We start from the raw sequence: 72089 nt of genomic DNA, 5'->3' as shown, positions 1-72089 counted from the left end.
AGTGTTGAAACCACATGTGAAGATGGTGGTAGCTAACTTGGACAGAGTGTGGTGTGTGGTAGTGGCCATTGTGACATCACCTGTGGCAAGTGTTTTTGTCCAATAAATTGACAGAAGTCCCGGAATTGATAATAATCATTTTCACATGAGTATTATCGATTTTGACCGTTTTGGTGTCCATCCCCAGTGGGCGATCATGCAATTATAGACATAATATCCCCCATGAAGCTGTGCTCATAAGTCGTACGGAATGATCTTGGGAGTTTGAGGTATCCGAATGATTTGCCCGTTTCTTGCCATGCAAACTTGGCTGAAATGGTTGTTTGTGACAGTCATTGCTGGATTTCCCATCTGCTGGGCAGCGGTCACCACCGTATGTGACCTGTTGTTCCACAGCCGTTGCAACATTGAGATGTGCTGAAACTTCTTGTGATGTCACCAGATATTTTATTCCGTGGTTCCCACACAGGCGGCTCATTTGAAGTTTGCCGAGAATGAGTTTTGCCTCTCATATTAACAAGCCTCCATGTTGGGGCTTGAGCATCAAGCTTCCATAGCCCAAGTTATTTGTAGCATGGTGTTGATGTTCAAATCAGTTCGCAAAGATATCTGCGCAAACATGGTGATGCACACTCATCTATTCATCTATTCATCCATCCATCCATCCATCCATCCATCCATCCATTGGGACCATACACTCTGCAGAGCGTTGGTGCTGCCTAAGCAGTCTCCTTAGCGATTCGGCACAATCCTGGATGGGTCGCCACTCCGACACAGGATACCAGGAAGCTGGCACTCATTTTGCCGACCTCAGAGTCAACCCCACCTGGTATTAATTCATCAGCCAAAGGGCATTTGAACTCAGGATCCTAGGATCCCAAGCCCACCACCCGAACCATTAAGGCAACACCAGGCATACTTACATATGATTTGATGTTTCATTGCATTGGCATCATCATGCTCAAAATTTCACGTTTACACAAACTTCCGAAGTCAGGTCATGTAATTAGTAATGAAAAATGCAAAACCGTTTCCTATATCGGTGGAAGTCTCAAGATGGTTTGTACCTGATCGCTGGAGATGTGTAGCAAGGCAGCACATTTTTGTTCCTTATCTGTAATGTTTGCAGGGACCACTGGTACTCCGTGTTCTGTCGCCATTTCGTCCATCATTGTGTGGTATTATATTGTTCGCCATTTTCTCCATCATTGTGTGGTGTTGTATTCGTCACCATTTTCTCCATTGTTGTGCGGTATTGTATTCGTCACCATTTTCTCCATTGTTGTGTGGAATTGTATTTGTCGTCATTTTCTCCATTGTTGTGCGGTATTGTATTCGTCGCCATTTTCTCCATTGTTGTGTGGTATTGTATTCGTCGCCATTTTCTCCATTGTGGTGCAGTTTTGCATTCATTGCCATTTTCTCCATTGTTGTGTGGTATTGTATTCATCACAATTTTCTCCATCATTGTGCGGTATTGTATTCATCACAATTTTCTCCATTGTTGTGCACTGTTGTATTTGTCACCATTTTCTCCATTATTGTGCAGTATTGTATTGGTCACCAATTTCTCCATTAATGTGTGATGTTGTATTCGTCGCCATTTTCTCCATTGTTGTGCGGTATTGTATTGGTCGCCATTTTGTCCAATAATGTGTGTATTGTATTCGTCGCCATTTTCTCCATTGTTGTGTGGAATTGTATTCGTCGTCATTTTCTCCATCGTTGTGTGGTATTGTATTCGTCGCCATTTTCTCCATCATTGTGCGGTGTTGTATTCGTCGCCATTTCTCCATCATTGTGCGGTATTATATTCGTCGCCATTTTCTCCATCATTGTGCGGTATTGTATTCATCGCCATTTTGTCCATTGTTGTGTGATTTTGCATTCATCACAATTTTCTCCATTGTTGTGCGGTCTTGTATTCGTCGCCATTTTCTTCATTGTTGTGTGGAATTGTATTCGTCGCCATTTTCTCCATTGTTGTGTGGAATTGTATTCGTCGTCATTTTCTCCATCGTTGTGTGGTATTGTATTCGTCGCCATTTTCTCCATCATTGTGCGGTATTTTATTCGTCGCCATTTCTCCATCATTGTGCGGTATTATATTCGTCGCCATTTTCTCCATCATTGTGCGGTATTGTATTCATCGCCATTTTGTCCATTGTTGTGTGGTTTTGCATTCATCACAATTTTCTCCATTGTTGTGCGGTCTTGTATTCGTTGCCATTTTCTCCATTGTTGTGTGGAATTGTATTCGTCGCCATTCTCTCCATTTTTGTGCGGTATTGTATTTGTCGCCATTTTCTCCATTGTTGTGCGGTGTCGTATTCATTGCCATTTTCTCCATTTTTGTGCGGTGTTGTATTCGTCGCCATTTTCTCCATTGTTGTGTGGAGTTGTATTCGTCGCCATTTTCTCCATTGTTGTGTGGAATTGTATTCGTCGCCATTTTCTCCATTGTTGTGTGGTATAGTATTCGTCGCCATTTTCTCCATTGTTGTGCGGTATTGTATTCGTCGCCATTTTCTCCATCATTGTGCGGTATTGTATTCGTCGCCATTTTCTCCATTGTTGTGCGGTATTGTATTCGTCACCATTTTCTCCATTGTGGTGTGGTTTTGCATTCATTGCCATTTTCTCCATCGTTGTGTGGTATTGTATTCATCGCCATTTTTCCATCGTTGTGAAGTATTGTATTCATTGCCATTTTCTCCATCATTGTGCGGTATTGTATTCATCACAATTTTCTCCATTGTTGTGTGGTGTTGTATTCATCACAATTTTCTCCATTGTTGTGTGGTATTGTGTTTGTCACCATTTTCTTCATCATTGTGCTGTATTGTATTCGTTGCCATTGAATATCAAATGGTTGTGGAGCCGGTAAGTCCAACATGTGGGCCATTGTTTTCCTCATCACCAATATAATGTTCTTCCACATCAGGAAACCGTTGTTCGTTTCAGACAGGCTTTCATCAAACTGGACACCGCCACAGAACGTCAACCCACCATTTATCTTTCTCCTTCTCCCTTCATTCCCTCTCTCCATTCATTCCTTCAAACATCAATCCTTCAAACAATCTCCCTAACACGAGAGCAACATCATTGTGAAACTTCCCCAGGCAAGACCGGTAGTCCTTCATGGCACAATACATTCTGGGATGCAATAAAATGGTTCATCAAATGTGAAGGCCATATAATGACTTGGTCTGTTTTAACATTTCGATATTAATTTATGGCTTATAGTGCTCAGATACAGCTTGTTTACCTCCACCCACCGAACGTGTATGAAGGTATATGTTTTCACCTCTGTCTGTTTGTGTGTGTGTGTGTAGGATATCTCAAAAAGTTGTGGATGGATTCGGACCAAACTTGGGAGATCGGTTGGGTGTGTGACAAGAATTGATTACATTTTGTGAAGATCTGAATCCGGATACTCGAATTTCAAAGTCATTCTTCACCAATGAGAGATAGGGTTAAAAACGATATATAGCACTATATCTTGAAAAAATTGTGGACGGATTCAGAAGAAACTCGGTGGACAGGTTAGGTGTGTGACAAGGAGGAATTGATTCGATTTTGGTGAAGATTTGGATCCGGATATGAAAATCAAAAAAATTTTAAAGTGATTTTTCACCATTGAGAGATGGGACCAAAAACTATATATAGCACAATATCTTTTAAAGTTATGATGAAACAAGATGGATGAGTTGGGGAGGTGACAAGAACAAGCAGATTAGATTTTGGTTCAGGTCCGAATCCAGATCCAGCGTATTATAGTACACTGATGTTTACCAGACCTGCATCTGAGTTACGTACAAACTTCTCCAAGAGCCTGAGATCAGTCATAAAATGAAATGGAAAAAATATGTGTGTGGAGTAGGAAATATCTTCAACACAAAGGATCGTATTCGGATATGAAGATTTTTGAACAGTTATGACCTTTCTACTCCCAGATCGAGCACTGTTGTCCTGGAAGGGATTCCGGATGGAACTGATGTTAGGCTTTTTTGTGGGGCAGATAACAGCAATTTTTGAGAGGAATCGTGCAAATGATGATACAAGCATCAGATTTGGCACATTTGTTCTCCAGGGGATTCTAATCAAATCTGCCCAATTGGCCATTTGAAAATCCAACTTTTGAAAAATTTGAAAAAAAAAAAAAAACTTCAAAAAAGTCAAGATCATGAATCAATGTTGGATGCTGGCTGAGATTGGTGAATGTTTCAGAAACATCGTCAAAGACGTTCCAAGTCTGCCATGCAGTTGTCTTCCCTTTACCGCGGAAGGCAGACACGACGTCACGTCCAGTGAACGCATGGAAGTATTGGATCCCTCTGGCTTTCTCAGGCCCTATTGCAGAAACTACCTCATGGACTGGAATCCATCGCACCTTGGCTCCTTGGCCAAAGGCAATCCACATGTTCTCAAGACCTAGTTCCTGTAAGGTTGGCAGTACAGATATTGCTATGACTAGTATGTCCGTGTCATTAGCCTTAATGATAATGGACTTGCTACCATCCGTCGTTGCATCCCTGGCGTGTACAAATATTCGAGTGTCAGCTTCTTCATGACAACATGGAGACACAGCATCCAGTGACTTCCTTGTGTTGCCAATGGCATCTTCTCCTTTTGTGACAATGACTGTGCTTGTCATCTGTGCTTCACACATCTTTTCCGCAAGGAAGTGAAACAGCTCAGTCTTGTTGCTGTCATCTCGAAGAAAGCTTCTCCAGTTACTTGGGGTCTTACTGGTTCCTGTCACTCTTCTTCTGATTCCTTGTCCCCTTTTCGACCTTGCCTCGGACTTCAGACTTGACTTCTTGTACACATCAAACACTACGTCCACCCTCTCGTACCGGGCACCATAGGATTCCACCTTTGGGATGATGTCTTCTTTAGCATAGTCATCAAATATCTTTGAAGTGCATGGAGGTAGGGCATTGATAAGTGCTGAGCCATCAATGATGACTGCATCTCCCCTTGGTTCTCTGTCTGGGATGTTCACTTGCGCTTCAAGAATTTCAGCCAGCTGTAACTTCAAATTTTTTTGAAGTTTTTTTTTTCTTTCAAATTTTTCAAAATTTGGATTTTCAAATGACCAAGCGGGCAGATTTGATCAGAAAGCCCTGCAGAACAGAAATGCCAAATTTGATGCTTGTATCATAATTTCCCTGATTTTTCTACTATCGACTACACTATTTGGAGAAGCAGCCAACTTCTGTCCCACTGCAGGAACACCGAGAATAAACGATCATTCATAGTTCCTGATTTCACACCATGGGATATAAAACATGCTTGGTGTTGGCTTAATGGATAGGGTGATGGGTTTGGGATCTTAGGATCTTAGGGTCCTGAGTTCAAATCCTGCTTGGTTATTGACTCTGCCTGTCATCCTTCTGAGGTCGGCAAAATGAGTGCCAGCTTGCTGGTATTCTGTGTCGGAGTGGTGACCTGTCCAGGATTGTACCCAATAGCCAAGGAGACTGCTGAAGCAGCACCACCGCTTGGGTGTTGGGAGTCCCAATGGATGGATGGGATATAAAACTAATCTTTTCTTCCAATTGATTTGTTTCATTTTTAAAGCTGTTTGTCCAAATAAATATTGTAATGCGACATTGGAAAGCCATGAGGCACTCTTTTCTATTTTTTGAGAATGGTCCTGCTTCGAAGTATTTGTCACAAAGGCTCAAGTTGACCATTTCATCTTAACTTGGAACTGTTGAAAAGACCACTGTGGGGAATATTAAATAAATTAATTTTGCAAAATCAATTTGCTCTGTCGCTGCCTCTTGGGTTTTTGATTCTTTTCCACTTTATATGGTTTGATCGTTTTCCATTGGACCTATAGAGGAAATGAACTGAAAATCCTTTTCTCATGACCTTCACCACCAAAGGTGGGCAGAGGTTATGTTTTCACTCCTGTTTGTCTGTTTGTCTATCTCTGTCTGCATGTCGCATTTTTTTCTCTGGCATGACCAAACGGATGTTCATCAAATTTTGATAGGTCCATAAGTGAGTGTTGGGGAGTGTTTTAGGCAAATATAATTTTTTTGAAAATCTTTTTAAAAACTTGGATGATTTTGGAACTTTTTTGTTTTTGAAATCGCTCGATCATACCTCAAAGTGGCCTTTATATCGATGTGAACGATAATATTAAATGACTCCCCACCCCATTCCTTAGCCGGTGAAAAGAGGTGTTTTCGGCCTCAACAAATATTTAAAAAAAACAACAAATTTTCTTCGAAATGCCAACAGGATTAGAACAGCATAGGGCAACACCAGTACCCCTGCTGGTGGTTAATAAGGGAAGAGATTTGAAAATTGACGACCCTCCTTAAGACCACGATAGTGAATCTGGAAAGCACTTCCAGCATGAATAGGAAACGGGAATCGATGAAGGAAAGATAGAGGCTTCAATTGGTCCTCTTGAGGTTTGGAGAAACAGGAAGGGGGAAGGAAATCGAAGATCAATATGGTGCCATTTAATTACTAGGACTTCCTCTTTCTGACATGAGACTTCAACACAGTAGGAGACCTTTAGACCCACCAAAACTACATTTGTAATTGCTGCCAACCTATGGTCGTTTGTCTGTGCTCTATCCTTTTTGAATGCTGAATATCAAGCAAGGAAGCAGCACGTACCATTTAAAAATGCATTTGGGGGGATTCAGCCAGGATTCGAACCGTTGTCCTCCCTGAATCAGAAGGGACACTCCAAGCATTACACACCAAGTCTGGTTTCTGATTCTTCCTTCACTTTGTGCCTCTTCATTGGGAAGTGTTTACACCCAGGAAGAACTCCAATGCTGTATTTGGTGTCCGTTTGTTTATGTTTCTACCATATCCTGATGCTGTGTGGACTGTGCTTCCCCGCTGATGGAACTCTGGTTGCTTGTACCTGTTGCTGTGTTTGAGCATGGGGAGTAATTGCTGAACTCTATCTTTCCGGGTTCGTTCCGACATCTTTGTTCTTTGTTCCTTTCACATTTCTTTCTACTTTTTCACAATTATCTTTATCCTTACTGCAATTCACGGATTGGTGCTTGTTTGATTGTGTGTTTACGGGTGTGTTTGTTTGTCATGCTACTCCTCCTACAGTTCTGGGCTGATTACATCCAGACTTGCTGCATTGGATCAGCATGACCCCAATTGATGTATCGGGGTGTTTTATCTTTGACGGTGGTTTTTGTCAAATCCTCTAAGTGAATGTGTCGTGTAGCGCCGTCTCCAGGTGGAGGGAGGGTATTACAAGTCTCCACCATTTACAGTACAGTATTCCTGTCCCTGCATTTTATAGTGCAGTGAGGTGTTTTAAATTATAAGCAGTAGGTATGTTTTTTTTCTTCACGCATGTAACCCGGGTTATTTTTTTGTGTGTGTATACAGAGTTGTCAGTTGTTATACACCACCCAAATAAAGGTATGCATCAAAAGAACATGGTGCATGCTTGGAACAAGATTGCCCATAGGGTGGGTACTCCACTAGTTCATTCTAAATCTTGCTCTTTCTTGATTTCTCTCTTTCTTCATCTATCCATATAGGGAGAAGTGAATTCTTGCAGAAATTTTTCTGTTCGGCTCACTTAGCTGTGCCTGGATTACTTTGAGGGTAGTGGAGTAGCAGCTAAAACCTGAATCCTGTCCAGGTTCCTTCTCATGACTCCAATGCAGTATTTGGTCTTCCGTTTGATTTTTGTTTAGACTTGAGACCTGTTTAAAACATCTACTTATTTGTTGTATCATGTGCTGGTTTTTAGCTCACCTGGAACATAGTTCCGTGAAGCTTATGGGATGGCCAGGAAGTTCCTGAAAGTCCATCCGTCAGTTTTTTCCATCCATCTATAAGCACTTACAACTTGTTCTCTAAAACTACACACACAATTTCGATGAAACCTGACTATATCCTTCATTACCCATGATGTACCAAAGTTTGTTCACACCATTAACAAAAATCTGTATCTAAGGGGGTGTTCAACCAGTTTGGGTCTAAGGGGTCTGCTGTTGCCCCCCCTGCCAAATAGGTATTTGCTCTCTTCTCTAAAACTACACACACAATTCCGATGAAACTTGACGACAACTTTCATCACCCGTGATGTACCAAAGTTTGTTCACGACGTTTAAAAAATTCGAAGCCATAACTTTGGTTAATTTTGCTGATTGTGTCAAACGTTGACTTTCCACTCAGTATCATTCATTATTCTACCAGGTGAGTGCCCATGGGTATTGCCTCTATTTTGTTTTATCTTTAGTTTCCTTAATCAGGGATCATTTATCACAAGATGACTGCTTCAGAGGTTTATGGGAAGGAGAAGAAAAGTTTTGATTGAAACAAGATTTAATTTTTAATCATTCTATTTATTTATATTAAAATAATTAGACCACTTCACAATGTACACACATTTCCCAATTATTCACAACATAGGAGTGTTTTTTTTTTTTTTACAATAACATGAATCAAGACGATGTGGATACAAATTTAATGTAACGAAAAGTAATTAAAATGTACATAAAGCTATTTGGCGAGAGGAAGTTCGATCAGACCGGTCATTACCGGAAGAAGAAACCAGTCACAAAGAAAGAGTTTTGTTTAAGATTCCATGAAATAAGCATAACTCCAAAAGTAGGTTTGATAACGAGGACAGGGTGGTGAATTTTGTGACCTCTGTGTGTAAACGAGTGAAGCAACATTCAGAGCCGAGTGTCCACACACAAGACAAGACCATCACACATTTGATTTTTTTTGTAGTGGATTTTAAAAACATAAACCAGTTGTTTCTATCCAGGAAGTCCTTTATGACACCTTGCATTCTGTAATATGAGAAAATTAATTGATTGCAGGACTCAACAACTTGAACCAACACTCGTTCTCAAATGGATGGAACTGATGTTAGGCTTTTCCAGTTACAGTTAACTGTTGTTCCACTGCAGGAACACCAAAAATAAACAATCATTCATAGTTCCTCATTTCACACCATGGGACATAAAACTTGTCTTTTCTTCCAATTCATCCAAATTAATCAGAAAATACAATTAAGTTCAGTTGGTTTTCATATAAACAAGTTCTTATTGCATTGCATTTGATATAATAATAATGAATTAATTGTTTTAGTGAGTTAAATTCTTTACTTCATATTAATGATTAAAAATACATCTATTTGGAGATGGTATTAAATAATGGAGGTATTTAGATGAAAATACAATAAATAAATATCATTTATAAAATACATTATAAATATGCATTAAAATAGTTTATTGGTGGTTGCCGGGATATGCAGTGCAGCATGTTAAAATCGGTTGTTGATGACAGTTTGAATATTTGAATGACAGTTTGAGTCTCTGATTCGATGGAGGTACTGTGTAATGGACATGTCTATAAGGTAAAGTGTTTATCGCTTAATATATCATCTTATAAAGTGGTACATGATTAAAGTTATTCAAATATAGTAATACTTTAAATAAATGTAATAATTAAATAAGTTTAAATAAGGATAGTGCATTGCTGTGTTGACTGACTGTCTGGACACAACTTAAAGGTTGTGGGTCCATTGATGTTGTGTAATCTACTGACGTGGACCTGTGACAGGGGTTTGTGGATCCGCCATTTTGGAGAGGTCCTGCACTGAAAGGATCAAAACCTCGATGAAAAACAGTGCCCAGCTGATGATCCGGACAGTTGGGAAATCAGTAAATTGCTTATGTGTTAAGGTTATAACTTCAAATAAAATAGCTTTTGTAAGTACTTACCAGTGCATAATATATCTGTGTTTGTGTGTGTGTGGTGTGTGGTGTATGTGTGTGTGTGTGTGTGTGTGTGTGTGTGTGTGTGTGTGTGTGTGTGTGTGTGTGTGTGTGTGTGTGTGTGTGTGTGTGTGTGTGTGTATGTATGTATATATGTGTATTGTTGTATCTGGCTTTCTTCTTGGGATTACGGTGCAGTAATTGGCCTTTATTTTGATTTTGACCCTCATGCTCAAGAGGAAAAAAGACAAGTTAACAGAGTGATAATTCAATCTAATCATGGACACTTCATCATCCTCACCCTTCTCATTCACGCAGAGGTCAAGTGAGAAAAACCTCAGGTGATCAAAAAAGACACCTGTTGAAAAAAACAGGAGGAACATGGATTTGTCACTTGGATAGATGCAATATTTGGGATTGTACGTGCTGCTTGAAGGAGACAATCATGTAAAGATGGTACGTACGTGCTGCTTGAAAGAGACAATCGTGTAAAGATGGTATATGCTGTTTCCTTCCTGAACGCTCAGTATATAAGAATACAGCACGGACAAACCACCATAGGATGGCAACCATTGTGCTGGTTTGATGGGTCGAATCACCTCCTCCGAGAAAGAGGAAGTCCTTGTAATAAAATGGAACCACTATCTTTTCTTCATCGATTCCTGATTCCTATCATGGTGGAAGTACTTCTCAGCTTCACCAATCATGTTCAGATTATTTAATTTGGATGGGCATCCCATTGATTAAACGACAGTAAACCCATGCACTGGTGTTTCACAGGTTGGGTGGTTCATCAATGTGTGTGCCTTCGGATGGATCTTAAACGGGGAACACCGTCTGCTGGCATGACAATTGGTGGACATTTAAGATCCCATGGTGTCCTTCACGAAGAGTAGGTGAGCTATCTCCGGCATCGTGGTGAAATTACAAATTCCTGCCCTAACTAATGCTGGGAGAGGGATGACAAACCGCCTTGCATGCCTCTTGCCAAGAAACTGATTTGGCAGAACCAAGTAACCAATGCTCCATAGTACAGAACCATTATGGGTACCCAAGTTGTTCTGAAGTGGGAATGATTGCATGGTCTACATTTGTGTTATCTCCAGTGAAATATGCTCTAAAAATAAAAACCACATTATTTAGCTCAGGGATCTGAAACACAAGCATACTTATGACTGAGGTTCTGCTAACTTATCACTTTGGAGTTGTTTGTGAAGGCTCCATGTATTGAGGTTGATTTGAAAGCATCATGATATAAGTTCAGGTGAAAGGGTGAATTGTTTTGCAGGCCACGGTATATCCATGTCAAGATAGCTAACCATGACATTTTTCCAAGGCCGCTTCCAATAACAAAATTACCAAGTAAAAATGACATAAAACATCATAGCCACCATTATTTTACTAATTTTGCTGTACAGAGTTAAAGGGCAACCAATATTTATATATAACTAAAATGTCCACCAGTCTACCATCATTGATGAGATCGCAAAATAAGGTGAAGTGCACATGTCTGCCATCATATTGTTGTGGGCTGGGTATCGGCGATGAGCACGATCGTTAGATGGAGCAGTGGAGTCGGCTCCACCAAACACCCGGAATCTCGATCGTACCTTCCCGATAACTCCGAAGGTACGGGTCCCTTACAGGACCGTGAATCATCAATAATTCAGCAGCGTGGGACAGGGATATTTGCCAAACTTCAAAATACCTAGAGGCCCACGTGGCGATCTACCGAGGAATTCACACCCTCGACGGAGCTCGAACGGGACGAGCCGTTGTCGTGCTCGACCCGTGCGTAACCCGAGCGGATGGTTACTGAGGTCCCGTCGGTCCAAATGCACAACTCACGGCAGCAACGGCCTTTTTAATCCACCAACATGCACCGTGCTAAACCAATGAAGAAAACACAGAAACGAGCTGATACATTTAACAGGGGGTGTATTTATAATGAGGGGGAAGGGAACACACAAGGAGCAGAGTTAAACCGACGAAAAGAAATGCAAGTATGTACAAGGCACTTAAACAATTCAACTTGAAGACGGGCCCACACACACACACACACACACACACACACACACACACACACACACACACACACACACACACACACACACACACACACACACACACACCCAAAAGAAGAAATGATGGCCGCAGCCTTTACTGATGCCCCCAGCTCGGAGGGAAGGTGAGCTGGAGGTAAGGAGAACGTGCTGGCTATTTGGCCGCGAGCACGCGGCTCGACGTCCACACCTTCCCGGGGTTCCGGTCGCCAAAAGCATGGACCAGGGTAGCCGAACCCATAGGAGGCGAGATGAGGTGGTCTCCCGGGATGAGATGGTCGACCTCTTCTATTTCTGCTCCTCTTCGAGACCTCATTCTGAGTGAATCATTCACTCACTGCAGAGATGCTTTTTCCGCTCCATCATTCTGAGCGAGTTGTTCCTGCTCCGTCATTCTGAAAAAGTTGTTCCTGCTCCGTCATTCTGAACGAGTTGTTCCTGCTCCGTCATTCTGAGCGAGTTGTTCCTGCTCCGTCATTCTGAGCGAGTTGTTCCTGCTCCGTCATTCTGAACGAGTTGTTAAAAGTTTTAAATGGTTGCAAATGGTTGCTAAAGTTTGCTAGGGCGTTTCACCTGGCACAGACCGATCACACACCATGACAAGAGATGCATTACACGCCGATTCCTCTTGGGTCAGCACAGATGCCAACCTTGTTATCATTTTCCCACACTCAGGGGGCTCACTTCTCCCATCACTCCAACTACCGCTTCCCCCATTTGGGTTGATGCTCACCCCACACTCTCGTTCATTCATCCACTCCATTCCCCCTGTTCCTGGCACACACTCCGGCACACACTCCGGCACACTCGCTCTTTGCACATACTTCATGCCTCTCACCCCTCAAGAAACCCCGGGACCTTGATTCCACCCAAGCTCGGCATGCAACCTTTCGCACCATCCATTCCTTCTGGCTCACACAGCCTCACCTTTTCTGGATTCGCCTCATCATGGTTTGCTTCGAGGGCCCGTATCCTCTCCACCTGTCCCGCAAAGCATTATCGCGATCTTTACACATCGTTTCCACACACTCTATGATCTCCTTAATTTTCTTTACCCTATTTACCCAGTCTCTATTTGTTCCTCCTTCACCTTATCCATTTAATCCTTTTCCTCTGTTGTATCCCACTTTGCTCCTGTGAGTTCCCCTTTAACAATGACCTCCGTGGCTTCTATCCGTTCTTCATGTGTCGCTCTTTTGTTTCCGTTGGCTGTCCCATCTCTTTTACTTTCTTTGTCACCTCATGTCTCGTCTTGCACTGCTTTATCGCCACGAGTTCACCCTTTGTTTCCTTCTGGGCTATTCTTGACTTTTATTGCGTCACTGTTACTATTGGTTCACGAGTCAGTAAGTGACCACTATATTCGTTATGGGTGTGTGTCTGTCTGTCTGTCTGTCCCGAGCATAGCTCCGTGGGTTTTGATCCGATCGTGATAAAATTTGGGTGCGAGGTTTGTATCATGATCTAGTTGTGTTTTCCGGAGAATGGGCGTGTGGGCAGAGCCACGCCCCAAAAACATGTGTTTTTAAGGGGGTAGCCGGTTTCAAGTTACATCTTCTCCGAGGGGGGTTGTCGAATCTGGCAGGGGTTTCGGTATTTGGTTAGCCCAATGGCACCTGCATAGCCCCACGGAGCTCGATTTTTCATTTTCGTCCCAAGGTCAAGGTCACAAGGTCACGAACTTAGAAAATGTCAAAAAATTAATAAATTGGGCATCGAGCTCCTCGGGTTTTCAACTGTTTCGAATGAAAGTTGGTATGCAAGTCGTGCTCTTCGAGTACTACAACTTTCATCATTTACGTTTTTCCCGATTCCCACCAGTTTGCCCGTGGCGTCCCCTCGAAGGTCAAAAATAAAAAAAGGCGAACCGGGTACATTGCTCGTGAACCATCGCCGTCTCCATACTTGTTAAAATCTATTTTCAATTGTCCCCGTCTTATCGTCAGTCCCTTTATCTCAGTCTGCACGCTGTTAATTTAATCCATCAATTTGACCTGACCCACTTGAGTTTCCTCTCGGACACCATCCATGCACCTCCTTCCCTTGTTCACCTCTCCACGAGCAGCCTGCCCAGCCTTTTCCTCTGCTCACCTCCCGTCCATCTTTGCCTCCATGCCAGCCAGTCCTGTTGTTTTTTTATGCCTTTTTATTTTTTTTATGCCACACCCTTGGTGCGGAGGCATTCTGTTTCCGGGTTGTCCGTCCGTCCGTCCGTCCGTCCGTCCGTCCGTCCGTCCGGATTTTCGGTTACGCGATAACTCAAGAAGCAAATTGTAGAATTTCATCAAAGTTGGTAAAAAGGTAAAGTAAGACAGGGCAATTAACTGATTAGATTTTGCGCCAGATGTGATAAAGGTCAATGTCAAACTTTGAAATTTTACTGTTTACGCGATAACTCAAGAAATATTGGACAGAATTTCATCAAACTTGGTACAAAGGTAAAGTTAGATGGGGTAATTAACTGATTAGATTTTGGGCCAGATATGATAAAGGTCAAGGGTCAAATATGTCAATAATCAAGTGTTTGTGCGGGAGGGCGGAGGCATACCCGTCGAATGCGTACAGTCGAATTACTCTCGTGTTTTTTGTATACCTTGTCGAGGCTCATATGAGAGCTAACACACAATGCACAGCAAGGGAGGCATGAGACAAGAGGGGCGGGAGTGGGAAGGACAAAACAGTGGGGAACAGAGACATTAAGAGATCTGTGGAAGGGAGAGGGATGGGGCGGGGAACATGGGGTACACAAGGTGGACATTACAGGGACTTTCTGGAAGGAAAGCAGGGAATTTGAAGGAGGTGGGTTTGGGGTGCATTAATGGTTCAAAAGATCGTGGCTTTGGATGGGGGAAGATAAGAGATGGTGGTGAACAGCTGTTTTGAAGACCTGGAAGAGTGATGGTGAGCACTAATTCTAGATTTTGGTAGTTTTACCTCCAACTTGTCAAGAGAAAAGGGCACAGAGTCCAGGAACAGTTGGGTGTGACTGGGTAAGGTGGGTACAGAAAGCAATGGGTTTGGGACACAAGATTTAGAAGCAAACATGGAGTTTTGGCATTCAGCCTTTTCACTTGCTGTGTCAGCTCTGTGGCCATTTTTGGTAAGGGAGGGGATGGAGGGGGACCATACACCAGAAGCAGACTTAACTAGATGCCAACAGGATTTGGAGGGAGAGAGGTTTGAGATTTCAGACTTGAGCTTTGAAAGATGTTGTTTCCTGGCTCTCCTTAGGATAGACACACACTTGGTACAAGCTTTGTGGAAGGAACCAAGATTGCCTTCAGTTGGATAAGTCTTCCATGAGGCAAAGGAAAGTTGTTTCAGGACAGCTGCCTTGTCACAAGCTTCAGTGAACCAAGGGTGGGAGGAAGGGTAGGACAACTGAAGACAAGATGGGATAAATCTGTGCATGAGAGAGGGCAAATTTCTATTTTAAAAAAATTCCCAGGACGAGTTGATGTCGGAGGAAGTAGAGATGGGAGACCAGTGTTGAAGTTTGAGGGCTGCTTGATGTCCCTGCCAGTTGGCCTGAGTGAAATGCCAGACTCGACGGCGGTGAGCTGGTTCTCTAATAACAGCCAGAGAGATGTCTACTTTGACAAGCACATGGTCAGATGAACCGATTGGAGCAAAGGAAGAACAGCAGATATTTTCAGGGAAATTGGTCAAAATCAGATGCAGAAGAGATGGAGTACCATTGGTTGAGATCCGAGTCAGGAAGTTGACAGATTTTGTCAGTCCCAGTGAGTCACGAAGTATTTTGCTGAAGTACCATGGCAGGTGAGAGAGGTACCTACATCCAGCCAACTGGCATGATGACAGTTGAAGTCACCACACATGAGGAAGAGAGTGTTGGGATGAGAGAATAGAAGTTGCTCCATGTTTTCAGAGAGCGAGATGCAAATGGAGGCATCATTGTTTGGTGGACGGTACAACACACATATGAACATGAGGTGGGAGTGGAGGGGAAGCCATAGCCAGAGGTATTCCTGGGGATGTGAGGGAGAGAGGGCAGTGCATGGTGAGTGAGGAATAGAGTCTATGATGAAGAGAGAAACTCCACCGCCAGAACTCGGATCAGGTCTGTCATACCGGAGGAGAGAGTAAACAGGGAGAGATACTTGGGAGTCAGACACGTCTTGAAGGAACAAAGTGTCTGTGAGGAAGATGATTATATGTCTGGTTTGTCAGTGGCAACCTGTATGGAAAGATCTGTCAGGTTTGAGAGAAGGCCCCGGATGTTTGAGGAACACACTGTGAAGGAAGAGGGAGGGGAAGAGGTTTTGGGTGCAGGGGAGGGGAGAGGTAGGACGAGGGAGTCGGGAGGGAGGTAAGGAGAGTTATTGAAAGAGTGTGGGGGATTTCAAAAAAGCTTGGAGAGAGTGCCAGATGAGGAGGAGAAAAGGCTCGGTGGTGATGGGTTGAGGTACAGTGGGGAGTAATAAGAGAGTGGGCAGAGGGCAGTTGAAGATTGAAGGAGGTGGAGTGATGAGGTGGAAGAGAGGATAGGGGAAGGAGGCACCTTTGTGGATGTAAGTGGGGGCAACTTAGAGAAGGGAGAGTAAGGGGGAGATTGGAGGGATAAGGGTGAGAGGGGAGGGTTGGGGGAGGAGGGAGAAGGGTGAGGTGGGATGAGTTGAGGGAGAAGGGTGAGAGGGGAGAGTTGAGGGAGAAGGGTGAGAGGGGAGAGTTGAGGGAGAAGGGTGAGAGGGGAGAGTTGAAGGAGAAGGGTGAGGAGGGAGAGTTGAGGGAAAAGGGTGAGGGGGGTAGTTTTTGAGAAAGGTGAGATGGAAGGTTGGAGGGAGAAGTGTCTGAAGGTTGCTTTGTGAGGGAGGGTTGAGAGGGAAGCTTTGAGAGGGAGAGGAGACGATGAGAGAAGGCACGGCCGAGGTACAAGAGGGCGATAGGAGAGTTGGGAAGAGGGGAAGAATGAGACTTGGTCGTGGTATGTCGAAGAAGGGAGCGGGCAGGGGGAGATACAGGATTTGAGGGGTTGGGGAGAGGAGAGTTGTGCTGCAAAGAAGGAAGCAGCATGATTGTGGTGATGTTGAGTCAGTGTCCTGATTGAGAGAGTGATATCTGTTTGGTTAGGATGGAGCCCACAGATGTTAGAACACCACACACTTTTGGACAACAGAGGAGGAGCTGATACAGAAGCAGAAGACAGCGAAGAGGTGCCAAGAGCGGAGGTACGATGAGGAGGAAGATGGGAGGGGTAAGGAGGAGGTAGATTTAAGGAGGTGGGGGTGAATTGGCACTGAAGTTGTAAAAAAAAAGGACGATTGATGGAACACGAACATGAATTGAGAGCTATGATTTTTTTTCATTTTTAAGTCAGATATACGATTAAAGACATTACTTGAAGGATGCAATAAAGTGTAATTAAGAGAATGGATTAAAGAAACTTTGTAACATTGGGACGTTTGAGACAAGGGATGAAGGGAAGGTCAAATTAAAAACAGTCTTTTGAAGAAGAAGATTCGTGAAGTGTGACGCGATAGTGAGAACCACACGTGTGGAGGTCGTTTTTTTTTTTTTTGATAGGTTAGTAACACTAGGTAAAGGAAAGGATGAGGAAAAATCGTGAAAGTTGTATGGTGAATGTGGGTTGACAAAAGTTGAAGATGGGAGATCGGCAGGAGGAGGAAGAAGAGTCTGTACCAAAAGTTGAAGATGGGGTACAACGTGAGGTAAAAGGTTTAAAAAAATTTTTATTTATTTTAAGACATGAATCAGAGGGTGGAGGGAAAAATGGAGAAAATAAAAACTGATGGTAATCTATCTATAATTCCAGCAGTGTGCGTGTGTGTGTATGTGTGTGTGTGTGTGTGTGTGTGTGTGTGTGTGTGTGTGTGTGTGTGTGTGTGTGTGTGTGTGTGTGTGTGTGTGTGTGTGTGTGTGTGTGTGTGTGTGTGTGTGTGTGTGTGTGACCGCTGTTTCTCGACAACCACCGGTCCGATCTAATTGAAACTTGCCAGGTATATTGCTGGGGCCCTGAGGATGTGATATTAATTGGACAAGTGCTTCCCAAGTTATGGCCATTTATTTACCAAACCAATGACAAGACACGTTGTTGCATGGGCGTGGCCGATGGGAAAGGGAAGCTCAGCCGCGTTCGCCATTACGGGTTACAACGTACGGACCTCCGGAGAGTGATGACTGCGTGTATTCTAATCATTTCTCGATTTCTTATGCGCATTTATAGATAAACACAATGCCGCAAGTTATGATCGTTTTCATCTTAGACGGTGCATAAATTTCGGTAACATCAGAGTGCTGGTGTGCTCCGAACCAGGAAGTAAATTTTTTTTTCTCTCTTCTCTTCATCCATAGTATAAAGGATTCAAACACTAAACACAGAAATCATAGAACACGACGCAAACACAAGTCATGTCGGACCCAGAAAAGGGGAAGTGTTTTGGGTGTTGGTGTGTTGTGTTTTAAGTTGTCTCGTTGTTTGACAAGGTGTGTGAATTCAATAGGGAGGGAAACACAGAGCAGACTTAATCACGAATATAGATGTAGGCAAATGTACAATGGCAATCACTTAACAGTTCTACTTACAGACTGGCGCCACACACTGATACACACACCCAAAAATAAATAGAGCCGGCTGGCCTTTATTGGACCCTCCAGCTGTGGAGGATCGACAAGCTGGGGGTCAGAGTCTGGTTGGGTACCTGGCCGCCTCATGCAGTTTTACCAACTCGCACTTGTGGAGCTCGGAGTCCGTGGACGGGAATCCCCAGCTCGAGCGCTCCAACACAACCCACCACGGTGGGACTCGAACCCACAAACCAGGATCCAACGAGCGCAGCCAGGATTCTACGAACGACCCGTCCAGCCACGAATGATGACCGAAGACCAGGAGAGCCCAGCAGACCAAAAGCAAGGAATGACCTCGAAGGAACCAAGGAACAAGACCCATGGATACAGCTCGCGATCCTTCGTATCCCTCCCCTGTTTGGGGTGGAGGGATCTGCTCTCCTGTAACTTGCCTCTGGATTGGATGGGGAGTTTTGGGGTGTTGTGGTGGCCAGCCCCGATTGGAGGAGGGGGGCATGTCGGCGTCTCGGTGCTCCTCCCCCGAGAGAGGCTCTTTTGTTGTCTTCCCCAGTGTCGAGAGGGGAGACATTCTTCTATGATGGGGCGGAGTCAGAGCTGAGGTGATCTCACCCCTGATTGGACGGGAGGAACATTCCATCTTGCTGGGGCAGAGTCGGCTCTGAGGCGAGGCGAGGGGGGGGTGGGGGCTCCACCCACGTCCGTAGTCAGAAACACGTGCGTTATGGTGCCGTGGTGTGAAGTGAAAGCTGCGTGGGTGAAGCGCTTGTTCGCCCACAGAGTGGGAGGAGGAGTGAAGCGAGGGTTCTGCTGGCGTCGGTAGATTTCAAGATGTAAAAAAACCTGACTATAAAAGAAACCCGCAGCGCACACATGAAATTAACCCATTAGACATAGGGGAGAGATTCCAACTATCCACATATACTTAACGTGATAACTAAACTTTGGGTCAACTGTATGTGTGAATGCGAATGGTTTCCAGATTCGTAACAGTACCAGGTCCTGTCTTTGGCATGGACATCCCCTCCGAGGATGGTGTTTCGGAGGGAGCAAATGTTCTGCAGTTGTGGTGAGTGTTTGGTTGTTCCAATGGGGGATGTGTCTGGTGGTATGTAAGTATTTATGATGTTCGTGTGTTCTTTGTTACCAGTTTTAATTTTGAAAGCTTGAAGTTCAAGTGTGTTGTCTGCTGGTAAAAGTGCTCTTGTGTCTTGTGTGATATCTTGATTATCAAATTGAATTGTCAATGTATGTGATGAAGCCTCTACATCTGGCGTTGGGTGTGTGTCTGAGCGTATTAGTGCAGAGTTCGGAATGGTCGGTGTTTTGTTTTTCTCGTGTAAATTGGTTTCTTATGTGATGGCTAGATGAACTTTTTTTTTTTTTTTTTTGTATACCTTGGTCGAGGCTCGTATGAGAGCTAACACACAACTCACAGCAAGGAGGCATGAGACAAGAGGGGCGGGAGTGGAAGGGACAAAACAGTGGGGAACAGATACATTAGGTGAACTGTGGAAGGGAGAGGGATGGGGATGGGACGGGGAACATGGCGAAGAGAAGATGGACATTTCAGGGACTTTCAGGAAGGAAAGCAGGAGAAATGAAGGAAGTGGGCTTGGGTGGATTATCGGGGGTAGAAAAGATCGAGAATTTGGATGGGGGAAGATAAGAGGTGGTGGTGAACAGCTGTTTTGAAAGCCTGGAGGGAAGAATGGGAAAGAATAGAGTGAGGAAGTTTATTCCAAAGGTGGGAAAAAGAGGAATGAAAGAGTGAAGATGAGCAGTGATTCGTGATTTTGGTAGTTTTACCAGAAGGGGGTTGTTGGCGGACCTTGAGCGCCCTGTGGAAATGTGGTGGGGACAAATCGCAGAGAGAGCAGGGGGGCAAGGCTGGAGAGGAGTCGGTAGAAGACAGAAAGACCACCGACCAACCTGCGGTGATTGAGTGAGAGGCCCAAAGACTCAGCTTCATTGCAGGAGATGCCGATGATCTTAAATGCCCTGGTTTCGACAGCGTGAAGCCGAGAAAGGTGGGAGGCAGGAGCACCAGCCCAGAGGGGAGAGCAGTACTCCATCAGGCTACGGACAAAAGCTTTGTAAGTGGTCAGGAGCTCAAGAGGGCCGAGGAAGGACTTAGCACGACGGAGGATTCCCAGTCGGCGACTGGCTTTTGAGGCGAGGTTGGAAATGTGACTTTCCCAGGAAAGGTCATGGCAGATAGTGAGACCTAGAAGCTTGAAAGAAAAGACTTCTTCCAGAGGATTGTTGAGAAAGTGGATGGGGGGGTTTTGTAAACGGTCCTTTCGAAGAGACAAAGTGAGAGTGTGAGATTTGTCTGGATTGAAAGACATGTTCCACGTGTTGGACCAGTTTGTGATTTTATCCAGATCTGCAGTGAGTGAAGAAGCTGCTGCTTGCCGGTCTGAGGGATGACAGATGGTACGGCAGAGGGTGGAGTCGTCGGCAAAGAGAAATAGAGGATTTTCCAGAGAGTCCGAGAGATCATTGATGAAAACCAGAAAAAGAACAGGGCCCAGAACGCTACCTTGAGGAACTCCAGCCTGCACAGGAAGAGGGGATGAAAGAACTCCATTTAGGGCCACACGTTGACTACGACAGGAGAGGAAGTCTGCGAGCCATGAGTGGAGATGGCCTTGAATACCATGGGAAGAGAGTTTGGTGAGTAGTGCAGGGTGCCAGACTGTGTCAAAAGCACGTGATATGTCCAGGGATACGGCTCGGATTTCCTGTCTGGCATTGAGGACCTCCATCCATTGATGGGAGAGCAGAAGCAGCATATCCAGGGTAGAGTGACCTGGTCTGAAACCAAATTGATGATTGGAAATCAAGCCATTGGAGAAGAGGAAGGATTTCATGTCTGAGGCGATGATGGATTCCATAACCTTGCTGATGATTGGGAGAAGGCTGATTGGTCTGTAGTTACAGGGATCTGTTTTTGCACCTTTTTTATGCAGGGCAGTGATGTTAGCAGATTTCCAAAAAAATTTGTGAAAAATTTGTGAAAATGAAGTGTTGAAGTCGCATGGCCTTGCTGATGAGATTGTCTGTGTTGTGTTAGGGGATATTAAGGTTATGTGTGCGTTTCCGGGGTTGAGGTGGCCAGAGCCCCGGGTTGGTTGTTACGTCTCTGGCTAGAATGAGAAGAAAGGAGAGGACTACCAGAGGGGGGTCACTCCCCAAAGAAGAAAAAAAAAAAAAGAAAGAAACGTTATGTTGTGGATATGTGATGCATGTGTGAGTGTGATGTGTGGTGTTTGAGTGTTTGTGTGTGAGGTGCTCATGTGGAAGATGAGACAGGGCCGGATTTAGGTATTGGCAAGCTGGGCAGTTGCCCAGGGGCCTCCACAACCAGGGGGCCTCCACATATTCCATGAAAAAAAAATTGTAAGGAAAAATGTATTTGTGAGTGCCTAAATGGTAGTTGGTAGTTAGTGGAACAGATATAAGATATTCATCTTATCTCATTCTCTATTTTTTTTGAAGTTCAGATTCTTTGTTGTTGATAAATATACTTTATGGATGACTGTAAATATGTCTTGTCACCTTTTTAGTATTCTAAGGTAGGGTGGGCCTCCACTACTGAAGGCTGCCCAGGGGCCACCACATGTCTAAATCCGGTCCATGGGGTCGGAGCGGCACTCTGACCGTGACCACGCTGCTAAGACGAATCCGGGCAGCAGGGAAGAGTGGGGAAGATTTGGCCGCCATCTTGCATTTGGGGGTGCAACCACAACGAAGAGGCATCCCCAGTAGTTGCAATTTAATAATTAAAGTACATGGTGGAGAGAATCGTTGCCAGTTACAAAAGTCCACAAATTAATGAAATCTTCCTTTCACAGAGAACGATTGACGTAACCATTGCACTCGGATTCGCCTTGCGTGATTGGTAAGTTCTAACGTCCAAGCTCGATGTAAAGAGGCCATGTTTTTATTTCGTACGCACACACAGCGAAGTTTGGATCCCTTAGTTCGTACGAGACATGCTTTCAGCCTCCAACCATTCTCAGATGGCCGAAGTTCTCTCCTATCTCTCCCCACCCTTCACTCCCTTACCCTTGTTCATGAATGCTCTCTCCTTTTCCGATTATCCTTCCTTTTTCTCAACGCGCACTCCCACCCCAACTCCCCTCTGTGTACAGTATACGTAACTGGAACATTACTTGGTAGAGCGTATACCTCTGCCAGACTGAACAACTTTTGTTTTGTATCCCACTGATAGGCCGGATCTGGATCCGGACTTGAACCACAACCTCATGGGCTCATCCTTAGCAGACATCCAACCTGTCCACCAAATTCAGTCCGAATCCATCCATAAATTTTTGAGATATCCTGCTGACAGAGAGAAAAACAGAGTTGGAAACTATAACCCCCCCCCCACTCCCTACCTTTAATGGTGAAAGTAATATCGTCCATGCCCCCCCTCCCCCCTTTTCATTAGGGAATTTTGTAAACAGTGATTTTTGTTTAATATGGGTCCTAACACTTTGAAGTATGTTTGTTTGCCATTTGCCAGAGGGTGCTACTTTGTGTAACACTGACTAATTACCTATGATATTGTTGGAATGAGACATGGTTTAATGAGAGTAACTGAAGGACGTGTTTGGAAAGCTACAATGTGTATCAGTGTGGAACGGAGGAAATATGAGGAGGAGTAGGAATCGAGATAAAACACAGCATTGCATGGAGAGAAAGGGGTGACATTAAGGAGGGAATAAATGTTGAGGATTCTGTATGGGTGGAGATTAGAGATTGTAAAAACAGTAAGAAACTGGTAGTATGCTTTTATAGGGCTCTAGGTTTGAAGGAAGAGGAGGAAGGAGGAGTACATGAAGAATTCAAAAGGCCATGTGGTAAGGCAAGGGTATTGATTATGGGGGATTTTAACTTGCCAGGGATAGATTGGGTCCAGGAACAGGGAAAGGGAAGAGCAGATGAGGATTTCCTAGTTTTAGTTGAGGATTGTTTTTAACCCAGTTTGTCGATCAGCCCACTCGGGGAGTGCAGTATTAGACCTCCTTTTAAGTCACGATCCCAATATGGTGGAGGAGGTGGAGGTCGGGGAGCATTCGGAGCAGGTGACCATAACATTGTGTGTGCAAAGATTCTGTTTGTGGTTAGAGTTCAGGATAGTAGGGTAACACTATTAGATTTCAGGAAGGCAAACTTTGAGGGTATGAGGAGAGAATTGGGTGATGTGGATTGGGAGACTCGAACAACAGGACAATGAGCATCAGAGAAATGGGAAACCTTTCAGGACCAAATGTGTTGAGTGCAGAGTAAGTACATTCCAATGAGATGTAAAACTAGAAACAGAAAGAGGCCAGGGTGGTTGAGCAGTGAGATAAAGAATGCTATTAATGAGAAGCAGAAGGCATTTATTAGGTTTTAAATAACAGGACTGGAGTTACATTTATATCACTGTCGGAGTAAACAGAGGCAAGTTAAGAAAATAACTCAGCAAGCCAAAAGAGACGATGAGAACGACATGGTGAAGAATATTAAACATAACAGCAAGGCTTTCTTTAAGTATATCAGGGGAAAAGAACAGGTTAGGACCAGTGTGGGCCCATTGAAGAATAGCACCGGGAGAGTGGTTCGTGATGAAGGTGAGATGGAAGGCTTATTAAACAGGTATTTTTCTTCAACTTTTACACAAGAACAGTCAGGAGAATTACCAATAGCTGAGAGTATCTATCAAGGAGGTGAAGAAGGGCTTTTACAGAAGATCCAGGTTGAAATGGAGCAAGTAAAGGAACAGCTCGGTAATCTAAGAGTGGATAACTGCTGTCATCTTCTTCACTGCTGTCATCCTCAATACTGAAGATCATATCTGTCAGGCTGGCAGACAAGAAAGACATCCAGGTCATCATCTTCATCGGCATCCACCGAAGTTTGTCTTTCAAAAAGAATATCCACCAGCTCATGTGTAAAGTGAGAACAAAATGGTATTGATAATAATGGTCCATTGTAACATCGGAACTGTGTGTACGAAGACAAGCTTAGAGAGAGTGCTATCATATCCACTAAGCCCATTACCCTAGGCCTTGGCCACAGCAGATGGTTTCCCTGTCAAAACGGAGAAATGTACCCTCTTACACAGAGTTGGGAATGTAAGAGAAGTGAACCACAGTGAAAACGGTGATGACAAGGTATATACTATTGATGGAAACACCCTCCTTCATTCAATGGCTGGTCTTCCACAGAAATTTGGACAATTGACTGAAAGGTATTCAGCTCATTACCAATGACAAACAGTGGACTTTGTGACAGATACCGATACAGAGAAAACCCTATAAAGTCGGCAACTATCAGGGTGGTTGTATCCCCCGACGCAAGTCAGGGGCCAAATCTTCCCCATTCTTCCATGCTGCCCAGATTTAGCAAGGCAGCATGGTCATGTGCAGAGTGCCAATCAGTCCCCATGGACTGGCGCTTTTTCCCTCTAGTGTCTCGTCTAACTCTGTCGTGGCCCTGATTTTGTGAAGGCAGTGGTACATCATCATGTCTATGGGAGATTTCTGGGTCACTCCTGGGACATCAGTCAGCTGTCTCCATGCCGCAAGCTTGTTCGAGAGAACTGTCCAGGGCTATACAACAACATCACAACTATCAAAGTGGAAGAACTTCGGCGACAAGGTGCAACAAACTCTTTCCTTGCCAAAGAACCATCAATGCCAAACTTCCAAGAGATTGCAACTCATTCCTTATGAACAGCACAAACAAAGATCCTCTAATCAAGCTTCTTCTCGGTGAGTGGACAAAAGAAGAATGTGTTAAAAGATTTCTGGATTGCCAACTCTTCTTTTTTTGAGGGGAAAACTGTGTCTCTCTGACAAGCACCGATGGTCACACTATACAAAGCAATCAGGTACCGGAGCTCGCCTCATCACAGGAACAAGCGTAAACGAGGATCTTCCTGCACTGTTTACATGCAGCACAACCAATGTCCTCCACAGACATCATAGTGAGGTCCCCTGACACTGAGGTCTTTACTGCTGAACTACTGTGATCGAGTTACATCAAATATTAATTTTGACACTGCCATCGTGAACAAATGGTGCCTACTTGGCATCAAAACGCTCGATGTAATGCACGGCCCTGGTACGTGTCAAGCACTAGTTGGCTGCGATACAGCCAGCGCCTTCGCCTGGCAAGGAAATCTCAGACCAAACAGCCATCTGAAGAAAACAGCGAATTCCTGACTGCCTTTCAAGAACAAGGAAATTCCGCTGGAGTGTTTGATACCATTCGTAGTGACCTTGACAAATTTGTTTTCTGGCTGTATGGCAAGTCTGGCGAATCCGACACTGACATGTACGATACAGCGAAGCAGAAATTCCAGACAGGCAGCAGCAGCAGCAGCTTTTGTCTCACTCAGATGGGATCGACTTGAGCTTGTTACCTCCATGTAAGTCTTCAATGACGATGCATGAACTGCGAGTGAACTCCTAGGCTCTTATGTGGAAAAATGCTCATGTCAATCCTGGTTTACCTAGTCCTGATTCACATGGTTGGCGACTTGACTAAGGGATCCTGGAATATGACTGATGTGATGTTGATATGATACCACAAGTAATCAATATATAAGTATGTCTTCACATAATGTAATACACACAGTTACAATATTACAATGGGCCATTGTTATGAATATCTTTATGTTCTCATTTTACAAATGAGCTCGTGAATACTACATCTATTATAAAAGGAGCTGTATGTCCATCCATGTGTGCATGTGAGTTCCAGACCCCTCTATATGCTGAAGACCCCTTAATACCCCAATATGATTTTAGAGCATTAAGACCCTTAACACCCCCAAGACCCAAGACCCTCTAAGACCTTTCAGACTCTCATGATTCCGAACACCCTTTAAAACCTTCAAGACCCCCCCCCCCCCACTGTCAAGACCTTTAAGACCCTCAATACCCTTTAAACCCCAAGAAGCCTGATGTTGGCTTAACAGTTAAGGTGGTTGGCTTAAGATCTTAGGGTCTTGAGTGTAATCCCCTTCTCTATTGAATTAACACCAGGTGGGGTTGACTCAGCCTGTCATCCTTCTGAAGTCAGCAAAATGAGTACCAGTGTATTGGTAAAAGAAGGCACAGCATCAGCAGCACAGCCACGCCCCCAGAAAATTATACAACCAGCAGCCATGGGTTGCACATGATAGCTCGATAACCCTAAGGCCCTTTCAGATCCCCAAGACCTTGAAGACCCTTTAAGATGTATAAGACCCTGAAGACCCTTTAGACTCCAAAGACCTTTTGGACCCCTAACACCCCTCCAGAACTTTAAGACCCTTCAGACCCCCAATATCCTTGAAGACCCATAAGACCAGCAAAACTCCCATGACCCTTTTATAACCTTAAGACCCTTAAAACCCCATCCATCCATCCAATGGGACCATACTCTGTGCAGAGCGTTAGTACTGCCTAAGCAGTCTCCTTGGCTATTGGGCACAATCCTGGACGGGTTGCCACTCTGACACAGGATACCAGCAAGCTGGCACTCATTTTGCCGACCTCGGAAGGATGACAGGCTGAGTCAACCCCACCTGGCATTAATTCAACAGCAAAGCAGGATTTGGACTCAGGATCCTTGGATCCCAAGCCCACCACCCGAACCATTAAGCCAACACCAGGCATCTCAAAACCCTGAAGACCCTTTATAACCGCAATACCCTTTTAAAGGTCCCCTGACATGCAAAAGTACTTGAATTTCATTTATATATGTCCTAGAGGAGTTTTTCATCGTGATTTCAGATCTGACCATGTTTTTTCACAATACTCATTCTGTAAAATGTATAATTAAAAAAACAAACCTCTTCGGAAACGCCCCTAAAGATTCTCTTGAAAGGGGTGTAACCCACATGACGTCTCGTACAGTATGTCAAAGGCTGCACGTAAATTACTCGGGTTGGTGGTCTACGTGATTCTATTGGCTTGCTGTGTGTTTCCACATTTGATTGGTCGACTCAATCGCTTCGTTCATTTCTGCTTTAAAAAAATCGAGCATTTGGTTTTGAATAATGGATGGCATGGACTTTCATTTGTCTGGTAGCGACAGTGAGTGTGAGAGAAATGAAGGATTTTGGTCTGAATCACATGGAGAATTGTCAGATAACGTAGTCACGGGAGGTGAAGTTCAGGCAGCTGGAAATGAAATACGGCCTTGCCAGTTCGAGCCCGAAGCAGGACAAGCAGAGGAAAATGGCGATGAAATTCCCGGAGTTCATGACGATAGGGAGGACATCGAAGGAAGACTTGGCAATACCAACTGGTTAGACTAAATCCTATTCGCAATTCAATAATGTAAATTCGACTTGCATACTGCTCGATATCGGAAATATTTTAGTGAGGTGACATTACCAGCGCAGTGCAGCGGACATGTTGCTCCACGGCAAATTAATCACAAGCAAGGCCAGCGCATGTTATCGGCCGTATCTCTCCGCGCATAAAACGAAGCAATCTCGCTGTCCGGATACGATGAAAACTTGTGTGCAGAACACACCTTGTGATACAATTGTCTTGTGTAGTTCGATAAATCTGACATTCTGTTGCATTTTTATTTATTTTATTCCTACTGTCGTCATGTAGCGCCAGTAGAAAACAATGAAGAAAAGAGAATAATAAAAGAAAGCTACAGCACGTCAGATTTATCGGCCTAGTTGGACGAACGACGGATTTATCGGACTAGTCTAGACTCTAGAGTTGACAAGTAACTTGTATTAGTATGTACACAATGTATAAGTCAATGCGTAATAGTCCCGAGGATATGAGGCCATGTAATAGTACAGATAAATTTGTCTTTCATAGTTGTGCCAACATTTTTCCCTGTTCATTTATTCCAGCATTTTGGCTAAATGTTAATGAATAGCAAGCCAATGGAAGCAGTACCTTCACTTTAGAATAAACCCATGTATGTCGAGTGCCGCCATACCTGGCTTGCATGTATGTGGAATCGTACCTATCTCAGCAGGCTGTTTTCAACGAACAATTCAATAAGCAGCAAAATGTGGGTACAGGTTTTTTTACATTGTTTGATTTTAAAATTATCTCCTTGCACCTTGAAATGATGCAATATTAATGGTTAGTATTTTACTTGTATGTCCCTGTAATTTTTTTTTTAATGGAAAGGTTAAACAGTCAAATTTTATATTTTGTGTACATGGTATAGCCCTTTATTGTGCATACATGTATTGGATTTGTATACGACTACGACAAAGTAGTAAAGGGATAAATAATTATTGCCTCGTGATTGTCGTGCAGACACGGCTCAGAAGCAGAATTTCTTGTCTCTGTGTGTGAGGAATGAGGGATTGGGATGAATAGAGGGATGAAAACAGCCCGTGCTCAAAGTCACCGTCTTTGAAGTGAGCGGTGCAAATGACGCTCGTGTCGCTGGGGCCTTTCCAGTTTCCCTTCGTCAACTTCACTTTAGATGTCCATATTATCCGACGATTATCATCTTTCAGGAATACATGAAGGCTTACACCGTCTTTGCTTGTATTGCTGCATCCTGCTACGATACATCTTACAGGCATTTTCGAAAGTACGGCTAAAACTCTTTCAAACTTTCACGAAACAATCACTGGAATGAAGACGATCACAGAGATTGCACTAACATGTGCAAAATGCATTTGTACGTACTTTATAAGGCGCGCGACATCTCGACTCTCGAGTCAATCCACTCTGTGCGAGTTTCTGTATGTGACGTCACGCTGCGATTCGCTGAAGTCCATTTTTTAAGGGGCGGGGCATAGCAAGTTATGAAAGGCTCCAGAAATGATCGAAATATTGCTCTAATTATCCCATTTTTGATTTAAAAAAAACAAAAAACGGGTGATTTCTTCACAAGGAAGGTCAAGTTAATATATAAATAACAAGTTTATTTTTCATGTCAGGGGACCTTTAAGCCCCTTAATACCCCAAAGATCTTTTCAACCCAAAAGACCCTATAGATCCCATTATAACCCTAAGAACTTTTCTGAGAGCCTTCTGTAATAACACTTGAGGGTCACCAGCCATAATCAAAAGTCCCCCCAATTGATAAACCACTTCAGTACCAAGCGACGAGGGTGCAAAATAGATTAATTAAATAAATATATTTCTCTGTCTCTTTTTTCAGCTTCTGCTCATTTTGGTTAATGTCATCGGGAAAAGTCCCACGTGGCAAAGAGAAAAAGGTGTCCATGACAACAACTTCACCCCATTACAATCAAATAGGATATTTTTGTGATTTAATTTTCGCCAAACCTCAGGAATTTTTCAATATATCACATTGAAATTTACACAGCTGATTTGTACGCATGTGTAGTACATATGTATAAAATCTGGTCAAAATGAGTTAAAGGTCAAGGTCGATGCCATCCAAAACATGTAAAACACCTATTAGGTGGCAGTTAGAATATGTATCAACCAAATTTGTTATACACAACATTCCATCATGTGTAAAACACTTCATTGGTCAAATTTTCCAAATTACTATTTCCATGGAAACCATTGTCGATTTTGGATTTCGCAAGTATCGTGCTTTGTGTGACATATACATTTTTAATCACTAATGATAGTTCTTCTGAGCGAACCGCCATTGTCGACAATATACCAAACATATTCCACGTATCATGGTCCATATCATCACTTTACATTGAATCCCGTTTCTAGCAATACACACTCCCAAAAAATTGCTCATTTGAGGTGAGACATCTACGGAGGGGAGATTTCGGTATCCGCCCCATGGACTAATAAGGCAATTCTCTGGATGTATCAGGTCAGGTATGGGAGCATGTGCCAGAACAGCGCGTCGCTGCGTCCACTTTCCGCCGGTAATCCAGGGGCCTCCGTCTGGCCATCCCCCAGGCAGATGCCAGGCCCATCCCCATCTCCTTGAGATGATGGTCAACCTGCTGCAACCATGAGGCACGTGGTCGGCCCACTGGCCTCCTCCACTCATGAGACTCCCTCGCTGAGAGAATCTGGTGAGCAGGATCAGCGTCAGGAAAACGAGCCACGTGTCCATACAGCCGCAACTGACGCTCACGGACTATGCAGGTAACAAATCTCATCCTAGTCTCTCTCAGCAACCGCTCGTTGGTCACAAAATCCGACCAGCGATAGCCAAGGATTCTCCGAAGAGACCTGGTACCAAAGGAATTAAGTCTCCGTCTCAGATTCCTGGTCAGAGTCCAAGTCTCGCATCCATAGAGCAAGACTGGAAGTACCAAGGACCTGAAGACTCGGACTTTCGTCCTCCCGCACAGGTACCGGCAGCACCACACCCCATGATCCAGTGAATCCATGACTCCCCAGGCCCGACCCAGACGTCTATTGAACTCTGACTCACAGCCAGCAGTGACATGAATATCACTGCCAAGGTAAGTGAATCTCTCCACAACCTCAACATCCTCACCACAAACAGACACAGACAGGACAGCAGCATCCAAGATGTCACAGAAAGCCTGGATCTGAGCTTTGACCCAAGAAACCCGTAATCTCAGCGGCTCCGACTCCTCATTCAGCACCTCGAGGGCCCCCAAAAGGATATCTAAAGTCTCCGCAAAGATGACTGCATCATCTGCAAAATCAAGGTCCGAGATCTTGACATTCCCAAACGATGCACCGCAGTTTGATCTCTCCGACATCCTCCCTAAAATCCAGTCCATACAAGTGCTGAAAAGTGTGGGGGCCAGTACACACCCCGACGAACTCCAATAACAACTGGAAATAAGTCAGAGGTGGTACCACCACACTTCACAGCACTCTCAGTACCAGAGTAGAGTTCAGACATCAGATCAATCAGTTTTGGTGGCACCCCACGAAGACCAAGAATCCTCCAGAGGACATCACGATTCACTGAATCGAACGCTTTACAGAGATCAACATAGGCTGCAAGCAGCCCCTGCCAAAACTCTCGTCTGCATTCGGTGAGGACACGAAGAGCAAGGATACAGTCAATCGTTGACCTCTTTGGTGTAAAGCCTGACTGCTCTGGACGCTGATGCTCAAGCAGATGGTGGCGAACCCTATCAAGAATTATCCGAGCAAAGACCTTGTCCGGCACTGAGAGCAGCGTCACCCCTCGGTAGTTGTTGCAGTCTTGGCGATCAACCTTCCCTTTCCAGAGAAGAACAACAAGGCCCCTCTTCCAGTCAGTTGGGATGATGCCTGTGTTCCAGGCAGAGCACAAAACTGCATGCAACGACACGAGTGCAGCATTTCCACCAGCCTTGAGAAGTTCAGCATGGATGCCACAGATCCCTGGAGCTTTGCCCCATTTCAACCGGTTCACCGCAGCCCGTGTTTCCACAAGCGAAGGTGGACCACAGTTGATTCGAGGGTCAGCAACAGGGATTGTAACACCCTTGACGTCCAACTCAACAGCTGGGGGATCAGCCTGGTACAACCGCTCAAAGTAACCGGCCTAGTGGACATTCACTTCAGACTCCTCTGTGAAGAGCCTACCACTCTCTGCTCTAACTGTAGTGCTCCGAGGGATGGGCTTGGATGAACACAATGCGTGAATTCCCCTGTAAGCGGGACGAGAATCACCTGTCCACAGGTGATGCTCTACCCCCTCACAGATTCCTCGCACAGAGGTCTCCTTGTCCACCCTCAGTGCATGTACAGTTTTACGCCTCAGCTCCCTGAACAGCTCAGCTCTGCGATTCAGCCTGGCCCTGCGACTCTGGTCAATGGTATCCAGTGTCCCTTGAGAGACAAAATTCTTCTTTGCCCTGCGGTGAGTTCCAAGACATCCACCGGCAACATCAAGGACGGTGGTCTTGAAGGCACTCCACAACTCTTCAGGACCCCCCAAAGCACCCAGACGCCCAAGTGTCCACTCAGCCTGTTCGCAAACTCCTCAGCTACTCTCTCATCCCTGAGCTTGCCAGCATCCAGCCTAGGCTGGGATGGTACCATTCTCCAGGATTTAAGGTGCAGCTTTGGAGTCGCTACAACAAGCCTGTGGTCAGTATTGAGGAACTGAGCACTCCGGTAGACCCTGCAGTTCTGGATCATCCTCCAATGACCATCAATGAGGACATGGTCAATCTCCTTTGCCACACCACCAGCATTGGAATACCAAGTCCAGCGATGAGCTTGTGGACGCTGAAACCATGAACCGGCCACCCTAAGTCCATGACTTCTTGCAAAGTCAAGGAACTTAGTGCTATTCTGGTTCATAGTTCCTGACCCATGGGGACCAACACACACCTCATAACCATCCCTATCAGTTCCAGTCGATGCATTGAAATCCCCCCAAGACGAGAAGTGTATCTCGTCTGGGGCACTGATCAACCACAGACTCGAGTGTGGCGTAGAATGTGTCCTTCACGGTGAGATCACTCGCCTTAGTCGGAGCATAAACACAGACCAGGGAAATGACACCTAAGGAGTGACGAATCCTTTGTCTCATAATACGCTCGTTGACCGGTGTTACCTCAATTATCATTGGGGTCAGCTTATTGGACACAGCTACAGCAACTCCTTGGGTATGGTAACCATCAGAGCGACCAGACCAATAGTAGGTGTAACCACCCACCATTATCTCGCCGCAATCTGGTCTCCGAACCTCAGAGAGAGCTGCAATCCCGATGTCCAAACGCTTGAGCTCAGATGATAACAGAGACAGGTGATCATCCTCTCTTAGGGATAGGACATTCCAGGCACCCACCCGAAGGGACCGCCTCAGGTTAACCCAAGGAGACCGCCGTCTGGTGGACGACACTTTCGCACCACTCCGACACACTCTCCCGCAATCTGACCCAGGGATGTTACCCCGTGGTTTCCCTCCTATCATCAAAGATTGGGGGTCCCGAAGGCTTTGCCCCAATCCCATCATCCGGTGAGCTGCCCTGCGAAGGGAAGCTGCACAGGAGGTACTCCCACGGAGTGGCTTTTCAGATTTTTTTTGAGTTTTTGTGTTTTGCGGAATGAAGGGTTTTACAGTGGCCGGAGTGCAAATCCTGCCACCAACCTCCTAGTAAAAAAGTAACCCAACTGCAGGAGGACGTCCGCAGACAAAGTTGGGCACTAGATATGGATGGCCGTTGGCTCACAAGGAGCTCCTCCGCCCTTTAATGTATGCATGTCTGAAAATCATAGAAAAAGAACAGGGCTGGGTTGATCTCTACCAAATTTTGCATACGTATTGGTCGTCCCCAGCGTCAGATGAGGGGCACAAAAACAATTGCCCCCCCCGCCCCTTGCTCGGGATGGGGGAGGGGGTAAGACGACTTGCCAGTGCTCCTGATGGGAGCGGGTGTTTCTCGTTCCATTGAATTTTCAATTCAGTTCAAGTGATTCCTCCAAAAAAAATTAAATTCGGTGATTTTTCAGAAAAGGTTGTTTCTTTGATCTGCACCTTTAAATATAACAACACAGTGCTTAATAAATCGTAGCAGCAGACAAAAGAATTGAGTCCAGAACAAATTTTATTAGCAACTGTTCAAAATATCTCAAAATCAATTGACAAGAAACAACTGCAGCAATAGAAAACAAAACCCTGACAAATCCCACACACTCATCCTGTCTCTCCAAAAGGACCATCTGGCAAACCCTCCATTTTACTTCCAAAACAAACCACTCAGAGGTTAAGTCGCACAAACTTTTGGTCCTCACCATCAGCCATGATCACTCTTGGATAGACCATATTTCCAAGATGACCTCCAAAAGCCAGCTGCCGACTGGGCATCCTTTATTGTAGAAAGTCCTTCCTTGGCACACATGAACTCCTATCCACCTACAAGGCCTTCGTCCGCAGCTTGATGAAGCTGAGTCTACGGGCCTATCCCTTTTTCATCGCAGACAAGTCAGTGGTCTCTTTGTTTTCTACCGCCTCCTTTCTGGTCTTGCACCCTCAGGTCTTTCCAATCCCCTCGCTCTCCCTACCCCCCATGTTTAGCAAATGGTGCGCAAAGTCTGCCAGCAACCATCTTCTCATTAAACTTCCAAAATCCATGGTCGCAACTCACCTCCATCCATTTGTTCCTCTTTTTCCTTGTCTGTGGAACCAACTACCCCAGTATGTTCAAACCCATTCTTCCCTCCAGGTCTTCAAGGCTGCTATTCACCACAACCTCAGGTCACCCCCCCCCCCAATTGATACTCATTAATTCTTCTACCTCAAATGATCCCATTCCCAAGAACTACCTTTTTCCATGTTATTGAGACCCACCCTCTCCACCTATTTTTGTTTGCTAGTTGTCAGTTGGTTTGTTCCTTTTTGTTTCATCACTTCTTTCCCCTTCCTCTTGCTGTGCTTCATTTAGCTTGTGTGCAGCTTGTTCATTTAGCTTGTTCATCCCCATGATCTCACTCTCACTTCTACTCAGCCGTTGGTGTTTCCCCCTTTCCATTCTGTTCCCTTTCATTCTGCTCTTGCTCTTCCATGAGCCTCAATCATTTATACAAAAAGAAAAGAGCTGTGGTGCATATTCTACATTTCATACACTTGTAATCCCCTTCATCTATCCATCTCACTCACCCAAACCCTTGTCCCCTTCTAAAGCCTCCACAACAGCATCTCCCCCACCCCCCAAAAATCACCTTCATGCTGATTCAGATTTTCCCAACTTCTTTCCCCCAACAGAATCCCACTAGTGTCTGCGAAAGCCAGTGTCAGTCTGCGTCAGTGGACAAATAAATCATCGATTTTATCAACTTAAAAGTTGATGACTGTTTGCTGTCATGGGAAATGTGCTGCTGAAGTTTCGACCATTGGCGCTTCATCATGGAGCAAAACGAGCAAACTCATCAACTTTTAGTTCATAAAATCCATTGTTCTTCTCCTTCGTGAAGAGTATGCGAGTCAGCGCCAGCACCCTGGCCAAATTCCTGCGCTGACTTACTATCCCACCATCGGCCGGCCCCTCTCTCCCCACATGTCCCACCGCACCCACCTCTCATCTCTCCCTTCTCCAATATATTTTCCCCCTTTTTTCCTCTCTTACATGGTTAACTTAGCAAAGGGAAAGGTCATTCAGCCAATCTCACCTGTGCTCATCCTCATCCATGCTTTCATTTCTACTTTAACCCCTATCATAACTCCCAACCCTACCTCCTCGACCCACACTGTCATATCCACCCCACCTCCAATTCTTACAAGTAGTGCATTATATTGCAAAACGAGCAAAGGTACCAGATGTTACTGGGCAATGCAGGGTCTCTCCTCCCACCCATTCCCCTCCCTCATCCCACCCCACCTCCTGCTTCCGGATTCCCACCCCACCACCCTCCCTCCTCCTTCCACACCTTCCTCCTCCTCCCACCACACCCCCTCTCTTTGGACACCCACCCTAACCCCTCCGAAGTCTCACCCCACCCCTTCCCCTTCCTCCTCCCACACCCCACCCCCTCCAGACTCCCACCCCTACTCTTCTCCCCCTTCGGGGTCTTTAAAAGCTGAGGTGATGGATGAAAATATCCTCGGTCTGGTTGGACTTGGTCCATGTGCCAAATTTGGCTGGCAGCCCAACAATCTTTGCAAAAAATTGCGAACATACAGAGACAGACAGACAGATAGACAGACGATGAATTATATTTATTAAATACCCTTCAACTACTCTTGTATCGCTGTTTTATAAAAATCAAAGCTACACAGAACATTGCTGTGACGATCAAGTAAGGAAGCCAGCTCCCTTTCTCATCTCCAGGTGCGTGTCCAGAAAAGGAATCAAAGTTTGAGAAACGAGGATTATGGACATTTCGGTTCATCCAACAACAATTATCCACAGGTTCCCCCTCAGAGGGTATTTGTGATTGTGCATCTTCAGTTAAAGAGCTGGTTAACCGTCTTTGTGAAATTCCTTCTCCTACACCTGGCTGTGCTTGGTAATCTTCCTTGTGCTCTGGTGAAGCTCTGGTACTCACATAAAACTCTGATATGTTGTTCGTATTTTTGCAAGCTTCATCTCCAGTGGAAACCCGAATTAACTCTTCACCATTTGCTTTGGTTTTGTTGGGTATGTTTTGCATTTTTTCTTCGTTTGGCTCTTTGATCTTCATCGCCGGGGTCAGGTCATTGTATGATAAATCTCCAAAGCCTGAGAAATTGCTCACATTTTGAGCAGTGTCAAAACTTTGATCACATCTACTAAAGTTGTTGTCATCGTCATCCCTTTCCCAATTTTGGTAACCCTGTAGAGCGTCAATTTTCTGCCGCTTCCTATTAACGGAATCGTTGCCGTCTTGCGTTTGTGAATTAGCGCAAGTGTGCTCCGCGGATAAAGACTCCATTTGATCGTCATTGGGCCTGGTCACAGTACATTCTGGATCAGGCCTCTCAGAAATCCCTGGAGTTGTCATCGTGCTAATTTGTAGGTCTGCTAAATGCAATGATGAGTAAGCATGTGACATCAACATTTCTGGTTTTTCATCACTCTCTTCAGGCACTGCCATGTCTCCTCCCTCTCTTGCATTAGTTTCAACTGCGGGTGCATCTAAAGCTGGACGCAAATCAATATTTTCTGAATGTGTTACGTTTGTGTGTGCCACAGTTTCCGATTTTATATGAGGCTTGAGGTTTTCACTCTTGCTGGATGCAACACCAGGACTTTCAACCATTCCTACCTCCTTCACACCAATGGGATAATCATTGATTTCCGAGCAAGGACTCGTTTTCCCTGTCGAGTCAGCTGGTATGACATTTTCACCGGTTGAAAGTCCCTCGTTTTGTTTTGATACGCTTACAGCTGCTGTGCCATATGTCTGAAATTGTGGATGAACTATTGCTGCATGAGGAAGTGAGTACGAGACCTTTTCTTTCTGTCTCTGCTCTTGTGAACCGCTACCTCGTGCCATTTCTGACATGGAATGGTGAATTGATGCGGCGTTCTGAGAAGATGGAGGTTCCGAGAGTTTTGATGCATTCCTCGTTTGACCATAATTTCCTGATCGATATGTCCCACTCGATTCTGCAACAAGGAAGAAAAACAAAACGTTTATTTCACCACAAAAATTGCACCAGCATAAACATCTTATTACTTCCACCACCGAAGGTGGATAGAAGTTATGTATTCACCCTTGTTTGGCTGTCTGTGAGCAGGATATGTCAAAAAGCTAATGACGAATTCTGATGAAACTTGGTGAACAGGTTGGGTGTGTGACAAGGATGAATTGTTTACATTTTGGTGAAGATCTAAATTCCGATATTAGAATTTCTTCAGTGTTTCTTCAGCATTGAGAGATGGGGCCAAAAACTATATAATTATAGCACGATATCTCAAAAGGTTATGGACGGATTTGGATGAAACTTCGTGGAGAGCTTGGGTAGGTGACAAGAATAAACCTATTCGATTTTGTTTCAGGTCCAAATGCAGATCCAGCCGATCAGTGGGATACAAAACGTAAACTGTTCAGCCAGGCGGAGGTTTCTGCTCCACCGAGTGTCGTTCTCGTTTCAAATTAGCTTTTTCCATCCTTACTCATATTTTAAATCCTAATCCACACTACCTTCAATGTTTACCCTGCACGTGTAGCGCAAAGCGGTGGGGGAGAGCAATGTCTGTCAGTCTATGATTGAGGAACTGATTCAAGCGATTGATTCGATGCATTAACGGTGGTAAACTTCCGATTCAATGGGTTTTTAAAAATTTCTTTCAACAGCTTAATTCCAATTAATTACATATTTTGAACAATGTCCAACACAAATCGCCTTGTTTGTACTTCCAAAAGCCTTCACTTTAACAGTACACTACCAGTCAAAACTTTTAGAACACCCCCATTTTTCCAGTTTTTACTGAAATTTAAGCAGTTTAATGTTTCAATGTACTCTGAAATTAAAGCAGAGAACAAATAAACAATTACAGATAAAAAAAAGAAATCAAGGAATCGTTTTGTTGAACAAAATTTAATCTAAATATATATAATGGTCTGTCTGTCTTCCCTTATTAATTGTCTTTTTCTCGCCATTATGATGGCAATATACTACTTCCTGCAGTGCAATATTGTCCAAATAATGCTTCAGAGGGTGTAGCAACAGTCTGTTCCAACACTGATTTTATACAGATAGAGGGTTGGTTTGTAACTAATCAACAAAGTTGGGACACCTGTAGGAATTGTTTGCATCAACTTTCAAAACTTAATTTACTTCCATTGCTGCAGAACAGCTGCAGTTGCTAACCCATTACTTGTTCCCTGAAAAGGGTCTTTTTTAACAACTCTGAACTTTACATTATTTTTCAGTTTTTGGTAACCTAAACTTTTTTATTTAACCTCAGGCGGTTTACTGCTTAGCTTTGTACCATTTCAGGTTATTCACTGGACTTGAACTGCTTAAATTTCAGTAAAAACTGGAAAAATGGGGGTGTTCTAAAACTTTTGACCGGTGTACAAAACTGTACGCTGTTTCAACCAATCAAATTTTCCATTAGCGCTCTCAGGGCGGAGGGACATCGAGATTCTAACAACATGGCGGGACCCAGTGATGCAACGGCTGAGCTCACGTCATCTAAATAAAAAAGGGAGGGGGTAACCCTTCCCCTTGTCCTATTTCTCAAAACTGCGTGTTCTATAAATTCCCGTTGTATTTCTTTTTATCCCATCAAGAATGTCTTCTTGTTCCCCCCATCACCATCTCATAATGCCAAACACAGGGACAGGAACACGAACAAACACACACTCACTCACACACACACGAAAAACGTTTTATGTTAGCAACATTTTCAACACAAGATAACCTCGAGTCTTGGCAACATGTGCTGCTCAAAAAACAAAACAAATTTAATCCACTGTTCCTCTTCAGGCAATTGCTGAAACACTGAGATTAACCTGGCAAGGAATCTACTTTACCTGAAGAATTATCAAGACTTCCCTTTCGTTGCAATATAATTAGTTTCTCTCGAAGTCCAGCACAGAATAGTCATCTGTTTTATTCGGTTATAGCATAATTTCTTTCTTTTTGTATACAATGTTGAGGCTCATAGAGGAGCTGGAGCATAGAACGGATCAGGACGTAACAGAACAAAAGGAGCAATAGAAAGAGAGGGGGCACAGCGACAGCAGGTTTGAAGGACAAAATAAATCAAGACTTGGAAAAACAAGGGATGGGGGGAAAGGGGCAGGGGGAGGACATGCAAACTTTCAGGAAGGCAAAACTGGAAATTTGGAAGGAGGTTGGCTTGGGGATGGGGGAGAGTTAAGGGGGTAAACGGATCATGATTTTGGATGGGGGATGATCGAATATGGTGGTGAACAGCTTTCTTGAAGATTTAGAGGGAAGGATGAGATTGAAGAGAATGAAAAAAATTGGTTCCACAGGCTAAAAAAAAGAAGAACGAAGTGGAGGTGAGCAGTGATTCTGGATTTGTGGATTTTCACCAAAAAAGGATTATTGGCAGAACTCATGCACCATGCAGGAACCTGGTGGGGGAGGTGGAGGTGGAGGTGGGGGGAGGAGGATTGGAGATGGCAGAAGACAGAGAGACCACCGACATGTCAAGAAGATTCCAATGGTCTTGAAGACGTTGGTTTCCATGGCGTCATGCTGAACGAGGTGTGAGGCAGGGGAGATTAGTACTCCAAGCTGCGGATAAATGCCTTGTCGGTGAATAAAAGTTCAGGTGTGCCAAGGAAGAGCTTTGCATGACAGAGGATGCCCAGTCGGTGACTGCATTTGGAGGCCAACTTCAAAGTGTGGTTTGCCCAAGAAAGACACAGGCATCATCGGAAAGCTGACAATGAAGCCTGAAGTTTGAGTAACTGAACATCTTCAAGAGGATTGTTGAGAAAGTAGATGGGAGGGTCAACCATGCAGTCCTTTCAGAGAGAGAGAGAGGGAAGAGGCTGTTATCTGCCTATCTGGAGGCTGAGGGTTATTATGGCAGAAAGTGGGATCTTCAGCAAAGAGATAAAGAGGACTTTCCAGAGAGTCAGATAGATCATTGACGAAGATTAGGAATAGGACTGGGATCAGAACAGCACCTTGGGGCATTCCAAACTTGGTAGTGAGAGGAGATGAAAGGATTCCGTTGAGTGCCACACGTTGGTGACAAGAGTGGAGGAGTTGGTAACCCATGTGTATAAGTGGCCTTGGATGCCATAGGCAGAGAGTTTGGAGAGTAAGGCAGGATGCCAGACTGTATCAAAGCACGCGATATGTCCAGAGAGACGGCCATGATTGTACGTCCTGACATTGAGGGCCTCCATCCATTAATGGGTGAGTCGAAGCAGCCTGTCCAAGGTGGAGTGACCTGGTCTGAATATGAACTGATGGTCTGAGATCTGGTGGTTAGAGAAAAGGAAGAATTTGATATCAACTGTGATGGTGGATTCCATGATTTTGCTGATGATTGAAAGAAAGCTAACATCTCTGTTGTAAGGGGGATTGGTTTTTACAGGTCATGTTTATGCCATGCAGTGATGCTGGCTAACCTCCAAGTGGATGGAAGGTGATTGAGGGCAAAGAGCAGGGTGAACAGAGCAGAATGAGGATGTGTAAGAGCAGCAGAGCAGGTTTTTAGGACACGAGGGCTGATGCCATCTGGATTGGTTGCAGAATCTGAGTCGAGGCTTGACAGCAAGCTCTCCACCTTGTCAGGAGAAAAAGACACAGAGTCCAGGGACAGCAGCTGCTCTGGCATGCACTGTCAACTGTGGTACCTTATGAAGAAAGGTGTTTATTTCCAAATCATGTCCAATCAATTGATTTGGCCACAGGTGGACTCCACTCAAGTTAAAGAGACATCTCAAGGATGATCAAAGGAAATTAGATGTACCTGAGCTCAATTTAGAGTGTCATAGCAAAGGGCTTGAATACCTATTGACTCAAGACATTTCAGCTTTTCATTAATTTATAAAAGTTTCTAAAAACATGTTTTCACTTTGTCATTATGGGGTGTTTTGTGTAGATCGGTAACAAAAAAAATTAAATTTAATCCATTTTAAATTCAGGCTGCAACACAGCAAAATGCGACAAAAGTCATGGTGCGAATACTTTCTGAAGGCACTGTTCATGGAGTCGTCACTATTAGGTCAGTACAACACACAGACAAACAAAGGGTGGGAGCGGAGGAGAAGCCACAGCCAAAGGAACTCCTTGTGTTTTGGAGGTGTAAGAGCAGTACAGGAACAGTGAGAAATGGAGTTCTTGACGTAAAGTGCACTCCGTTGCCAGAATGGGATTCAGGCCGATCAAACTGTTCAAAGAGTTGAGGCATAAAACTGAACGTGCACTAAGGGCAGACAAGGAGGCTTATGTGCGAGGAATCTGAGAGGGGGTAGAGCATCACCTGTGATCAAGTGATTCTCTTCCTGTTTACAGGGGAATGTGTGCATTGCATTCTTCCAAGCCTGTCCCTCAGTGTACTGCAGTTAGAGTGGAGGGTAGTGGGCTCGATAGAGGAGTCTGAAGTGAAGGCCCGTTGGGCCGGTTACTTTGAGTGGCTGCACCATGTTGACCCACCAACTATTGAGTTGGATGTCAGCAATGTTACTATTCCTATTGCAGACCCTCCAAGCAACTGTGAACCACCTTCGTTTGTGGAAACACAGGCTGTGGTGAACCAAGTTGAAATGGGGTAAAGCTCCTGGGATCTGTGACATCCATGCTGAACTTCTCAAGGCTGATGGAAATGCTGTACTTGGGTCATTGCATGCAGTTCTGTGCTCTGTTTGGAACACGGGCATAATCCTAACTGACTGGAAGAGGGGCCTCATTGTCCCTCTCTTGAAAGGGAAGGGCGATCGCAAATACTGAAACAACTACCGAGGGGTGATGCTGCTCTCAGTGCCGGGCAAGGTCTTTGCTTGGATAATTATTGATAGGGTTCGTCACCATCTGCTTGAGCACCAGCATCCAGGCTTTACACCTAAGAGGTCAACGATTGACCGTATCCTTGCTCTTCGGTTCCTCACCGAACACAGACGAGAGTTTTGGCAGCCTATGTTGATCTCTGCAAAGCATTTGATTCAGTGAATCGGGATGCCCTCTGGAGTATTCTCGGTCTTCATGGGGTGCCACCAAAACTGGTCAATCTGATATCTGAACTATACTCTGGTACTGAGAGTGCTGTGAGGTGTGGTGGTTCCATCCCTGACTTCTTTCCAGTTGTGACTGGAGTTGGTCAGGGGTGTGTGCTGCCCCCCACACTTTTCAGCACTTGTATGGACTGGATTCCGGGGAGAATCTCAGACACATCAAGCTGCAGTGCATCGTTTGGGAGTATCAAGATCTCTGACCTTGATTTCGCAGATGATGCAGTCATCATTGTGGAGACTCTAGATATCCTTTTGGGGGCCCTTAAGGTGTTGAATGAGGAGTCGGAGCTACTGGGATTACGGGTTTCCTGGGTCAAAAGTTAGATCCAGGCTTTCAGTGACATCTTGGATGCTGCCATCTTGCCTGTACCTGTTTGTGGTGAGGATTTTGAGGTCACGTAAAGATTCACTTACCTTGGCAGTGATATTAATGTCTCTGCTGGCTGTGAGACAGAGGTCAATAGACATCTGGCTCAGGCCTGGGGAGTCATGGATTCACTGGACCATGGGGTGTGGCATTCTTGGGACCTGTGCAGGAGGACGAAAGTCTGAGTCTTCAGGTCTTTGGGACTTCCAGTCTTGCTCTACGGATGTTAGACTTGGACTCTGACCAGCGATCTGAGATGGAGTCTTAACTCCTTCGATCACAGGTCTCTTCGGAGAATCCTTGGCAACCACTGGTCAGACTTTGTGTCTAACGAGCGGATGCCGAGAGGGACTCAGATGATGCTTGTTACCTGTACAGCCCGTGAGAGTCAGTTGCAGCTGTTTGGACATGTGGCTCATTTTCCTGACGCTGATCCTGCTCACCTGATTCTCTCAGCAAGGGAGCCTCGTGAGTGGAGGAGGCCAACGGGCTGACCACATCCCTCGTGGTTACAGCAGGTTTATCAGCATCTCAAAGAGATGGGGATGGCCAAGAGGCCCCGGAGTTCCTCCAAGCAGAAAGTGGACACAGCGACGTGCTGCTCCGGTGCATGCTCCCATTCCTCAGCTGACCTATCAAACTGGAGGAGACAATAGCCAGGAATAAACACTAAGGAGTCAGGTATATTCTGTGAGAGGAAGGATTCTTTTAAACAGATTATGTCAATGAGGCAGATAAGGCAGAACAGTGAGAAATGGAGTTATTGATGTAAAGTGCACTCTGTCACCAGAATAGGGTTCTGGCCTATCAAACAGGAGGAGATAATAACCATGAAGAGCCACAAAGGAGTCAGGTATAGGGAGTTGGAGTTAGAAGAGGGAGCAGGGTGGAAAGGCAGCTGGGAGCGGGTGGGAAGGGGCTGGGCTCGGGTGAAGATGGGAGAGGTTAGGGCAATGGGGATGATGGGAGGAGGCAAGGTGAGGGGAAACATGGAAGGAGGCTGGAGAAGGGGGAAGATGAGAGGGAGTGGGGTGAGGGAGAATCTGTGAGGGGGATGCAGAATGCAGAAAGGGGGGGCATGAAGTGGAGGATGCTGATGAGGGGGATAGAGAGAAGGGGTGAGATTGGGAGGACCCAGGCTTGCAGGAGATGATGAGGGGGAGGGTTTTGACACTTAATTGAAGTGAAGGAGAGTCATGTGCAGGCAAGATGCCTGGTGTTGGCTTAATGGTTCGTGTGGTGGGCTTCGGATCCTCGGGTCCTGGGTTCAAATCCAGCTTGGCCATTTAATTTATACCAGGTGGGGTTGACTCAGCCTGTCATCCTTCTGAGGTTGGCAAAATGAGTACCAGCTTTCTGGGATGATTGAGCCACTCAAGTATCCTGTGTTGGAGTGGCGACCCGTCCAGGATTGTGCCCAATAGCCCAGGAGACAGCTTTGGCAGCACCAACACTCTGTACAGAGTATGGTCCCAATGGATTTGGATTTGGCAGGCAACCTCTGCAAATTGGGCCTCTCATGATTCCCAATTTGGATATACAGAGACAGGCATCACATGAAGGGTGAAGTTGATGGTTATTGAAGGCACGGATGAAAGTATTGCCGTAGGTACATGGGGATGGTCGATGGACCAAGTGTTTGTGAGACAGGTTTGAGAAATAAATCTTGTGACGAAGAATAAGAGAAATAGATCCTGGTGATGAAGAACACGTGGAGTGTTCCTGACGAATAAATAAGGAAACTGAAGCATTTTAAAAGCTATTAAAAGCTTTTAAAATAATAAAGCAATTCATTTAATTAAGATTCAATGAATAAGGAAGGAAATCCAGGCAGAATGACTTCGTGACTTTATAACAGGCAGACTTTCACAAGAACAGACTGACTCTTCCTCTTCCTACTCTTCTCCGGATCCACATCTACCCAATCTCAAGCATTACTGTGTGGAGGCTTGGAGAGAGATAGATGCTAACAAGCAATTCCTCTTCTAAACATGGATAGTCCACTCCACTAAGATTTCTAAATTTAGTTATCAAGGCTCATGGAAGAGCACAACAACAGAAATGAAGGATCGACATTCAAGGTTGGGCAAAGGGGAAACAGCTGAGTTTAGAGGCCAGCTTGAAGATGTGATCTACCCATGACAACAAAAGCACATCGTGAGGCTCAAGAGTTCCAGAGGCTGACCAGAGAAATAAGTTTTGGGATTAGCCAACCGGTCCTTATGGTGGGACAAAGCAAGAGTGTGGATCTTCACTGCATTTAAAGACATATTCCAGGAAGATGCTTATTTGTCCCCTACTGGTTTCACTGGAGGGGACTATAGGTTTTCTCTCCGTCCGTTCATCTCACCGGTGGTTTTTCAGACGTTTTTCCCCATACCCTTCAACATATTCAACTGAAATTTGGGACATGGTTTTATTATGATAAGTTACAGAACAAGTTCGAGCTTCAGGACGTTTAATCAACTTTTGACAGAGTTATGCCTTTTTTGGACTTAGAAAATATCACATCGGTCGGGGACATGTATTGCATAGCAATTCCCCCTCTTCTTTCTCCAGGCTTACTGCACACATTTACGTTTTGTTGTTTTTGTCGCATTTTTGGAACTGCCTTCCTGAGACTGTTCAATCCCACTCTTCCCTCCAGGGCTTCAAGCAGATGCTGTACTACCATCTCATCAACCCCCATCTCCATCCACGATTTTTTCTACCATCATTAACCTGACCTAACCAAACCCACTAACTTAGAGGTTAGTGTATTTTCTCCTTTCCTCTATCTCTCTCTCTCTCTCCTTGTTTTTCCTGTTCATTCATTTCCTTGCTTATTTTGTCCAACTGTTGCCCCCACCGCACCACTGTCAGCTTGTTGTTTATTTACCCTTCGTCACCGCACCCTTCCGTCGACTCTATTCTTGAATAGAAAAAAAATCAATGCGAGAAAGTTCAAATAATACAGAAGTAGAGTGCATTGCTCCTGGAAAAATAAGTGGATTACATGTAGATTCCATGTGCAGGCCATCTTAATTGTGCATGTGTCAGTCATCCTAATTGGGATTGCAGGCCATCCTCTTGCCATCCATGTGCAAGCCATCCGAATTGGGCATCCATCCTAAATTGCAGGCCAACCTAATTGGCTATCCATGTGCAGGCCATTCTAATTGTGCAGGCACTAGCCTGTGATTTTCAGCTGGTTTTATGTACTATTTCACAAGGAAAGTAATGATACCAAGCATAGAAGTGAGGCCTGTGATGCTCAGTAGCTTTATTTGACAGAATGGCAGAGAGGTACGCACACTCACCTCGAAGCTGTCGAGCCTGGGTTGAAATCTCGGCCGAGCTATAAACTGTCATCCTGGTGTTTCATCAATGTGTGTGCTGTCCATCGGATGAACGTTAAACTGGGCATCCCATCTACCGGCATGAGTTGGTGGACATTAAACATCCCCCACGGTGTCCTTCACGAAATGTAGGTGAGCTATCACCAGCACCATGGCCAAATTCCAAATTCCTGCCCTGACTTTCTCAGTTGGAGTGGTGACCAAACCAGGGCTGTAGCCTAGTAACTGCTTCAGCAGCAGCAACGCTTTGCATCGTGCTTGGTACATGATGATGACAATGACAGGATAGCCCAGTTGAGGTGGCGCATTTGCCTTTAATCTATATAGTCTAGGTTCAGTTCTTGACAAGACCAAAAAGCTGCTTTGCTTATCAGAAATGGCATTGGATAAATGAGAGTATCATCCATCCAATGGGATATTAAGATGAAGATCCATCAGCCAACATTGCTTTCTGATAATGGACGTTAAATATTTCATGTTGTCTTTAACAAAGTGCATCGGCACCCTGGCCAAATTCGAAACGCCTACCTCAAATACTAAAGCTGTGAAGGCAATAGCAAAGTGCCCAGTGTATTTTCTCAACCAGGAAGCTGCTTCTTTGTGAGAAAGCAGTACCCAACACCATGGAAAGCTGTTGATACGAAGCACCAGGGTGATCGTTTATCGTTGAGCCATGAATCAAACATAGAAGAGATAGCTCAAAGACGAGTTTGTTTCCTCTGAGCTATCCTGTCGGTCCCCATATTCTCGTACTCTAGGAATTGTGTACTTAACTCACCAATGAATATTCTGCCTGAGCATTCCACAAAAATGGCCCAAGACAATCTTTTCCCAAATCACCCCATCCTTCCAGGCATCACATTACGAAATATAAAAAAAATGATAAAAGCAATGCATGTAAACGATGTGTTGTTCATACCAGAAGAAAGATTCACTCTTATTAATTCCCTCTCCATTTCTTGAGCAATCTCCTTGTATTCACAGTGGTTCAACGCTTGCAACAACTGTTGGTACGAGCTTTGCTTCCATCGGCGATGCACATCATCCAGGAGGCAGGTCATTGCATCCAAACAGTTTTCGAACCTTGCTCGCTTTAAAATGATGTCCTGAACAAGACACAGAGCGTTTAAATACACCAATTGATCTTATATTCCTGAATCACAATTGGTTCACCTTCAACTGTCAGAAGATACATTCACATACCATCAAGTTATATTGACTTTTCAGATAAACATTCATTTTATTAAATAAATGTTTGTAATGTGGGGATCATGAAAGACTCACAAAATAATGCAAAAACACAACCAACTCAAAGTTTTGACAAAAAAAGAAAAGAAAGAAAAAGACGATCCACATAAGAATCCTTTACAAGTCTTTGAGGCCACATGGAACTAAGCACTGCCACGTGTTTACAACCAATCTAATCGGTCATGGGTGGGGTATTTATTGAGTGGTGAGAGTCACCTGCTTGAATAATAGGCCGATTGCAGCTGATTGGGGCTGGGTAGAAGCGGCCATTTAACGTAATCAAGGTGAGATCATCACGTTACTTGATTTCAGAGAGGGAGGAGAAAAAAAATGGCAGACATTCCTGAATCTCTGCAGGCAAAGAGTTTGTCTCAGTGCTGGAAAACTCACACGAGTGCAGCTATTGGCTTCACTCCGGTCGGACGAGTATGTCCGGCATCAGTTCAGTTGTACGTGACATCACACGTAAAAAATATACATGACGTATTGTTTATTGGCAGCTGTGTATGGCATGAATGCCAAAATGCACTTTCACAGTCGCTGCTGGTCCAGTCCCAAGTTTTCTCTCCACAGTCCACACAATCTCCTCTTCTCTCTGAGACTATTCCAACTCTCCTTTTTGCTTCGCTTCGCCCCAACTGAACTCGCTCAGGGGATGACTCACTCGTCCTCTTGGCTCTTGTGAGAGGACCCCGATACTCCACCCTCCCCGGGCAATGAAAAAGGTCCACACCTCCGGATGCACCCATAATTCTGCCCCTCGGGAAGCGAACAAAAGCTCCACCCTTCTCGGGAGGCGATCCAAGCTGTGTCCATTTATCTTCGCTTGGGCCTCACCCCGGGCACCTCATCCAGTGGAAAATACAAGAGGTTATACGTACAATTGTCTTCACCTCATTCCCTAACTATTTATTGCAATGTACCACCCTCTGTATGGTGCACATTTAAACAGATAATTATTGAGCTACGTTTCCTTAATCACTTTGAGATGGGCTACCTATTTGTACACAGACCATCCTACTTTATACGTTTCTATCTGCTCTAAGGTAATATCTACGCCACCCCTACAAATGTAATCCCCCCACCCCCTCTTGCAAGGTTCACTGCAGGGGCAACAGCTCCAACCTTAACACTTGCAGACTCACACCTAATTAACATCACAAAATAAATCAGGAGGGGCTGTGGAAAGTGAGCTGTAGCTAACTTAACGAACCTCCTTATCATATTCCCCACTTAGTTGCAAACAATTTTTAAAATGCACAATTATAGGTGCAGTGGATTCTTCCCTCTTGTCTCCTCGCTCTGATGTCCTGGGGTGAGCACAGAATGGCTCCAAAAACACAAACAGGGCCTACCTTAATCACAATTTACCTTCACCAATTGAAACCCCCATCTATTTGACCATGTCCCCCAGTGGATGCCAGCTGCTCCAGCTGTCAGCTGAGCCCAAATACCCAATTTGAAAACCACCTATCCAATTTCAGGAACTACTTGCTCTTCATAGGACATGCCAAGTCGCATGGGACTGAGTGGAACATTCCCTCATTCACAACAACAACAACAACAACAACAATCAAGTTCTCTGCAAGGCCATGGTTTCATCTTTTACACACTGCAGGTGTGGCTCTCAACTCAGCAGTGGGGAGGTCCTGCACAAACAAGATGGTGGGAGCGCTTCAGTCTGTGGTGCACGCAGTCCAAAACAAGTCACCCGACTTGGGACTTATTTGCCCCTCCCCCACCCTCCACCCCCCACCTTCAACTTCTCAGCCCCCAGCAGACAAACAGCGTCTTAGCTGTACGTCCCACCAGGGAGGGTATCCACACACAAAGGCACTCTTGGCCTCCAGCACTTTTGGCTTCTCCCTGGGTCGCCAAGGGTCTCCGTTGGTTGCTCAATCCAGACCCTCCTCCGATGGCCTCCGAACACCAGATACCACCACCTGCCAAGAGCAATTTACCTCGGGAGGGGTCGCAGTCACTGCTCCTCCAGACCCTCATCCGTAGGTGCCGATACACACACCTTCCCCACCCACAAAACCCCAAATGCCACTCCCTCACCTGCTGCCATACAGTTTTCCACCACATGCAATACACGCTATGCTTTGGTGCACCTAACCTGCCATGGCCGGCATACACGCTAATAATCACAAACACTCGAACAAAACACAATTCTTTATTTACAACACACATCACATTATAACCCTTTCCACCTGATCTACATGCTTGGCTCTCGTGGCCACTCTTGCCCATCACCCATACCAATTCCCCAACTCACCTGCAAACCCCCAATAACAAAGCATGGTGAGTCGTGACAATGGGGAAAGGTAAATTTAGTACAAATCCATCACCACTGGGGAGCCCGTTCAATACCAGCAGCACCTGCTGCAGCCAATCTCATGTTACCCACGCCAATGAAACCCAGGACTCTATTTCGAAAGCGAGAGCCCATAAATCACAGTGGACCATCTGTGGAAGGCCATGTGGGCCTCTCCGGGCCTTTCCCAATCACTCCATAATGTTTCACAGATGCTCCAGTGGTGTCTGGTGGGCTGTATGCATACCCACTCTTTTTCAGATCAACCCGCATCCAGAGACCAGCACAGCATTGCAGGTCACCACTTGCTGGCTGCCTCAGAGTCTCAGGGAGAGGCTGCCAGGCCACATGCCTGGGCCGTCACTTCATCAGGCCCTTGCTGGCCCTCAGTGGTGCCACCACCAAAACGGGATCTGCAACACCTACCCCTAGTGGTTCTCATGGTACACCATGACAGTTGCCCAAAATGAACCAGCTCGGACCCCTAGAGGTCTCAGACCCCTCCAGGGTCTGGTGACCCCATCAGCCAGAGACACTTGCTTGGATGGTGCCCTGACGGAAAAAGGATGCCACACTACACCAGACTCCCCGTGGAGCCTGGGACATGTCACACGACCCATAGTCGGACCCCACATCCAAATCCTGCTAGTGCAGCTCTCCAGCTATCTGGCAAAACCCAATCTCCAAAGGGAGCAATTTCACACAAGGCCAGCCACCTTAACCTCCCCGAGTCCAAATTCTGCAGCCTGAGGACCAACTCACACCAAGGCTGTTCCAAAACAAATGACCCATTTAAATTTAAAATTCCCGGCCCCGCGTGTTTCCAATATCGGCTGCACACAAAAATAACCACATTACCATCTGGCTTTCTTGCTCCTTCCTGCAGCCGCTACTGGTCTTGAGCTTCTCGCTCCTCCAACTTTGTTCCATTTTTATGAGTTGCCAGCTGCTCATGACTCACAGCTCCTACCTCTGCATTCACTGGACAAAAACATTTACATCCCAATTGGGGCGCCCACTGACACAGCCACACATTGGCCTGTTTCTTTTTCATCTTTTTCACGCTAAACCTCTTTCTTACCCACTGCCTCGTGATCGCTAAAACACACCCCGTAAAAAATACTGCGGAACGACAACCTCGGTGCCAAGTCAACAGGGTCCGTCCAAAACACCCCAGAAACCGGCACAACCTCCACCGACACCAACTCACTCTTCTTGACAGACACAGCCTCACTCAGTAGCGTAGGCTCGGACCTGCTCACCGGCGGTCAGACCCGTCTTCCACCGTGATAAGACTCGCCAGTCGCCCAACACGTCGCAAGTCTGAACACCCAGCTCACCCAAGCTGGTGTTGGGTCGCACCCTCTGTCGGTCCCCCTGCGTGCCAGAATACCCCCTGCCGGGTCCAACCGCGCACCCATGAGCACCATACCACAAACCAGAGATTTCTTCACACACCCCTCCAACCTGCTCATCACGTGGATAGTCTCTTTCCACTGGGGCAGAACGACATTCACACCAGCGCAATGTTCCTGCAAGGCATTCGTTTTCATAAATTCTCCCTCAATTTTCCTCTCAAATCCATCATCAATCCATGTCCCCAGTTTGTTCTTTATTTCTTCCAACCTCGCCTCTGAATCACTTTTCATCTCCTTCCTTATTTCCTTCATATTATTTCTGTTATCATTTTTCAAATCGTCTTTATTTTTATTCATACATTCACCCATTTGTTCATCATTTTTATCCATTAATTGTTTTAATATGGCCTGTAACAACATTGCACCCACTTCCTGGCTGGGCTGTTCTGGAATAGGGGAGGTTCCTACCCGAGGCTCCTCATTAATCCCCACCCCCGGGATGCTTCCTTCAACCTCGCGGCTTCCTCGTACCGCCAAAGCTTGCACATGCGAATTTTGAGCAGCAGTCTTCTTCCCACGCATGCCAATATATATATATATATATATATATATATATATATATATATATATATATATATATATATATATATATATATATATATATATATATATATATATATACTAGTAAAGGTGCCCTTCTTGGACGGGCATCACTGGCAACATATGGTAAAAGACAGATAGCATGAATGTATTTTAAACAACATATTATACCATTTTTATCCATTGATTATCATTCAGGTTTTCCCCTTCGACTGTCCCGCAGTAGCTCCACTTTGATGACATTACCACGTAGTTTAGTGACTACACAACGTGTACCATTCGTGAGTTCCGGAGGATCCATAGAGCGCATTAAAATTACAGGGCACCCTACTTTAAAGTGATCCAAAAGGCCGGATCAGTTTCGTGTACATATTCATATCTTGTAGATTTTAGCTGATTCTGAAACTGTTAACAGCATGTCGGTCGGATGGTTCTGTGATTTTCTACGGTAGTAAACATAAGTACGACTTAAGCCTGTACGCCACTATGCGGAGACCCGAGGACCTAATATTTCACAACAAACTAAAAACTCACAAAATTTGAAGATATTTTAAATAAACAATTTATTATAATATCAATTAAATATCATTTTTATCCATCAATAATATGAATTGTTCTGTACAGCTATAGTTGTTCTCCTGGGATCTGCGCATCCATCCATAATCTATGTTCTAATGAAGTGCAGGAGGAATAATAAAAACAGCACTGTGCGGGAGTGTAGGTAATCTCTCCAAAGCTCTCGGAAAGCCTTAAAATGCATCACGATTGGTTTGATTGTGAACAGATATAAGGACGGACGGACATCGATACCGGTTTTATTCGGTCATCATGAAGGTACCGCTTGATATTACGCATTGAAATAGAGATATGAATACTCAAGTGAGTTTATTATATGTCTATGATTGATAGCTTATTGACAGCTCAATAACATGAGCAATTTACTATGGCGTATAGTGATTAATAATAACATACTCTACAAAAGGTTTTACGAACTCATCTTAGTGGCCCTCTAAAAAATGGGAAACATTTTTATTTCTTTTTTGTGCAATAATTCCTCCCATTTTGCAAATGGAGAACATGAAATGTTTAACTACCATAATCATCAAAACTAACCCTCTTAAGGAAGACAATAATATCATCTATATTAATATTTCGGCACGCCCCTTTTTTGTTCCACCATCAGATTACTAGATATGTCAAAGCTTGTTTCATTTCATGCAGTACCAAAAATCTGATGGTGGAACAAAAAAAGGGGCGTGCCGAAATATTAATATAGATAATAATAATAAGATTTAACTACCATAATCATCAAAACAAATTTTGAGGGGCCTCTTAAGGAAGACAATAATATCATTACTATATATGTCAAAGCTTGTTTCATTTCATGCAGTAACAAAAATCTGATGGTGGAACAAAGAAAGGGGCATGCCGAATTATTAATATAGATATATATATATATATTAGGGTATATATATATATATATATATATATATATATACATATATATAAGAGTATATATATATATATATTTATTAGGGTATATATATATTAGGGTATATATATATATATATATATATATATATATATATATATATATATATATATATATATATTAGGGTATATATATATACCCCGGTTAAAATAGGTGTACCATATCCCTGTGTCGTAAGAGGCGACCAGGGTTGCGTCAGGAAGGGCATCTGGCGTAAAACATGTGCCAAATCACTATGCGGATCATGCGGATGATTCGCTGTGGCGACCCCGAAAGGGAGCAGCCGAAAGAAGAAGAAGAAGATATATATTTATTTATTTTAAATTTGCAGCATGCTCTCATGCACTCTCTCGACACCAATTAACTATAAATTTGGAAGTCTTCGGGTTCTAAAAATCTCACTCCTAACACAATTGTCGTGTCCAGGCCGATTAACACCGACACTAGACGGATGGACCAAACTGGCTTTAACTCCCTCGGACTGCATTCAATTAATGGGTGTGCGCGTGCGAGAACCGAAGGAGAGACACGAGAACCTTAGCTCTTTTAAAGCCAATGGGTTTATTTCCCAAGCAGATAACGAAATAACCAGGGGATGGTGATCGCAACGGTGGAGACGATGGCGGGTTGAGCTGGGGAACAAAGGGGGAACACTGAATCGAGAATAAATAATTATATACAAGGGTCACATACCTGGTGCACAGGTAATCATGCACGGTACAAAAAAAACTAAGTGCATACTTCAAATTTGCTAAGAAAGTTGAAAAGCGTACTCGTACAGCAGAGGCTTTTGATGGAAGGTTTTCTCAGCTCGTGTCGGCAAGATTCTTCCGTGATGATTCTGATAAATTGATATATTGTACTGTGATTTCAAAATTTAAGTGCACACAATTAGGTTTATAAATTACTAGCAGAGTCTACCTGTCGCTTCGCTGACAGACCAATTAGTCCCCACCTTCACTTCTCCCCCAATTTTACCCCCCGCCCCGTTCACACCACCCTCCGACATGGCAGTGTAGTGATGAGTAGCTCATGGAATCCAACGAAGGACCAAGCCAACTTTAGTGTCTTCGGTCTTCTTTATCTCGGTCTCAGTTACAATTACAAGTATCTGTCGTAGCTCTCGCAACATGGTCTCCTTGCCTCATTTGTGTACGTTGCTGGGGCTTTAACATGTTCACTGGTAATAGTGTCCTTTTCACACTGTGTTACTGTGTCCCTTCCAGGTGTTGTTTGTTGCTCATATGAGTGTTTATTCATTACCCTGTAGGAAGACATGAGGCAGTTACGCCATTAATGTTGTGTTTGCAAATGCTCCACCCCTTGCACCCCCTTTGTGCATGCGCACAGTTACTTGGGAGCTGGGCCTTGCACCGAGTGGTGTTACCTGAATAAACCTCTGTGTGAGAAACCTGACCTTTTGTTATTATTGGTGGAGGGATTTGAGGAGGGTACCCATGGTCCCCTTTCTGGGTAGGGATAAGGCCATGAGGAGCACAACTTAAGGTTAGGGCATGGTCCTGATGCCTCATGGTGAGTTTGGTCTGGATCTGTCGGATGATTTCTGAGAAGACAATTTTTGAATAATTACCAATATTTTGGGCAAAATTCCTCCTTTTACCCTCTCCATAGGGGTGGATAATGCCTGGTGTTGGCTTCATGGTTTGGGGGTGGGCTTTGGATCCTAGAATCCTGAGTTCAAATCCCACTTATCAATTGAATTAATACTGGGTGGGGTTGACTCTGCCTGTCATCCTTCCGAGGTCGGCAAAATGAGTGCCAGCATGCTTGTATCCTGTGTCGGAGTGGTGACCCATCTAGGATTGTACCCAATAACCAAGGAGACTACTTAGGCAGCACCAACACTGCACAGAGTATGGTCCCCATGGATGGATGGATGGATGGATGGATGGATGGATGGATGGGGAGCACAACCCCATGAGACGTTGCTGTCCTGGTGCATCGTACCAAATTTGGTCCATATCGGTCAGGTAGTTTGTGAGGAGATTTGTTTAAGTCAAATGTTAACGTACGTACATGCATACGGACACCGGGACCGACTCGATGAGCTTATTTCAGAGAAATAACCCAAATATTGCGCTAATACATTTCTCACACTGAAAAAAATAAAATAAAGAAACAACAATCTTGGAACTATTTAAGCTCGACATGTACAGATTCAAAACTTATTACCACTGAAATCAAAGTTTAATGCCTGGTGTTGGCTTAATGATTAGGGTGGTGGGCTTGGGATCCTCCAGTTTAAATCACACCCTGCTATCAGCCCGCAGATAAACTCGAGATGTGCAGACAAAATCTCGACAGACAATTTGTGTTGAATCTATTTACAAACAGGTAAATAGATCTATTTACAATTTACAATCTATTTACAAGATTTACAAGACATGTAAATCTATTTACAAGACTCTCGCTTTACCCGCTCATGGTCAGTGAGGCACACAAGGTGTGGCAATAGCACTGCAGCATCCATATTCATGAAATATTTCATATTCCTCCTCCTCCAATCATCCATGGGGTCATCCATATTACCACCTGGGGAAGAAATAAAAAAAAAACATAAAATAATGCATCACAAAACTCTTATACGTCTCATGAACTGCGTCATTATATACTCGTACAAAGCATGTACCAAATGTCGATGTCCAAGTTAATTATTCCTTCATGTACATCAGCATTGAAGAACCTCGTTGAAACATTTAATGTCTGTTTTTTTTAACCCATCCTCATCTTTACATGTCTTTAGTAGCTTTTACTTCGATATAAATAATGTATCCATCGAAAGATAACTCATCAAACAGCTAGTTCATTAATCCACCCAGGCGAGCTTTTGTCTGTGAACATAAACGTTTTGTCGATCCATTTGTGCATTTTTGTTGATCAATTTTTAGCTTTTTGTCCAACGTTTTTTTACCTTTTTGTCCATCAAGTTTTAACTTTTTGTCCATTGATTTATACCTTTTTGTCCATCCAGTTATATCTCTTTGTCTCTCGATTTATACCGTTTTGTCCATCCAGTTATATCTCTTTGTCTCTCGATTTCTACCATTTTGTCCATCAAGTTTAGGCTTGTTGTCCATTGATTTATACTTTTTTGTCCATCAAGTCTTAGCTATTTGTCTATCAATTTATACTTTTTTGTCCATACAGTTTTATCTCATTGTCTATCGATTTATACCTTTTTGTCCATCAAGTCTCAGCTCTTTGTCTCTGGATTTATACCTTTTTGTCCATCAAGTCTTAGCTCTTTGTCTGTCAATTTTTAGCTTTTTGTCCATCAAGTTTAGCTTTTTGTCTGTCAATTTTTAGCTTTTTGTCCATCAAGTTTTGCTTTTTGTCCATCGATTTAATAGTCTTGCTACTTCAACTTTAGCTTGTTGTTAATCAAGTTTTAGTTTTCAATGTTTGTTAAATTTTCCATTCAACGCAGTTTACAATTCATCAGTTCGGATATATTTTTGATAATATCGTTTCCATCCAGTTAATCATCGTATTCCATGACTCGGAAAATTAAGGCCTGTAGTCCCGCTACGGACAAATCGCCGTTAGTCTGGGTGAATAGTCCGGCGCGCGACGCGGACGAGAGAAACAAGACCAAGGAGATCCCCCGTTACACGGTGTCCAGGTGTAAATTAGTATCAAGATATACACTATATACTCGAGAGGATGGGGAACGCACCGACGGATCCCTCAATTCGATGCTCGCCGAGAAGGGACAGTGCAGGAAATCAACAATGGCAATGAAAACGGCTTGTTCCGGGATTGGAACCTTTTATAAGCTGTAATGTATACTGTACATACTTCGATGACACGTCCACGCCTGCGCATCCGTATTTATAATCCCGCCCCCCGGAGGGAGGGAGCGGGATATTGTAATCGTCCGGTTTGTTTGTTGGGGAGTCGATCGAGTGGAAAAAAAAAATTCGAAAAATTTTTTTTTTAGATTTTTTTTTTCTTCTCCCCTTATTATCAGTATTTCCATCGATATGTTTGTCTGTCCCTCTGTTCGGTCCAGTGCTCCGTTAATACAATGGCGATTTCGATGAAACTTGGTTGGTAGGTTCATACCATGACCTAGTTGTTTTCAAAATGAGAACCGTTGCTATGGACACCACCGTTGCCTAGCAATGGGACTTTGAGATTTTTGAAAAATCATTAAAAAAAATATTTTTTCGAAAATCAAAAATCGGGCCACGAGCGACTGTGGGCAGTACATTCAGCCATATTGTGAAAAATTTCCAGCCGGATCCTATGAAAACTGTCGGAGAAGATAGACTTTGAATGAATCCTGGTCGAAAACAATTTAAAAAAACGAAGTTCGTTATATCTCAGAGACTATGAGTCAGATATACATGAAACTGGTATGGTAGGTTCATGGTATGTCCTAGTTATGTGTGAGAAAGAACCATTGCTATGGACCACTCCGTTGCCTAGCAACGGCCGAAAAACCTCTATATGTGGGGGTATTTTAACAAAAAAACAATTTGCAGCATTAACCCTTAAAGCTGGAATCATGAATTTTCTTGTGCTTAATCCTCAGGTCATTCCCCATTGAACGGGCCCATCGCGTCAGGTTATATTGGGTAGTCGACTACCCATATCCGCCTACCAGCTTGTCTGTTTGTTTGTCTGTTAGCAACTTTACGGCAAAACGGCTTTAGCAAACACTATCAAATTTAATCCACAGGTGGGCAATGAACCTCGGACGATCCCATTAACTTTTGGGTCCAATTGGATCACAGGTCAAGGTAAACGTCACGAAAAGATCAAAATCATTTTTTGCTCATAACTTCGTCAAAAATGATCTGATTTACTTCAAACTAAACTTATAGTGAACCGTATTCTATTTGTCACTTATAATCCTACCCATTCCTATAGTGAAAAATGCATAGTGGTGAAGAAAAGTAGGGTTCCGAAGTTTTGGGGGTCATGGTCATCGGTCAAAATTACAAATTTTCCATTAAAACTAAAACATGGTTACGAAAATACTACTTTACGGGAAAACGGCTGGCTCCAACTGTCAAATTGTATCCACGGGTGGGTAATTAACCTCGGACGACCCGATTAACTTTTGGGTCCAATTAGGTCAAAGGTCAAGGTCAGGTTACGAAAAGGTCAAAATCGTTTTTCGCTCATAACTTCGTCAAAAATGGTTTAATTGACTTCAAACTAAGACTAAAATATTCCTTATTCAATTCCTTATAATCAACATTCAGGTTAAGGATATATCAAATTTAAATTTGATCCCCAAAATAACTATGCCTTAAATGGGCGGGATTTGTTGTGCCTGGCACCACTTGTTTATTTATTTATTTTTAAAGTTCTCTCATTTATTTTCTTTTCAGTTGTAAGGAGTTGTGTTTGATGAAACATTAATCTTTGTTTTATATATTCAATCTTTTTGTCAGGGTTTCTTGTTTCGTATTTATGTTAACAATAGCAGCATGCTCCACAATGCAGAACCCCCCCCCCCACCTTTCAATACCACGTTGGTGACAAATCCGACTCGGATGCACTTTGCTTCTAGAGAGGACAATATGTACACTGTACGATGACAATGCATTGAATCATCCATCACTACAAATTACGGAGTGGTGTTTGTGTGTTTGTTTGATGTGCTACTCCTCCTACAGTGCTGGGCTGATTCCATCCGGATTTTACTACATGTGATGTACATCGGTTGTTGATGATAACGCGTACACGTACATGGAAGGAGAAGGAAGCAGAGGATCTGTTCACCACTCTCATGGGTGGCCAGACATTCACTCAGCTTGACATGACCAATGCTTATGCTCAAACGGAACTGAATGATGATTCCAAGCCCTATACATGCATCAACACTCATCGAGGACTCTACATATACAACAGATGCCCATTTGGCATACGTTCTGCTGCACCAATCTTCCAGCGCAAGATGGAGACATGATTGAAAACTGTACCAAAGACGGTCGTATTTCAGGACGACATACTAGTGACTGGCAAGTCACAACATGAACACCTCGAGAACCTAAACGAAATCCTCAATCGGCTGTCACAAGCTGGGTTATGCCTAAGGCGTGAGAAGTGTATCTTTATGGCACGTGAAGTTGAATACCTGGGTCATCAAATCTCCTGTCAAGGCATTTTTTCCTCTCCGAGCAAAGTTGAAGCAATTGTGAATGTACCAATGCTACAAAACATTTCAGAACTTCGTGCTTTCCTGGGTATGTTGACCTACTTTGGTAATTTCCTGCTTCAACTAAGCACAACTGTCGAGCCTCGACATCTTCTCAGGAAAGGCGTTGTTTGGAAATGGGAAGCTGCCCAAACAAGAGCGTTCAAGGCCACTAAAACCATGCTGTCCTCGCCGTTACTTGTCCATTACGACCCATCCAAGGAACTTGTTCTCAGTTGTGATAGCTATTCACATGGTATTGTGTGTGCGTTGTTGCAAACAAATGGAACCGGTAATCTCATGGCAGATACTCTGCTAGTTAAATAAGTAGGCGCAACTGCGCAATCGCTCGATTTGTGCCCTATTGCCTCGTCAAGTTGGTTCGTTCGATTCGGTTTATTAATGAGCCTAATATGGTCACGAATAAACCTTCAGCAGTATGTTGTCCTGGTGAACCCACAACAGTGGTGGAATCAAGATCGTCATCTCTGCTTTCGGCTATTCATGACCATCGGCCTTAAATCTCAATTTGCAAACGCTTGAGGACCATGCGGATGCCTCCTAGTTTGCTGGCATAATCAAGGAAGTCGCAAAGTGCCCCTCCCTTTATATGGGAAGGTTTCTCTGTATGGAACTTCAACACGTGCAGGGACTGAAAATTAGTTTATCGGCTTCTACTGGACGAAATCGGCTGCAAATTTCCGAAGTAAATCCTTTATACATCGAGGTATGTTCCAAATTTCATCAACGTCCATTTCCTCATTCTTGAGTTTTTTTTGGGGGGGGGGGGTTTACATTGTCAAGGCTCTTGCAAGAGCTAACACACAGAATGCATAACAAGGGGAGCAGGACACAAGAGGGGCGGGAGAGGGAATCAAAAACAGTGGTGAACAGAGACATTAAGAGATCTGTGGAAGGGAGAGGGATGGGGCGGGGTACACGGGGTGAACAAGATGGACACTACAGGAACTTTCAGGCAGGAAAACAGGGAATTTGAAGGAGGTGGGTTTGGGGTGGATTAGCAGGGGTAGAAAATATGATTTTGGATGGGAGAAGATAAGAGATGGTGGTGAACAGCTGTTTTGGGAGACCTGAAGGGAGGAGTGGTAGTTTGTTCCAAAGACAGGAAAAAGAGGCGTGAAGTGAGCAGTGATTCTTGATTTCAGTAGTTATACCATAAGGTTGTTGCTGATGGACCTTCAGTGCCCTGCAGAAATATGGGGGGGGGGGAAGTGGACATATCTCAGAGCGGGGGGGGGCAAGGCCAGAGAGGAGATGGTAGAAGACAGAAAGACCACCGAGCTGCTTGTGGTGAGAGAGTGAGAGACCAAAAGACTCAGCCTTGTTGCGGGAGATACCAATGATCTGAAATGTCTTGGTTTCCAAGCATAAAGCCAAGAAAAGTGAGAGGTGGAAACAGGAGGAGCTCAGGTGTGCGTGGCCAGGAGCTCAGGTGCACCAAAGAAGGACTTTTCACGATGGAGGATGCCCAATCAACGACTGGCTTTGGAGGCCAGCTTGGCGATGTGGCTTTCTCAGGAAAAATCATGGTGGATAGTGAGGCCTAAAAGTTTGAATGAAAGGACCTCTTCAAGAGGATTGTTGAGAAAGTAGACGGGTGGGGGGAGGGGTCCAGATGGTCCTTTTGAAGAGTCATAGTGAGAGTGTGAGATTTCTCAGGATTGAAAGACATGTTCCAAGTGTTGGACCAGTTTGTGATTTTATCCAGATCTGCAGAGGGTGAAGAGGCTGTTGCTTGCCAGTCTGAGGTATGACAGATGGTACGGCAGAGGGTGGAGTCATCAGCAAAGAGATAAAGAGGATTTTCCAGAGAGTCGGAGAGATCTTTGATGAAAACCAGAAAAAGCACAGGGCCCAGAACGCTACCTTGAGGAACTCCAGCATGGACAGGAAGAGGGGATCAGAGAATTCCATGAAGGGCCACATGTTGATGGCAACGGAATCCAAATTCACCAAACACCGAAACAATTTTTCTTCAACCTTTCCTTATCCTAATCTCAAGTAATCTTTCTCAAAAAATGAAAATAAAAAATCTGTCTCTAAAAATTTTACAACTTCCTCTTTCACACGTGTGGTTCTCGCTGTTTTATCATAATTCACTCCTCTTTTTCTTCTTCAAAAGACTGTTTTCAATTTGACCTTTCCTTCATCCCGGAAAGAAAAAGTCCCACTGTTACAACGTTTCTTTACTCCATTCTCTTAATTCTCCTTTTTCCATCCCGCACGTAATGTCTTTAATCGCATGTCTGACTTTAAAATGTTAAAAATCCCAGTTTGCATTGTATGTTTGTGTTCCATCAATCGTCCTTTTTTCCAACTTCAGTGACAATTCTCTTCAATCCCATTCTTCCCTCCAGGCCTTCAAACCAACTGTTCACCACCACCTCGTATCTTCCCCCATCCAAAACCACGATCTTTTCGACCCCAGTTAATCCACCCCAAACCCACCTCCTCCAAATTCCCTGCTTTCCTTCCTGAAAATCCCTGTAGTGTCCATCTTGTATACCCCGTGTTCCCCACCCCATCCCTCTCCCTTCCATTGATCTCCTGATGTCTCTGTTCCCCATTGTTTTGTCCTTTCCTCTCCCGCCCCTCTTGTCTCATGTCCCCTCGCTGTGTGTTGTGTGTTAGCTCTCATACAAGCCTCGACAAGGTATGCAAATATATATATATATATATATATATATATATATATATATATATATATATATATATATATATATATATATATATATATATATATATATATATATATATATATATATATATATATATATATATATATATATATATATATATATATATATATATATATTCACTCCATCTCCTTAAATCTACCTCCTCCTAACCTCTCACCTGTTATCCACTCTCCTTACCCCTCTCATCTTGCCCCTCATCCTACCTCCGCTCTTGGCATCTCTTCACTGTCTTTTGCTTCAGTATCAGCTCCTCCTCTGTTGTCCCAAAGTGTGTGGTGTTCTCACATCTGTGGGCTCCATTCTAACATAACAGATATCTCACTCTCTTAATCAGTACACTCCTTATCACCACAAACATGCTCCTTGCTTCCTCTCAGTATACCTGCCCCTCTTCCCAACCCCTCAAATCTTGTACCTCCACCTGCCCACTCCCTTCTTCACTCTACCTCTACCATGTCTCATCCTTCCCCTCTCCCATCGCCCTTCTGCAGCTTGGCCGTGCCTTCTCTCATTGTCTCCCCTCCCTCTCAAAGCAACGTTCACACTTTTCCCGCTCCAAGCTTCCCTTTCACCTTTCTCAAAAACTCCCCTCACCCTTCTCCCTCAACTCTCTCCTCTCATCCTTCTTCCTCCAATCTTCCCCCTCACTCCCCCTTCCCAAAATTGTCCCCTCCTCACATCTACGAAGCTGTCTCTCTCTCTCTCTCTCTCTCTCTCTCTCTCTCGTTCTCTCTCCCTCTCTCTCTCTCTCTCTCTCTCTCTCTCTCTCTCTCTCTCTCTCTCTCTCTCTCTCTCTCTCTCTCTCTCTCTCTCTCTCTCTCTCTCTCTCTCTCTCTCTCTCTCTCTCTCTCTCTCTCTCTCTCTCTCTCTTCTCTCTCTTTCTCTCTCTTTCTCTCTTTCTCTCTCTTTCTCTCTCTTTCTCTCTCTTTCTCTCTCTTTCTCTCTCTTTCTCTCTCTTTCTCTCTCTTTCTCTCTCTTTCTCTCTCTTTCTCTCTCTTTCTCTCTCTTTCTCTCTCTTTCTCTCTTTTTCTCTTTCTCTCTCTTTCTCTTTCTCTCTCTTTCTCTTTCTCTCTCTTTCTCTCTCTTTTTCTCTCTTTTCTCTTTTTCTCTTTTTCTCTCTTTCTCTCTCTTTTTCTCTTTTTCTCTTTTTCTCTTTTCTCTCTTTCTCTCTCTTTTTCTCTTTTTCTCTTTTTCTCTCTCTTTCTCTCTCTTTCTCTCTTTTTCTCTCTTTCTTTCTCTCTTTCTCTCTTTCTCTCTCTCTCTTTCTCTCTTTCTCTCTTTCTCTCTCTTTCTCTCTCTTTCTCTCTCTTTCTCTCTCTTTCTCTCTTTCTCTCTTTCTCTCTTTCTCTCTCTTTCTCTCTCTCTTTCTCTCTTTCTCTCTCTCTCTCTCTCTTTCTCTCTTTCTCTCTCTTTCTCTCTCTTTCTCTCTCTTTCTCTCTCTTCTCTCTCTTTCTCTCTTTCTCTCTCTTTCTCTCTCTTTCTCTCTCTTTCTCTCTCTTTCTCTCTCTTTCTCTCTCTTTCTCTCTCTTTCTCTCTCTTTCTCTCTCTTTCTCTCTCTTTCTCTCTCTTTCTCTCTCTTTCTCTCTCTTTCTCTCTCTTTTCATTACTCCACCTCCTCCAATCTTCAACTGCCCTCTACCTCCTCTGTCATTACTCCCCACTGTACCTAAACCCATCACCACCGAACCTTTTCTCCTCCTCGTCCGGCCCTCTCCCCTAGCTCTTCTGCAATTCCCCACACTCTTTCAACAGCTCTCCTTACCTCACCCCTTACCTCACCCTTCTGCCTTGTCCTACCCTCCCCTTCCCTCCCATGCACCCAATACCTCCTCCCCTCCATCTTTCTTAACGGTGTGGACCTCAAACAACAGGGGCCTTTGCTCAAACCTGGCAGGTCTTTCCATACAGGTTGCCACTGACAAATCAGATATAATCTGTTTATCAGAAACTTTCCTCCTTCAAGACATATCGGACTCCCTCGTATCTCTCCCTGGTTACTCCCTCCTCTGGAAAACATACCTGAGCCTTGTCGTGGCGGTGGAGTTGCTCTCTTCATCAAAAACTCAATTCCTCACTCTCCATGCACTGCTCTCTCTCTCCCCCACACCCCCATGAATTCCGCTGGCTACGGCTTCCCCTCCACTCTGTTGAAACAAACTCTGAACCTTCAATACAATTAGAATATTTATTCAACACACAAGACACATTAATATGCGCATAGGCGATTCTGGACAATACATACGAGTTCCAGATCTCTCAAACAAATTGAGAATCCCAATTTCTTATATATTCTTGAGTGAGATCCAGTTCTTTATCATTTTCAAGGCCAGTGTCACAGTTTGTCAGGTTGATGTATTTGCAGATGGAAATTATTTTCAGCTTTATGCATCAATCAGCATTATTTGTAGGAAATATATAATATATATTACAGGATCAGATGTGCAGTTTTCCTCCAAGTTCAGGAATGATGTCAACACTGCAATCCTTTGGGCAGGAAGATGGATCACATACAATTTATGGTATGGGAAGGATAAGGTTCAACTTCCTTTAAGCAGACGAGGGAATATCAAGCAAGGAGGTACATCTGGATAGTTACTTAAACTGAACATTTCTTTATCCAGCTTGCTGGTACCTTCTATTTATCATGTCATAAAATCCTTGAACATATATTTAAATAATATAATAAGAATTGCTGAATCTGTCTTATTGGAAGGACACTCTGCTCATTATAGCTTTACTGGTCAAAGTTGATCCTTCCATACAAAGAAAAGATATGATTATATTAATGTAAAATAGATACATGTGTAATCATATCATATTTGAATACATTTTAATACGTTTATTGAGTTTCTTTTTATTTGTTTTATCACGCTCAAACCCATTTAGAGGAAATGCATCTACAACTCCCACCTCATGTTTATACGTGTACTGTACCGTCCACCAAACAATGATGCCTCCATTTGCATCTCGCTCTCTGAAAACATGGAGCAACTTCTATTCTCTCATCCCAACACTCTCTTCCTCATGTGTGGTGACTTCAACTGTCATCATGCCAGTTGGCTGGATGTAGGTACCTCTCTCACCTGCCATGGTACTTCAGCAAAATACTTCGTGACTCACTGGGACTGACAAAATCTGTCAACTTCCTGACTCGGATCTCAACCAATGGTACTCCATCTCTTCTGCATCTGATTTTGACCAATTTCCCTGAAAATATCTGCTGTTCTTCCTCCGTTCCAATCGGTTCATCTGACCATGTGCTTGTCAAAGTAGACATCTCTCTGGCTGTTATTAGAGAACCACCTCAGCGCCGTCGAGTCTGGCATTTCACTCAGGCCGATTGGCAGGGACTTCAAGCAGCCATAAAACTTCTCGACTGGTCTTCCATCTCTACTTCCTCCAACATCAACTCATCCTGGGAATTCTTTCAAAGAAACTTGCTCATGCACAGATTTATCCCCTCTCGTCTTCAGTTGTCCTCCCCTTCCTCCCACCCATGGTTCACTGAAGCTTGTGGTGAGGCAGTTGTCCCGAAACAACTTGCCTTTGCCTAATGGATGGCAAACCCAACTGAAGGCAATCTAAGTTCCTTCCACAAAGCTCAGAACAAGTGTGCGTCGACCTTCAGGAGAGCCAGGAAACAACATCTTTCTAATCTAAAGTCTGAACTCTCAAACCTGTGTCCCTCCTCCAAATTCTGCTGGTGTCCAGCTGAGTCCGTTTCTGGTGTATGTTCCCCCTCCATCCCCTCCCTTACCTCAAATGGCCACACAGCTGACACAGCAAGTGAAAATGCTGAATGTCTAAACTCCATGTTTGCTTCTAAATCTTGTGTCCCAAACGCATCACTTTATGTACCCACCTTACCCAGTCGCACCCAGCTGTCCCTGGACTCTGTGTCCTTTTCTCCTGACAAGGTGGAGAGCTTGCTGTCAAACCTTGACTCAGATTCTGCAACCGGTCCAGATAGCATCAGCCCACGTGTCATAAAAACCTGCTCTTCTGCTCTTGCTCACCCTCTCTCTGTTCTGTTCACCCTCTCATTTGCTCAAGGTCATCTGGCGTCTGCTTGGAAATCAGCAAACATTACTGCCCTGCATGAAAAGATGCAAAACAGATCCCCGCAACTACAGACCAATCAACCTGCTCCCAATCATCAGCAAGGTTATGGAATCCATCATCGCTTCAGACATTAAATCCTTCCTCTTCTCAAATGGCTTGATTTCCGATCATCAATTTGGTTTCAGACCAGGTCACTCTACCCTGGACTTCCTGCTTCTGCTCTCCCAACAATGGAGCCTCCCCCGTCCCAAGCGTCAGTCTCCCCTCCCCCACAGTGGTGGAGGTCAAGACTCCGGGAGCAGGTGCGATGACTCTCCTGGTCATGGGAAAACGATTGATGGGACAAATGAGTGAAATGAATGAACAAACGAGTGAATAGAAGGAATAAATTAATGAACAAAGGAATGGAATAGAAACCAAAATTGATGAACAAAGGAATGAAATGAAGGAAATGTTTGTACGATGGATGGGGAAACACAATTGATGGAGTGGGGAAAAGGAATAACATGAAGGGAATGAGTGAACAAATGAATGGACAGACGAGTAAATTGAGGGGAGAAATTGTTGGAATGGAAAACTAAATTGATGAACAAAGGAGTGAAATGGGGGAAATGGAGAAAGAAACAGTACAAGAAGGATAGGTTGTTGGAATGGGAAAACAAAGGAGTTTGGAAGAATTTAAGACAAAATTGGAGACTCAATTAGGGGAAAAGTTGGAAGAAGAAATTAGGCCAACAAATAAAATAATTGACAAAGAAAATGAGTACCTGGAGGGCTATCCTGCCTGGGTGAATGCGGTAATGCAACAGCAGGTAGAGGAATGGAATTTTGTATGTGCCAGGGTGGTGGTTTGGCTGAGGAGGTGCAAAAGTTGGAAACTCGTGCAACAAGAAGAGCGGGTGTTAGCTGATAAAGGCTTGTGAGGGCCACAATTGACTGGGGGAAGGATGGATGAGATGTTACAGGAACGGCTGAACACTTGGGACAATATCGTCAAGGGAGAAGTGGTGGAATCAAAATTCCTGTTATTCTCACTGATGATGTTGATGGTTCTGTTGAGACCATGCTTGGGCTGACTGACTCCTACGAAGCCAATGTTGAAGTTAAACTAGACTTGCTGCACTTTGATATTGGGGATGTTACTGAAAAGGGGCAAGCAGATTTGGCAGAGCCAATGTTTGAACCATTTGCAGGACATGTAGTGGAGGAGAGCGACAGTGACATTGACATGCCAAGTACCGAGCAAGTGGCTGTTGGGAGTTCTGCAATTTGCTCCACAAGCTTTTGTGCAATGGACACCCCCATGTTCTGCAGGATTCCTCACTTCAAGTTACTCGACTGAAGGAACTTGGTCACATGTTGAACCGCTGTCATGTGACCATTGTGATTGGCTTGTGGCCACCTGCATCGTGTTGATTGTGGGGAAAGTCGACTTCCACATTGGGTGGCCGGTTTTTCCACCTGGCTTGGTGGCGATAGACAGGGAGCTTGGCGCTGCGGGAGAGAGTGGCATTGGTGCCGTTTTTTTCAGCTGGCAGTGGAGCTCTTTGATTACATGGAGTGTGAGCTCAGCCCTTTTGAAGCAGGTTTTGCATTTTTCGATATATCACATGCTATCTCCATGACACAGGCTGGACAGTGTCATCTCGCACCTCTCACCCAGGTTATACCAGATCTGAGTCTCCCGTCCCACGGAGGTACAACTGTGGTGCAATGGGGAGAAGGGGCCAGACATGAGGGTGTCTGCGCTGGCTGAGCATGTAAGTCCAGTAGTGGTGATTCCAGGTGAGGAAGAGCCAGAACTTGAACCGGAACCAGAACCACAGCCTTTGCTGATTCCAGAACCCAGCATTACAGAAGAACCCGATGAAAAAGATCTGCCGAGAGAGACCTTACGCCAGCAGATCAGAGCATTGCATACTGAACTGCAGTCCTTCAAGAGCGAAACCCAGAAAAGTGGTGGAAAGTCTTCGGGAGAGAGTGCGTGAGCTCAAAGCTGAGTTGGACAGCGATCGTAGTTGTCATGAGCATGTGCAAGCTGTCGCCCTAACAGTTGTATGGGAAGATGAAAGAGAAACATACAGAGCTGGTCAAGATACACGCGGAACTATTGTGAAAGAGTGTGGAAGTGTCGAAGCTTCTGAGTGACATTCAAAAGGAAAAGGAACAGGATAAAGGCCAGCAGACAGAACAGGAGCAGGCCTCTGAGCAGGCATACTGCCAAGTATGGCAGCAGGTTAAGGAGCTGGGGATTCAAGCAGAGAAGCTGTTGCAAGAGCTGCACGAGGCCAAAACACATCTCAACTGTCATCACAGGCAGCTGAGCAGACGAGCATAACAGCTCAGGGTCAGGTGATGGTGTTTGCATTAACCATAGTGGCTGTTTGCCTGGCTTTTTGTCTCATGGATGGTGGAGTACTGTTGCCGGCAACCATGCATTCCTGGCAAGTATTGCCATCATATTGGTTGTGGTTCAGCCAATCATTGCTTTGTTCTGCCCTCGTCCTGGCACACCCAAAAGATACAGTTTTAACTGTGTCCACTGGGCTGTGGCAACGTCTGCCTGGATTTTAGCTCTGGCCACAGTTTCTCTTGAAGGAGGATACAGGCATCAATCAGGAGTGGATGAGAGAACAATGGGTCGAACAGATCCTGGAGGGGATGCAGGCATCGAACCTACTGCCCCTCACAAGATACTTTGTCAATGCAGCTCTTGTGACTAGCCTGGTTCTTTGACATTTCCTCATTGAGGGTGTGCTTGAAGTCGACAGTTGCACTCAAACATTAGCCACGTTGGTCTACATACTACAATATTTTAGAATAATAGGCAAATTTGGAAATCAAACAAAAACAAAAAGGGGGTATAGAATCCAGAGAGATCAAAAGCAACAAATCCACAAGGGTGGATTTGAGGGTGCGAAGAAAACTAGAAGGCGTGGATGACACTCTTTGACTTGACTAACCTACGATGACTTGTACTGAGGATAAGGTGCCTTGATGCTTACTGTCCCAAGGGTTCAGTTTTGCTGGAAATTGGGACATGTGTAATTAGGATGGGAGTGGGTGAGAGTGACTCAAATGTCAGTATAGGGATCAGTTTGGAAACCAGAATTGTCTTGTGGTGTTGATGTCTGTTATGTGACAAGAATTGAGTTGTGTTTGGAGAATGAATGTGAATTATAACATGTATGCAGGCCATGGCAGTATAGGAACACAGTCACCATTTTTGCATTGCACTGTTTGAGAATTGAATGGCAACGGGGGAGGAAATGAGTTGTTGGATTGTCTGGGTGGGTAAGATATGTGGGTCCGCAGGAATGGATAAAGCTCTGGAGGATGACTGTGGCCCCCCTGAGATAATTTTTCCTTGGCAGCTGGTAGTGTCTCTAAATGAAGATCTGTCGGAGGGGAGGTGACCAGCGGTAAGGAGACCCCTGGCGTCCCAGATGAGGCTGAGAGCCTGGATGGTGCGAAGACCCTCCCCAGCGGGAACAGCAAAAGAGCTGTTTGGCTGTCAGGGACCGAATGGTTGAGGGGGGGGGCAAAGAAGTCGTAAGTTGGGTGACTTGTTTTGTACTGCGGGCACCACAACTGGAAATGCCCCAACCATCTTTGTTGTCTGGTACCTCCCCGCTGCCTAGTTGAGGATCACACATGTGTGTAATAACATTTAAGCCATTGTCTTGCAGGGTAGGGATGAATGATTGATATTGGGTTTATGTCTGAGTGAGTGAAGGAAGGTTCACTGAATCCATGTCACTAACCTGTACCAGAGAGACAGGGTCCATGGAAATTTGGGATAGGTAAATTGGGATGGCTCCCCAGGTAACGTTGGGTATTGTGGCATCCAACGGGGAATGCAGTCTTTTGGAGAGGGTTGTACAAACATTAAAAAGTTTTGGATAAGTTTTTGTCTGTTACGGTATATTTTTGTGTTTGTTTTCTCACATTTTCTACCTGCCCCAGGAGTTAGGAATGAGGAACCAAATCGTTTTTGCAAATATTTGAATTGTTGTGTTTCAGGGGTGTAGAACGTTAAGAAGAATAGGTAAGTTTGCGATGGCTCGCTTCCCACAGCCCAAAATAGGTATTTAATTTGTTCTCTGAAACCACACACACAATTTTGATGAAACGACCACAACCTTCATCACCCATGATATACCAAAGTAAAAAATTGGGGTTCAAGGCCAGGGTTTACTTGGTTCCTCCTCAGACCACAAGGGTAGTACAGAATCACACGACATTTTTTGAATGTGCCATATTTTCTATCGGCTGGCATTTTCCACAAGCCATGGAATGTCCCTTCTTTTCCATAGGTTCACATTTTCCACAAGCCATGGAATGTCCCTTCTTTTCCATAGGTTCACATTTTCCACAAGCCATGGAATGTCCCTTCTTTTCCATAGGTTCACATTTTCCACAAGCCATGGAATGTCCCTTCTTTTCCAGAGGTTCACATTTTCCACAAGCCATGGAATGTCCCTTCTTTTCCAGAGGTTCACATTTTCCACAAGCCATGGAATGTCCCTTCCTTTCTATAGGTTCACATTTTCCACAAGCCATGGAATGTCCCTTCCTTTCTATAGGTTCACATTTTCCACAAGCCATGGAATGTCCCTTCTTTTCCATAGGTTCACATTTTCCACAAGCTATGCAATGTTCCTTCTTTTCTATTATTTGCCAAATGGCACATACCATATGACATACCATATATAGGGGCCTTTTCTATGCCCCTGGCATTTTCCCCAAAAATTTATGACGTCGGCGTCATGTCTTGGGGGGTGGGGGCGGAGGGGGTTAGTGTGCTTCTTTGGTTGACTTTAATGTTCCTGGCTGCAAACCTCTTGACTGGTGATCAGTAGGGCAGAGACAATGTGCTCACATGGCAGGCAACACTTGTTGCTGGCAGGTCGTGCAGCAAGCGCTGTGATTGGACTCCATTTGTGCCCTGTTGCCATGTCAAGTTGGAGGTTTCGATATCATATATCTTCTTCTTCTTCTTTCGGCTGCTCCCCTTAGGGGTCGCCACAGCGGATCATCCGTATGATCCGCATAGTGATTTGGCACATGTTTTACGCCTGATGCCCTTCCTGACGCAACCCTGGTCACCTCTTACGACACAGGGATATGGTACACCTATTTTAACCGGGTTATACACCGGCCCAGTATACTGCTACTCATTTCGCATAACTATACATAACTCCAAAACCATAAAACCTAGCAAACTGAAACATTGCATGCACACTAAGAAAACTCCAAGGAAGTGCATGACTGAAAATTGGGTGATTGGGTTAATTAAAACACTCCTTTTGAAGATAATTAACGGCCTTATTTAATTATATCCTTCATCAGGAGATCCTCAGCCACCTCGCTCTCTGGGGTCTTTAGGCGTATTCAAGGAAACCTCGCTGGGATCTGAAGCCGCCATGTTTTTTGGCCTGCTCAACCTTGCCTTGACTAGGTACAGGCCGCAATGATTTCTTAACGATAAAGTTTTTTTTTCACTTTCCTCACTCATATTATCAAATGTCTCTTCATCAAAGCTACGAATTGCTGTACACATCGCAATGCTTATAAATGCCTGGAGACGTCAGCATCCGTTGCTTTAGTTCATTTCTGCACATGCGATCACCACGAGTATCTCTTAAATTAAGCAGAATTACAAAATTTAAGCTCCAGAATCGAACTTACAAGCAGTTCTGACTCCAAGAAAAGTGTTAATTTGTCCAATTTGTACATATTTGACATTTCGGGCACCTGCGGGAGGTGTATGTTTAATATGATGATCGGTAATTACCAATTGTGCGCCAAGACAGGCGTTTCTTATCGACTGTTTCATTGAAGTGTTTAAGCCAGTGCTCTACAACATTCACACCTTCACCAAATACTGGATATAGATCGACTTGAACAAAGTTCAGGGCTACTCGCCTGCATCGGCCACGTATTGTTCTGCAGTGCAAGAGGCAGTGGCTGCCTTTCTAAAAATGTGAAATTTTATTTTCCATGACGTTTCCCGTTTTTGACGATGTTATACGACCCACCACTTCGGCATAGA

The 72089-nt window shown here is 44.3% G+C and overlaps 1 protein-coding gene and 1 pseudogene across 1 annotated transcript; one reads left to right on the top strand and one right to left on the bottom strand.

The window, feature by feature from the left end:
* Positions 1 to 35745: 35745 nt before the first annotated feature.
* On the bottom strand, positions 35746 to 56926 carry LOC147033340 (uncharacterized). Its single transcript, XM_085871568.1, has 4 exons — positions 56778 to 56926; positions 55518 to 55633; positions 46985 to 47171; positions 35746 to 37298 (listed from the first exon to the last, which is right to left on the bottom strand). The coding sequence occupies exons 2-4, from the start codon at positions 55623 to 55625 to the stop codon at positions 35941 to 35943; spliced, it is 1653 nt and encodes a 550-aa protein (XP_085727694.1). The 5' UTR covers positions 55626 to 55633; positions 56778 to 56926; the 3' UTR covers positions 35746 to 35940.
* Positions 56927 to 67097: 10171 nt separating this feature from the next.
* On the top strand, positions 67098 to 69883 carry LOC147033339 (huntingtin-interacting protein 1-like; annotated as a pseudogene).
* The last annotated feature ends 2206 nt before the right edge of the window (positions 69884 to 72089 follow it).

This window comes from Eptatretus burgeri, chromosome 2 (assembly GCF_056783735.1).
Source record: "Eptatretus burgeri isolate ZD-2024b chromosome 2, Ebu_testis_v1, whole genome shotgun sequence".
NCBI lineage: Eukaryota > Metazoa > Chordata > Myxini > Myxiniformes > Myxinidae > Eptatretus > Eptatretus burgeri.
This window is presented reverse-complemented; position numbering and strand designations above follow the sequence as displayed.

Excerpts from the sequence above, each read along its gene's own strand:
- LOC147033340 (XM_085871568.1), bottom strand. The coding sequence starts at position 55,625 with ATGGATGACCCCATGGATGATTGGAGGAGGAGGAATATGAAATATTTC. Across the intron at positions 47,172-55,517 it reads GCCTCACTGACCATGAGCGG|GACATCATTTTAAAGCGAGC; the intron begins GTAAAGCGAGAG and ends TGTCTTGTTCAG. Across the intron at positions 37,299-46,984 it reads AAGAGTGAATCTTTCTTCTG|AATCGAGTGGGACATATCGA; the intron begins GTATGAACAACA and ends TCCTTGTTGCAG.